The 72089-nt window shown below is 42.9% G+C and overlaps 1 protein-coding gene across 1 annotated transcript; it reads left to right on the top strand.

The window, feature by feature from the left end:
- Positions 1 to 10304: 10304 nt before the first annotated feature.
- PNPLA8 (patatin like phospholipase domain containing 8) lies at positions 10305 to 58085 on the top strand (the record flags this gene model as incomplete). The annotated part of the gene is given in 9 exon segments (NM_001171272.1): positions 10305 to 11461; positions 11608 to 11757; positions 24767 to 24918; positions 26698 to 26792; positions 29912 to 30083; positions 38055 to 38112; positions 41018 to 41212; positions 52383 to 52578; positions 57102 to 58085. Coding segments are annotated over 9 exon segments (2361 nt in total). The 3' UTR covers positions 57377 to 58085.
- Positions 58086 to 72089: the final 14004 nt, after the last annotated feature.

Here is a 72089-nt window from a genome sequence, read left to right on the forward strand (position 1 = left end):
GACAGCAGCTTTGGGCAAAGAAGCCCCCAACCCCGAAAACTGAACAGCCAGCCCCTCGGACAGAATCTTTAAGGAAGGCTACGAAGGCTTAACTCTACTGAAAGGGGATGGCGGCCCGCAAAGAGGCACGCCTGGCATCGGCCCTGAGGACTGGCACACCGCCCAAAGACAAACTGACCCAGCCCCAGTGCCAGCACACGACCATAAATCCAAGACCCGCCCTCTACAAGGCCACGCCCCGCGGGGCTCGCGCACGCGCGTTTACGCACGCACGTCTCCCGCGAGCACACAGGCACACCTCGCGCCCTGTCAGGCTCTGTTGCGCATGCCTTGGGGTGGGCCCAGAGAGGCGATTGACAGCGAGGTCCGGACAGAGGCGCGGCGGAGGAACTGCACCCCGGTGGGCGGGTAGACCCAGAGGGCCTTGCGTCACTTCCGCTGGGGGCGGGGCGGGGCTGAGTGGGTGGTGCCCTGGCTCCAGCGCCCAGGTTTGTGTTGGGAAGCTCAGCTGATGCGGGCCAGCTGGAGGGGACGTCAGTGCCCGGAAGAGTCGCCCGCAAGTGCCACCAGAGCGACCGCGGCCTGCATCCCGGTTAGTGACCGCGAGGGGACAGGAGCGGGATGATAGGAGGCCGACTGGTCGTTCTGGGCGCCTGTCTGGGGCCACTTCCAGAAGAAGACAGTGGGATGGGGAAGTGTCTGACTTGGGGGAGGTCCCGGGACCCAGGTTGCGAGTCCGGGGCGTGTGGGTGCCGCAGCCCGGTCCGCTCCCTTCGCGGGGGGCTGTCCGGGTTCCTCCGGCTGCGCCCCGCGGTCCTGCGCCAGCCCCGGCCCTCCCAGCCCGGTCCCTCCCGGAGTCGCCGTCAAAGCGGTTTCCCTGTTCCCTGTCACTCTCAGCCGCGTCTGAGTGCGCCTGGTGCCTCTGCTGCTTGGTGTTTTTATTCACCAGCGATTTCTTTTCGGCGCCACCCACAATTGAGTCCGTCCCTGCCGTAAGCGCCTTAAGCGGGTTGAGGTGTGAGCGTTTTCAAAGGCGAAGCGGCAGGAACCAAGGAGTCGCCGTGCTTCCAGTCCTGGGTCGGTTCTGCCTTCGTGCTGGGGGGGTCTCTGGGACAAGGAGAGCTTGAAAAGCTTAGGTGTGGCGTGGGGACTGCCACAGAATCCCATGCAGTTTCCATTGACGTTTGTAAAGGGTTCTGTAGTCCTAACTTTGGAAACTTCTAAAATGACTAAAGTGTTTTTGCAGTGGATCAAGCAAATAACATTGTGCCATAATAACATTGTAATATTAACACAGTATCATATTAAGAATTTTTATACCTGGGATTTAAATAAATAGATACTCAACACTGAACTGACAGCTTATGCCTGGAAGGATGTCAGATCAAGCCATGGTGGCTGTTTTGTAAAATCGCTTATGCAGACTAGTTGTTCTTTCACTAGAAGGTCATCCTACCTAAATTCTTGTTAATGAAATGTCTTCTTAATGTTGATGCTATTTCCATTTCTGTTTTGCTATTTCTGAGATCAAATTAAAATCTTAGAAACACCGCCCTTTGATGAGTGCAGTTGAATGAAAAGAACAGTGTCTCTTAGTTTACTTGTTCACTTGTTTCCCATGCAGTTGCTGCAAGAACAGTCTGTTCTTTGGGTTGTTTTTTCCCCCAGTGAAGACAGGGATTGTGCGGAAGCTGCCTCTTGCTTCACTTGTGTGGGATGTATACTTGTAAAAAGGTCAGAGTTAGAACACCTGACCTTAGAGACCTCTCTGTCCAGAGATTTCTTAGCTCGAGCCTGCTCTCCTGTCTCATGGGTCTTACTGTGTTCCTTATCCATGACTTCTGGGAAGCAGCGCGGTCCTGAATTGGTTTCCAGCGCGCCGACCTTCTGGCATATCTTCTCTCCTGTGCTGTAGTTTTCTTGGAAGGCTTTTCTCCTTTTGCCTACTCTGGATCATACTCAGAGCTCTATCCGTGTCCTCTGTTAGTCAGCATTTTAACACACGTCTGTGAATATCCTAAGATGTCTTGGGAAATACAGTGATTTTTTTCAAAATAATCATTTTTCACTGAAGAGGTGCTTTTATCAGATTCCATGATCCCCAAATACTCAAGTGTTATTACTGTAAACTGGCCTTCGGTAAATCCAGCCAGTCTTTCTCCTTGTGTTGCTAACTTAACATGCAAATCCACATTCTGTTTACATTTCCATTTAAGTGTCCCATCCTTACTTCTTCCTAGAAATCCAAAAGAAAATTTACTTTGCCTCTCCAGTTAACTCCTTCTTGCATTCTTTATATTCACACGTGGCATTCTACCCATGTCTCTGATTTAAAACCTCTCAGTGGGCCGCCGCTGTGGCATAGAGGGTAAAGCCTCTGCCTTCAGTGCATGCATCCCTTATGGGTGCCGGTTCGTGTCCCGGCTACTCCACTTCTGATCCAGCTCTCTGTTATGGCCTGGGAAAGCAGTAGAAGATGGCCAAGTCCTTGGGCCCCTGCACCTGTGTGGGAAGACTTGGAGGAAGCTCCTGGCTTCAGATCGGTGCAGCTCCGGCTGTTGTGGCCAGTTGGGGAGTAAACCAGCAGATGGAGGATCAGGATCGATTCTCTCTCTCTCTCTCTCCCCCTCTCCCCCTCTCCCCCTCTCCCCCTCTCCCCCTCTCCCCCTCTCCCGCTCTCCCCCTCTCCTGCTCTCCTCCTCTCCTCCTCCTTCCCTACCTCCATCCCTCCCTACCTCTCCTTCTCTGTGTAACTCTAACTTTCAAATAAATAAATCTTAAAAAAAAAAAATAAATAAAATAAAACCTCACAGTTCTCACGTGCCCACTCTTTCCTTACACCATCCTTGGTTGCCTGCTTTCAGAATGTGCCTCAGTGTGGCCTCCTCTCCTTTCCGGCCTGTTAATTCAGGCACTTGTCACTTCTGTCCTGTGAAGTAATTAAGTGGCATCTTCTGGGAATTCATTCTTTCCATCCTCAACTGGGTCTCCACTGGCAATCCCCTTAATCTCTCAGGCTAAAATTCCACTCCTTTCCCTGCTGGTTGGGCCAAGCCTCTGCATTCTATGTATTCCTCCCTTGCATTTTTGACACTTCTGTCTGTCTTGCTCTTCTTCTCAGCCCATGGTGGTACCTCTTAACTATTCATTCTTCTCCCTATCTTTTTACAATCTAACTTTTGTTGTGGCTGACTTTACTCTCAAAACACTTACCTTCCGCTTACTCTTGTTGTGATTTGGGAGTAGTTAATCTTGTTGACTTTGTTGATCCTCTCTATGTTTTATAACTTTTTCTCAATAGATGCAGTTTCTGAGAGAGGAATACTGAAGTCTCATCATCACCAAGAAATTCTCTAATCTGCCTGTAATAGTTTCCATTTTTGGCCTCATACACTGTATTTCAGTGCCAGATCAATAGTACATTCATCATTAGTCATGATGGTTGCATCTCATTGGAAGCAAGCAATGCAAACCTTTTACCACAGTCAAGGCTGACATTGTGCTGTCTTCTGCCTGAGCCTTGCGCCCATTTCTCTGATTCTTCCCTCCCTTACTTCTCTTCATCCACCTTTCATTCTTGCTCTTCCTGAGTATAGAAAGCTCATTTCTTGCTCTGAAATGTTGATTGCTTTTTTTCCTCTGCCTAGAATGCCTTTTTTTTTTTCCCCTTCCGGTTCTTTTAATAATTTGCCTCCTCGGTTCATTCAGGTCTCCACCAAAATATCAACTCATTTCTTCCTCTGACCACACAATCTAAAAAGCACTCTCTGGGTGCAGGCACCTGGCACAGCAGTTAAATTGACCCTTGGGAAGGTTGCATCTCATATTGTAGGTGCCTAAGTTAGAGTCTCAGCTCTATTTCAAATTCTACCTTCCTGTTAATGCACACCATGGGAAGTAAAAGATGATGACCCAAGTTCTTTGTGTCCCTGCCAACCTCGAGGGAGACCTGAATTGAATTCTTGTCTCCCAGCTTTAGTCTGGCTGACCTTTGGCTGAAGCCAGAAGCTTGAAGCTTCTTCTTGGTCTCCCACGCAAGTTCATGGGCCCAAGGACTTGGACCATCTTCTACTCCTTTCCCAGGCCATAAGCAGAGAGCTGGATTGGAAGTGGAGCAGCCAGGACTTAAACTGGCACCCATATGGGATGCTGGCACTGCAGGCAGCAGCTTTACCCACTACGCCACAACACTGGCCCTCCTTCTTTTTATTTTTTTATGGTATCTCTTTTTTATATTAATGCCTTTCCCTTACTTTTACATTAAAGAGCTTTTCACTTTCAGTTGACTATACAGGCCTGGTATGCCATTTTTCCCATTTATCTTCAGTAGTTCTTATCATTATATTATTGGTGTGTCTCAGAACTAGCATGTGGCTCAAATTTTCATTTTTAAAATTTTGCTGTCCCTGTTTACTATTTGTACAGCTTTCTTTTTGTCTCCCTTATTTTGTTCCTTCTGTTATGTCTGTGAACATTTTAGACCTATTTATTTTTTTTCTTGCAGTCTATCTTGGTTGCACATTTTCCTGCGAGGGTGTTTGCTGCTCCTCTCTCTAGGTGATGGTTCATTTCCTTGCATGTTTTGTAACCATTGTGAGTTAATCTTCAGTGGTGATTGCTTAGTGTGGGAGTCCTGCTGTCCTGGGCTTTGGAAACTTCCTTCCATGGTCCTTTCAGTTGATTCTGTAAGGAGGCCCGTGGGTCTCTGAACTAGAGGATGATGTGACTATGGATCCAAGCCTGTCCTGTGGTTTCTCTTGAACCTGTGCATTTCCCCCTGCTGGTTTTGAACATGACTTTTTGTTTTGTTTTGTTTTGTTTTGACAGGCAGAGTGGACAGTGAGAGAGAGAGAGAGAGACAGAGAGAAAGGTCTTCCTTTTACCATTGGTTCACCCTCCAATGGCCGCTGCGGCCGGTGCACCACAGTGATCCGAAGGCAGGAGCCAGGTGCTTCTCCTGGTCTCCCGTGCAGGTGCAGGGCCCAAGCACTTGGGCCATCCTCCACTGCCTTCCCAGGCCACAGCAGAGAGCTGGACTGGAAGAAGGGCAACCGGGACTAGAACCCGGTGTGCTGGCACCGCAGGTGGAGGATAAGCCTAGTGAGCCGCGGCGCCAACTGAGCATGACTTTTTATCCATGTGTACTTTGTATTTTTATCAAGTATTTCTGTGTTGTGGGGTTGTATGGCTTAACTCCACTTACCACACTGACTGCAGGTCCCAGGGAATTGAGACCAGAAAGGCAAAGGACTTTGCTTCTTTTCTCTCCTTCCCTCTCAACAATTGGGTATTATAAAATAATATATGCACAGGCACTGTATAAAGAAGGATTTTAGTTCAGACTGTCATCTGTGGGACAATTTAACTGGATTGTTCACTCTTCATCTTCACACACACTGAATTCCTTTTGAATTTTCTCCATTGTTTAACCTCTTCTTTTTTTTTTATAGATTTCCCTTGATATCTGTTCTCACTGTGTTTTCCATTCAAGTGCCTCTGACATTTTGTTTTTCCCAATTACAAAATTAATACCTAAGAATAAGTGATACCTGCTTGTTTTAAGTAATAGTGGATAATAGAAAAATCTGTGTGGGCCCCACTGCCCTGTACACATGAGTAAATGAGTTTGTGCTTATTCTTTCAGAATCTTTGTATGTGTGTGTGTGTTGTGTATGTGTGTGCAGATTTCCAATGTACATGTAGGTTTCATTTTTTTATTTTAAAATATATATGTGTATATATCTAAATACTTTATGCATATCCGTGTGTATGGCATATATAGAACTACAGAGTGCTTTTTTTTTTAAGGTTTATTTATTTATTTGAGAGAAAGAGTTATAGACAGAGGGAGAGATGGGTCTTCCACCTGCCGATTCACTCCCCAAATGGCCTCAATGGCCAGAGTTGTGCCGATCCAAAACCAGGAGCCAGGAGCTTCTTCCAAGTCTTCCATCTGGTGCCCAAGCACTTCAGGCCATCTTCTACTGCCTTCCTAGGCCGTTAGCAGGGAGCTGGATTGGAAGTAGAGCAGCCAGGACTTGAACTGGCGCCCATATGGGATGCAGGCATCACAGGCAGAGGCTTAACTTAGTATGCAAAAGTGCTGGCCCCTGTAGAGTGCTTTCTTATAAAATGTTTTTATTTAAAAAAAATTTTAACACATATAAAAATTTTAAATGTTTATGGAGTACCATATGATGTTTTGATAATGTATGCATTGCATAATGTCTAATCAGGGTAAACATCTGACTTCTCAGACATTTAAACTTTTCTTTATGGTGAAAGAATCAAAAATCCTATCTTGTAGAATTTTTAAATAGAGAAATATATAGTGCATTATTATTACCATTATTATTATTATTTTCTATAGCTACATTACTGTGTAACAGAATCCAGAACTTCTTACTCCTATGTAGCTATAACTTACTACCCATTAATCATTCTTTCAGTGTCCTACCCTCTCCAGCCTCTGGTAACTACCATTATACTTTTAAAAAAAAATTTATTTATTTACTTGAGAGAGACACACAGAGAGGAGGAGAGGAGAGGAGAGGCGAGGCGAGGGGAGAGGAGGGGAGGGGAGGGGTCTTCCATCCGCTGCTTCACTCCCCAGTTGGCTGCAACAGCCAGAGATGTGCCAATCTGAAGCCAAGAGCCAGGAGCCTCTTCCGTGTCTTCCCACATGAGTGCAAGAGTTCAAGGGCTTGGGCCATCTTCTGCTGCTTTCCCAGGCCAAAGCAGAAAGCTGGATTGGAAGTGAAGCAGTCTGGACTCAAACCGGTGCCCATATGGGATGCCGGCCCCACAGGTGATGGCTTTACCTGCTACACCACAGCGCTGGCCCCAACCATTATACCTTTTTTAAAAAGATTTATCTGAAAGGCAGAGCAACAGAGATAGACACCCATGCACATGCAGATGGGGAGAGAGAGAGATCTTCCATCCTCTGTTTAACTTCCAAATGGCTGCATCATCTAGGTCTGGGTCAGGTTTAAGCCGGAACCCAGAACTCCATCTGGCCTGTTTTCTTCATTCTTGTTATGTCTTCCTTTTTCTCCTCCAGCTATGTCTTTTCATGTGGCCTTTGAGCAACTGACTACTTCTGTTTGATTTGGTCTCCTATTGTTATCATGTGTTGCTTTTTAAATTTTGATTAATGTGCTTTTCAGTTAAAGCATTTCTGTTTATTTTAATTTCATCCATCTTTCTGTCAAGTCTCTGTGTTCAAGTATTAAATTGCTTCCCTGCATTCTCTTTGAGTTGGTTATTTTCTTAAAACACTTATTTTGAAATCTTCCTCTAAGCCTTTGAAAATTTCAATTCCTAGATGGTTGGTTTCTGCCATATTTTGTTTGTTAGGTAGGCCATGTTTTCTTGGAAGTTATAGCATCACTGGAGGCTGGCGCTGTGATGTAGTAGGTTAAGTCTCCACCTGCAGCACCAGCATCCTGTGTGTGCTGTTTTGAGTCTCAGCTGCTCCACTTCCGATCCAGCTCCCAGCTTAATGGCCTGGGAAAGCAGTAGAAGATGGTTCAGGTACTTGGGCCTCTGCATCCATGTGGAGACCTGAAAGAAGCTCCTGGCTTCAGATCTGCCCAACTCTGGCCATTGTGGCCAGTTGGGGAGTGAAGCAGCAGATGGAAGATTTCTCTCTCTGTCTCTCCCTCTCTCCATTTCTGTAACTCTGCCTCTCAAATGATTAAATAAATATTAAAAAATAGATATATAATATTGCACACTGAAGTATTAGTTTTAGTAATCTGGCTTTATATATGGTTGTCCTTGAAATTCTTAACAGTGTTTTTTCTGAGCCTATGGACATTATTCCTGTTGCAGCACTGTATAGCATTCTATGTCAATGTTTCTTGCAAATCTGTTTTTTTTTTTCTGCACTGCTTATTTCTACAGTACTGCCTGAGCTCAAATTTGTCCCATATCTGTAGTCCATATGTTGTTCAAAATGAACTTGGGATGTGCCTAAAAATGGATAGTACATCCCTTCAGGCCTCTTCCTGGGGCTTGGGTAGATCCAGATGCCTTGTCCTGGGCTGCCAAGGCCACAGTGCTGCATTCCTGGAGCCCAGTGACCAGTGCAGCGCACCTGTGCTAGGCACTGTATTGCTGAGCTAACCTCACTGCCTGATGCTACTCCTACAGATAACTGTTAACACTAGCTATTAGGATCTGTTCAGTGTATTGGATTTTACCAGCCTGCTACTGAGTCATAAAAAGAGTTCTGTGGTTCTGTGCTGTCTACTCAAGTTAGTAGGAAAGACAGTTGAGACAGGCCACCAGCTAGCTGTGCAGGCAGGCACTAGGTGAATCACCCCTGGGTCTCACAGTCACAGGCCCTGTGCAATCTTAGGAGTGCATGCCAGCCCCTGTTGGGTAATACACAGTGAAACATCAGTGTTACTAGTGTGCAAGTCTGCCTGAAAAGCAGTGGTAGGAGGAGGTACCTTGCCTTATTCCTGATCCTAGTGGGAAAGCTTCTAATTCTCACAATTAAGTAGAGTTTTTGTAAATATTTTTTATCAAGTTGAAGAAGTTCCCCTCTATGTCTAGCTTACTGGGAGTTTTTATGATTGTGTGTTAGATTTTTTTTTAAATGCTTTTACTGTATCTAATGATATGATTGTTGATATAGTAGATTATGTTGATTTTCAAATGTTGAACCAGCTTTACATACATGGAGTAAATTGCATTTGGTCATGGTGTTTAATACTTTTACATATTATTGAATTTGATTTACTAATTTTTTTCAGCATTTTGCATGTATGTTCATGAGAAATATTGATCTGTAGATTTTTCCTTGTAATGCCTTTGGTTTTATTATTAGTGTAATATTGGCCTCATAGAATAAATTAGGAAGTATTCTATATTCTGAAAGAGATCTAGATAATTGATTTAATTTCTAATTTAAATATTTGGTAAAATTCACTGGTAAACCCAACTGGATCTTAGGTTTTCTGTTTTGAAATTTTATTTTTTTAAAAATATACATTGTTTTCTATTTATTTATTTTATTGGAAAGACAGAGAGAACATACAGAGAGCTCCCATCTGACAGTTCACTCCCCAGATGCCTGCAACAGCCAGAGTTGGGCCAGGCTAATGCCAAGAGCCAACAACTCAATCCTGATTTCCAACATGGGTGGCAGGAACTCAACTACTTGAGTGATTGTTTGAATTTTTACTAACTGTAAAAACAAAGTATTATGTGTCTTATCCAGCATTTCTTTTGATATGGTGAAATATGTTTCGTTATTTTACTGTGTGTATTTATTCTGTGACTATTTATGCCCTTGGACCATTTTTAATTGGATTATTCTTTCTTAGTCATATGTGTTCTTTTACATTGTGGTTATGAGCCCCTTTTATGGTAGATGCTGCAAGTAGTTTCTTCTAGTTGGCCTTCTTTGATTTAATGGGCACTTATTAGCAGAGAATAAAACCTTCAATGGCTAGCTCTGGCTCTAGACTGAAGGAAGTTCCTTAGTGTCTGTATCTTTGTGGTGTCAGTGTTAGTACCATGACTGAGTATTCAGTAATTGGTTTGCAGTCTTAAGTATAACACTTGACCCTATCTTTAAAGAACTTACAAGTCTGGCCCGCATTGTGGCAGTGTAAGCTGCTGCCTTTGACACCAGCATCCTATATGGCGTTGGTTACAGTTCTGCAGCTCTGCTTCCAATCCAGCTCACTGCTAATATACCTGAGAAAAGCAGCAGAAGATGGCCCCGGTGCTTGGGCCCCTGCCACCCATGTGGGAGACTGGTATGGAGCTCCAGGCTTCTAGCTTCAGCCTCTCCCAGCCCTGGCCATTGCAACCGTTTGGGATGTGAACCATCGAACTGAAGATCTCTCTCTTTCTCTCTCTCTCTCTCTCTCTCTCTCTCTCTCTCAGTCTGTTCCTCTCCCCCTCTCTCTGTAACTCTGCCTTTCAAATAAGTAAATTTTTTAAGAAAAACTTAAAAGTCTAGTCTACACTGACTTGTCAAGAATTTAACAATGAGGAAGAAAAAAACCACATATCTTAATTGCATATTAAATTAGGTATTATGTGAAAACTTAGCATTTGGGCAACTTTCCTAGATTACTTCTTTCCCTAAACATCCTATTACTCAATTTCTCTTTTCAATGACTTTTATACTGAAAGTTGAATTATATTCTGTTGGTTTAAAAATGGGTTCTATATCAACCATATAGAAATTGCTGAGTTTAGTTTAGGGTTTGCATATTTTGTATTATACCCAATTTCAATTTAAACTTGAATCCTAATTTCTTTTTTTCTTGCTGTTTCAGGTAAGACCATGAATTGTGTCGTTTCTTAAATGAAGCATTCAGGAATGAAGTGAGAGAATGTCATTTAGAAAATAGGTGATTTTTAAGTTATGTCTATTAATTTGACTCTAGATATATGTATTTACCTCCTTAGTAATGCAAGAAATCTTTGTGGGAAGCATAGAAGCAAGCAGCTGCACCTCGTGTGCTCACCTAATCATTATTGGAAGATAAGGCATGTCAGTCTACAGAGAGGTTTACATCCACACAAAGTAAGATGTAAATGGACCAAAAGTGAAACACATTCTTGCAGTAAGCATTATTATTCTCCAAGCAACCATGGTTTACATATTGGAATCTTGAAACTTAGCACATCTGCTCCCAAGGGACTTACAAAAGTGAGCATTCGTATGTCCCGCATTAAAAGTACTTTGAACTCTGTTTCAAAGGCTGTTTTTGGTAGTCAGAATGAAATGATTTCACGTTTGGCTCAATTTAAACCAAGTTCTCGAATATTAAGAAAAGTGTCCGATAGTGGCTGGCTGAAACAGGAAAGCATTAAACAAGCCATCAGATCTCTGAAAAAATACAGTGACAAGTCTACAGAAAAGAGTCCCGTCCCAGAAGAGAGAAATCACATTATAGATAAAGAAGACGACATAGGTAAACAAAGCCTTTTTCATTACACGGGTAATATAACCACAAAATTTGGAGAGTCATTTTACTTCTTATCAAACCATATTAATTCCTACTTCAAACGTGCGGAAAAAATGTCTCAAGACAAGGAAAACAGTCATTTCCAGGAGAAATCAGAACTTGAAGGTAAAAAGGTTGAAGAAGGGAAGTCCAGTTCTCTGGATCCTGGCATCCTAACGAGCCAGGCTGATAAGCCAGACCCCAAGTCTTCTGCAGGTACCGTGGACAAGGCCGCAAGTCCCAGTGGGACACCCGAGAGTCTTCCCATTTCTACCAAGCAGAGTATTGCTAACTTTCTTTCTCGCCCCACTGAAGGTGTACAAGCTTTAGTAGGTGGTTATATAGGTGGTCTTGTCCCCAAATTAAAGTACGATTCCAAGAGTCAGGCAGAAGAACAGGAGGAGCCTGCTAAGAGCGAGCCGGCTGGCAGCAAAGACAAAACTGTGGAGGAGAAAAAGCACCTGTCTCTTCAGAGAGAAAAGGCAAGTTGCTGCTCAGTGTGCTCTCAAGTTGTATACACTTTTTGTTGAATTTGTTAAGTTTCATTTCCTAATGGGACCTAAGAAGTTTTAACCACTTGTTAAAGCAGTTTGTGTTCCAATCATATATGTTTAATATATCTTTCCAGATTATTGCAAGGGTGAGTATTGATAACAGAACGCGGGCATTAGTTCAGGCACTAAGAAGAACAGCTGACCCAAAGCTCTGCATTACGAGGGTGGAAGAACTGACTTTTCATCTTCTGGAATTTCCTGAAGGAAAAGGCGTGGCTGTCAAGGTAATTGCTAATTGATGTAACCTGGTTTTGTCTTAGAATAAAAATACTAATAAGCCTTCTAAAATGGAGAAGACAATACCTCTCTTCTTTTCAGTGTGAGTTTTTTGGAGCACTGGTTTAAGTCCTGGCTGTTCTGTTTCTGATATAGCTCTCTGCTAATGTGCCAGGGAAGGCAGTGGAGTATGGCCAAGTGCTTGGGCCCCTGCCACCCATGTGGGAAACCCTGATAGAGTTCCAGACTCTTGGCTTTGGCCTGGCCTAGACCTGGATGTTAAAGCCATTTGGGAAGTGAACCAGCAGATGGAAAAATTTCTCTCTTTCTTTCTCACTCTTCTATTCAAATAAAAAAAAATCTTACTTTATTTCTCATAGTTCTGGAGGTTCAAAGCCCATAGTTAATTAAGGCATCAGCAGATTCAGTGTTTGGTCCCATTCCTCAGAGGCAGTGGCTGCTCGTGGTTTAGTCACATGGCGGGAAGGGCAGAGCAGCTCCCTTCACGCTCTTTGACAAGAGCGCTAATTCCCTTGATTTAAGTCACCTCCCAAAAGGCCCTGCCTCTTAATGCTATTGCATGGCTTACTAGAATCCAACCTGCAAATCATAGGGGGTGACAATTCAGGTCATAGCACATAATTTAAAGAACTATTTAAAAAACATTTCATGCAGGTATAAAGTTCTGTGAAAGGCATAAACTGAACATACCTCTGTAACCTAGGTGGAGAAACAGAGCATTCCCAGTGCGTTAGAAGTCTGCTTTGTACCCCACTTCAGTCTGCCTAAAAGGTTGAGATGGATGAGTTTTGCCTGTTTCTATACATTATATAAACTATTGTGTGATTGGCTCTTTTATCCAACATGGTAATAGGAATCATTCATATTGTTGAGGGTAGTTCTAAATCATTCATTCTTACTGCTTTTGTATTTTGTGGTTGATGGTAGTTACCAGCTTTAGTCTATTAGTAATAGTCTTGCTGATTAAAATTTGAATACTCTCTTTTGCATATCTAATCCCAAATCTAAGGATCCTAAAGTACAAAGAAGAAATGTGATGCTGTAGATGTATATGTTCAGATCAATTATGAATGAAAATCTGATGGCTGGTGCCGCAGCTCACTAGGCTAATCCTCTGCCTGCAGCGCCGGTACTCCAGGTTCTAGTCCCGGTTGGGGCACCAGTTCTGTCCCGGTTGCTCCTTTTCCACTCCAGCTCTCTGCTGTGGCCCGGGAAGGCAGTGGAGGATGGCCCAAGTCCTTGGGCCCTGCACCCACATGGGAGACTGGGAGGAAGCACCTGGCTCCTGGCTTCACATCGGTGCAGCGCGCCAGCTGTAGTGGCCATTTTGGGGGTGAACCAACGGAAGGAAGACCTTTCTCTGTGGTGGAATGAGAAGGCCATGCCAAGGTGGCCACTGGCAAGCGAGTGTCAATTACTCAGGAATGGCTTTGAAACCCACCTGGCAACGGAGCCTGCCTGGCAACAGGCTGTGATTGGTTGGGGCATAGACCGCCCCTTGACCAGATTGGCTGGTCTTGACTATATAAGATGTTGTTCCAATTGTAATAAACTAGTCTGTGGGCTGCTCGCCTCAGGCCTGCTTTCACTGGACTCCTAGTGTCTGTGTGGTGACTCTACGCCTCTTGCCCCCACCACGCTGCTCCTCTCAGAAAGGAATCCACTGCAACATGGTTGAGAAATCAACAGCAACATTTCTCTCTGTCTCTCTGTCTAACTCTGCCTGTCAAAAAAAAAAAAAAAAAAAAAAAAAAAAGCCAAAATTGGGGCTGGTGCTGTGGCATAGTATATTAAGCCCCTGCCTGTGGTGCCAGCATCCCATATGGGTGCCAGTTCTAGTGCTGGCTGCTCCACTTTCAATCTAGCTCCCTGCTAGTGGCCTGGAAAAGCAGTGGAAAAAGGTGCAGGTGCTTGGACCCCTACACCCACCCATGTGGGAGACCTGGAAGAAACTTTTGGCTCCTGGCTTCGGATTGGCTTAGCTCTGGCTGTTGCAGTCATTTGGAAGACCTCTCTCACTGTCTCCCTCCCTCTGTAACTCTGCTTCTCAAATAAATAAATCTTTTTCAAAAATGCTAAAATTGATTGATATAAAACATCTGTATATTTTTCTAAAGACTTATTTATTTATTTGAAATGTAGAGTTACAGAGAGTAGGAGAGAGATCTTCCATCTGCTGATTCACTCCCCAAATGGCTGCAATGACCAGGACTGGGCCAGGCTGAAGCCAGGAGCTTCATCCAAGTCTCCCACGTGGGTGCAAGGGCCCAGGGACTTGGGTCATCTTCAGCTGCTTACCCAGGAACATTATCAGGGAGCTGGGTTGGAAGTGGAGCAGTCGGGACTCAAACCAGTGCCCATATGGGATGCCAGTATACTGCAGACTGCTGCTTAACCTGCTGTGCCACAGTGCTACCCCCAAAACATCTGTACTTTTTATGTGTGCAATGTATTTATGATAGCAAAATCCATAAAATTGTGTGTAATACCTAATGCTCTAAAAGAAGCTAGCTTCTTCTTTGCTGTACTTGTGGCAGCCTCATCTAGGGGATTGTCTATGACAATTTTTCATTTTTTGATAATGAAGGTCTCTTTTCACTGTGTGTTTTTTATTTTTATTTATTTATTTTTTTATTTGACAGGTAGAGTTATAGACAGTGAGAGAGAGACAGAGAGAAAGGTCTTCCTTCCGTTGTTCACTCCCCAAATGGCCGCCACAGCCAGTGCTGCGCCGATCCGAAGCCAGGAGCCAGGTGCTTCCTCCTGGTCTCCCATGCAGGTGCAGGGCCCAAGCACTTGGGCCATCCTCCACTGCCTTCCTGGGCCACAGCAGAGAGCTGGACTGGAAGAGGAGCAACCGGGACTAGAACCCGGTGCCCACATGGGATACCGTCACCGCAGGCAGAGGATTAACCAAGTGAGCCACAGCGCCGGCCCTCACTGTATGTTTTTTTAAAAGATTTTATTTATTTATTTGAGAGGCAGAGTTAGAGAGAGAAAGAGACAGAGAGCAAGGTCTTCCATCTGCTGGTTCACTCCCCAAGTGGCTGCAACAACTGGAGCTGGACTGATCTGAAGCCGGGAGCCAGAGGCTTCTTCGCAGACTCCCACGCAGGTGCAGGGGCCCAAGCACTTGGGCCATCTTCCACTGCTTTCCCAGGCCACAAACAGAACAGCAGGATTAGGAAGAGGAGCAGCCGGGACATGAAGGGGCACCCATGTGGGAATGCCAGTGCCGCAGGCGGAGGCTTAGCGTACTATGCCACAGCACTGGCCCCTCACTGTATTTTTAATTTATGAAAAAAAAAAAACCTTTTATTTCTTTTTTAAAAAAATATAATTCATGGGAAATCATAAGAAAAGCAAAGCAAAAATTAGAAAATTAGTGTATTTCTACTCTTTTGGGTTACTATTGTAATGTAGTAGGGTCTATTTGAATTTGTCAGATTAAGCTGATTTATGCTTTAATAACAAACACAGGGCGGCACCACGGCTCACTAGGCTAATCCTCCGCCTGCGGCCCCTGTACTCTGGGTTCTAGTCCCAGTCGGGGCGCTGGTTCTGTCCCGGTTGCTCCCCTTCCAGTCCAGCTCTCTGCTGTGGCCCGGGAAGGCAGTGGAGGATGGCCCAAGTGCTTGGGCCCTGCACCTGCATGGAAGACCAGGAGGAAGCACCTGGCTCCTGGCTTTGGATTGGCACAGCGCGCCAGCCGTAGCAGCTATTTGGGGAGTGAACCAACGGAAGGAAGACCTTCCTCTCTGTCTCTCTCTCTTTCACTGTCTAACTCTGCCTGTCAAAAAACAAACAGCCACCACCAGAGTGTCAGTGGCTTACCACTACGGAGGTCTATTTCTCACTCTTGCACAGACAGCACTGAGTGTGGGTGATTCTCCAGCACAGGGAACCTCCATGTGGTAGCTACTTTGATTCTGTTGCTTTATCCCAGTACAAGGTCTCTGCCGTGATTTCTATAGCAAGGTAAGAATATTTCAGCAGGAGACGCCAAAGCTTTTATCTGCTCACAACCAGTGCAGTCTTCTGTGTGCTTAGAAGGGGAAGCAATCTGGTTATTGATAAATATTAGTTATGCCTGCCACAATATTCCTCCAGAAATTGTTCTACGCATATATATACGAAAATAAAGTCATTCAGTATATACTCTATTATAACTGATTCTTGAGTTTACAGCTTATACCTTTCTGTATCAGTAAGTTTTCATCTGTCCTAGACCCAGATCAAAGATGTTCTGATTGGGTACAAATGAGGGCCTGGTGTAGACCATACATTGCATCTGAATATTGCTCAGATTGACTTGTAATATAGCACAGTCCTTTACTTTCACTTTCAGAGTGACCAGTTGAAGAGATTGAGCTGGTTAATGTGCAGAATGACTCACTGCTGGATTTACCTAGTTGCTTCCTTATTGATGTTATTTGGTGTGTTCCTCTTTCCTTTTTGTTTCCTGAACAATGAAATTTAAGGGCTTGACCAATTGAAGTAAACATTTTGTTGTTAGAGGACGTGTTAAATCTTGTTGTGTCTCACAGTGCAGCCTATCAGGACACGCATAGTAATTGGCTGACCAGCCATTAGCAGTGCTAAGGATGACCCTGGATTAGGGTGGTGACAGTCTGCTTTTCATCAGACGGTTTCACTAGAAGCATTGTTCCATCAACCACTGACATTATGTTAGAACTAATCACTCTGCTAGGGTTGTAGAATGATGAATTTCTAATTCTGTCACACCTTCTGTGTTATAATTGATAATTTTGTAAAGTATGTCTATTTCATCAGCTGCAACTATTTGGATATTCTTTTTTTTTTTTTTTTTTTTTGACAGGCAGAGTGGACAGTGAGAGAGAGAGACAGAGAGAAAGGTCTTCCTTTGCCGTTGGTTCACCCTCCAATGGCCGCCGTGGCCGGCGCGCTGCGGCTGGCGCACCGCGCTGATCCAATGGCAGGAGCCAGGAGCCAGGTGCTTTTCCTGGTCTCCCATGGGGTGCAGGGCCCAAGCACTTGGGCCATCCTCCACTGCACTCCCTGGCCACAGCAGAGAGCTGGCCTGGAAGAGGGGCAACCGGGACAGAATCCGGCGCCCCGACCTGGACTAGAACCCAGTGTGCTGGCGCCGCAAGGTGGAGGATTAGCCTAGTGAGCCGCGGCGCCGGCCCCTATTTGGATATTCTTAAAGACAAACAAGAAAGGCAAGAGGAATGCTTAATTTCTGTTTTTTTTTTTTTTTTTTTAGTTTCATGACCATTTATTATATATTACAATGGGAAAGGCACTGTGCTGGCCCCTGAGGGAAATCCAAATGAAAGCGAGACTCAGCCTCTTCTCTCACCTTCCCCACCTCAGCAGTGGATCCAGGCACAATAACACAAATGTTCTGCAAGGCAGTTCTAAAATAATATTTGATGTACAATTAAACTATTGTGGAAGTAGATGGAGATTCATTCAGAATGAAAAGTTTTTTAAAATATTTATTTCTTTATTTGAAAGGTAGAGTTACAGAGAGGCAGAGGCAGAGAGAGAGGGAAGGGTCTTCTGTCCACTGGTTCACTCCCCAAATGGCCACAACGGCCGGAGCTGGGCTGATCTGAAGCCAGGAGCCAAGAACTTCCTCCAGGTCTCCCATGTGGGAGCCTAAGGACTTGGGCCATCTTCTTCTTTCCTAGGCCATAGCAGAGAGCTGGATTGGAAGTGGAGCAGCCGGGACTGTAACCGGCACCCATATGGGATGCTGGCACCATACCCAACCCACCACAACTCCAGCCCCCAGAATAAAATTTTTGCTTTGAAGACCATGACAACTGATTTTCCCATCTATAGCTGTCACCAAGCTGTAGAAGGATGGCACTCTATGTTTCAGAAGAGAACAGGGTTCTAAACTGCTACCATCATCTCATCCCTAAGCATTGGTCTGTGTGAGTGGAGGAAGGACCACTGAAATCATAACCATGATTCACTTTCCAAACTACTGGGCGTACAAACCAGCCAGCTTGTTAATAAACGTGTAAGATACAAACAGTGAAGCGCACAAATGCTCAACACAGAACTCAGTGAATTTTTGCAGTTGTGTGAGTAGTGGTGACTGAAAAATGAAATACTTAGAACTGTAGCTAACACACATAGAAGGGGCAGTAAGTACTTGTTCCTATTTTTATCAGTTATCAGTTGGATATATAAAGGGTACACCCTTGATTTCACCTGTATTTCATTGATAAAAGGAGATGAGCTTTTTTTTTTCCTGTGAATTACTTGTCTATGGCTTTTTCACTATTAAGATATGAATCATTTTTTCCTAATTTGTAAGAGCCCATTATAGGAGCCAGCACTGTGGCACAGTGGGCTAAGCCTCCACCTGCAGTGCCAGCATCCCATATGGGCCCCAGTTTAAATCCCACTTCCAATCCAGCTCTCTGCCATGGCTTGGGAAAGCAGTAGAAGGTGGCCCAAGCCCTTGGACCCCTGCACCTGCGTGGGAGACCCAGAAGAAGCTCCTGGCTCCTGGCTTTGCATCAGCTCAACACCAGCCATTGCAGCCATTTGGGGAGTGAACCAGCAGATGAAGAACTCTCTCTGCCTCTGCCTCTGCCTCTCTATGATCCTGCCTTTCAAATAAATAAATAAATAAATCTTTAACAAAAAAAGTCCATTATATATTAATGACATTCATCTGTCATGTTTTAAATAATTTCTCCCCTTTTAAATTTCTTTCAATTCACTACTTTTTAATAATTTTTGTGGATTCTCTACTATTTTCCTTTGTGATTTTGGGCTTTGATGTTAGGAATTTAAAAAAAATTTCCTAACCATATTATGAAATGTGAACCTATATTTTAGTACAGAATCTAAAATATGGTTTCAAATTTAATAATTTTTTTGCATTTTTTACACTTAAATCATTAATCATATGTAGATTTTCTTCACATATAGTATGAAACTAGAATTTAGTCTTGTTTGAAATAGTTAACCACTTCTGACCTTAGGAGTAATTCATTCATTTTATACTAGAAATAACCTTATCGTTTATTACATTTTTATGTTTTTCTTTTTACTATATCTCTTTAGTTCACACCCTTAATTGTATGGGAAGCCCAATCATATTAAAATAACCATAGCAAGAGAGAAATACTAAAATAGGAATATAAGTATTTCTAGATGGACTAATCTTTTTCACTGATCAATCACTGTGTTTCAGCTAGGAATTTCAGGCTTTCCTGTGAAGTTACACCTTTCATACCTGGAGCAGTATACAATGGCTTAAAATATGCTGTATACCCTCAAATATCCACCAACTCATTCCTTATCATTAATAAGGTGTTGTTTGAATTGCTGCTCCGTTGATGACCTGAATTTCTTGTATCTTTAAATTTTTTTTAATTATCTCATAGTTTTTTATAAGTTAACTGTATTTCTGTATCCCTCTTCACCCTTTAAAAAAAGTACTGAATTGGTCACACGTTTGAAGAGCGAGGGCACCTCATGCTCATTCGTGTGTCATTTGGGTTTTAAAGTTTTTTTTAAAATACCCAGAAAAGTGGGTATACAGCTCTGTGATTTTTCAAAAAATATTTATACTCAAATAACCACCACCTAGAATAAGAAGCGAAATGTTACCAGCACTACAAACATTACCTCTAGAAAGATTGACCAGTTTTCCTGGATACTGGCAATATAGATTAGTTTGCACCTCTTTTTGCGTGTTATATAAATGGAATGATACAGCATGTGCTCTGTTCTTTCCACTCAGTGTTATGCTTGTGAAATATCTTATGTTGTTGGGTGTGGTTGTAGAACATCCATTTATATTGTGGTCTATTCTATAATGTTAATTAACCATAATGACATTATGCATTCTGCTGATGGGCATCAGGATATCTGGAATAGGGCTGTTTAGGAATAGTGCTTCTACAATGCATCTTGGTCCGGCGCTATGGCGCAGTGAGTGAAAGCTGCCACCAGGGTGTCAGTTCAAATCCTGGCTGCCCCGCTTCTGATCCAGCTCTCTGCTAATGGTCTGGGAAAGCAGCGGAGGATAGCCCAAGTGTGTGGGTGCCTGTTCCTACTTGAGAGACCCAGAAGAATCTCCTGGCTCCTGGCTCCTGGCTCCTGGCTTTGGATAGGCCCAGCTCTGGCCGTCGCAACCATTTAAGGAGTGAACCAGTGGATGAAAGATCCTCTCTCTGTCTCCCTCTTTCTCTGTAATTTTGTCTTATAAATAAATAATAATAAATACAAATGAGTGAATCTTAGAATGTTTCTTTTGGAAAACATTTGTCTTCTTTCTTTGGGGTTTTTACCTAAAAACTATTATTATTGGTCATAGAGTGTTTATATTTTCATTTGTAGTAGATATTGCCAGATGGTTTTATGAAGTTCTTTTTTTTTTTAAGATTTATTTATTTATTTGAAAATCAGATTTACACAAAGAGAGAAGGAGAGGCAGAGAGAGAGAGGTCTTCCATCCGCTGGTTCACTTCCCAATTGGCCGCGACGGCCAGAGCTGAGCTGATCCGAAGCCAGGAGCCAGGAGCTTTTTCCAGGTCTCCCACGTGGATACAGGGGCCCAAGGACTTGGGCCATCTTCTGCTTTCCCAAGCTGGTAGTAGCGAGCTGGATGAGAAGTGGAGCAGCTGGGACTTGAACCAAATGCCCATATGGGATGCCGGCACTGCAGGCCAGGGCGTTAATCCACTGCGCCACAGCGCCGGCCCCTAAAACATTTTCAATATAACTGCCTTGCACATCATTCATTGGATTTACTTTGTTGAATATTTCATATATATGTGATGTTTTGGGATGGTGACTTTATTTTCATTTTAATATCTTTTACTGGTAATTCTAATATGAGGATAACCTTGGTCTTTGATCATTTATATTGGTTTCATATGCATTATTTGTTTTTTTCTGGATGCTGGACATTGTGAATAAAAAAATAACATAGAACCCAGATTATATAAGATGATTTCTTTTTCCTTTGAGCTTATTTGTTTCTTGGCTCGGCATATATAGTGGCACACTGATGAACATGATTTAAGGATTAGAGGTGAAGCAAGGCTGGGTAACAATTTAGGTTAGACCTGTAGTTTGCCCTTTTTTTTTTTTTTTTTTTTTTTTTTGTTAAAGATTTACTTGTTTATTTGAAAGGCAGAGTTACAGAGAGGCAGAGAGAGAGAGAGGTCTTTCATCCTCTGGTTCACTCCCCAAATGGCCAAAACAGCCAAAGCTGGACTGATCTGACGCCAGGTCTCCAGGTCTTCTTCCAGGTCTCCCACGCCGGTACATGGGCCAAGTCTTTGGGCTGTCCTCCACTGCTTTTCCTAGGCCATATCAGAGAGCTGGACCAGAAGTGGAGCAGCCAGGACTCGCCGATATGGGATGTCGGCACTGCAGGCTGCAGCCCTATCCGCTACGCCCCGGTTTGCCCTGTTTGCCCTGTTTTTAAGGTCTCTTCCTCCAACACTTTCAGATGAGAACCTGGAATAATCACTACCAAAAATCCTTTTGAGCCCTGAAATCTTAGTAATATAAAAAAAAAAACTTCTGATTTTCAGAGGTCTTGGTTCAGTTGTTGTGGTTGGTTTTTGTTTGTTTTAATTTGAAAGGCAGAGGGAGAGGGAGAGGGGGAGAGAGAGATAGTTCATATGTTTGTTCATTCCCCAAAATGCTGCAACTGCCAGGGCTGGGCTAGGCTGAAGCCAGGATCTTTAACCCACTCTCCCACATGGGTGCAGGGGCCCACTGACTTGAGCCATCCTCCACTGCTTTCCTAGAGGCGTTAGCTGGGAGCTGGATCAGAAGTGAGACCTGAACTGTGACCATATAGGATGCAGGATTGTAGGTGGTGGCTTAGCCTACTGCACCACAACTTTGGCCCCCAATTTAGCTTTTTAGCCTCCCACATCTCAGACTTCAGAATCTAGAGGGAAATCAGCCATGTGATTAAAGCCCAGCTGATTTGCAGGTTTTTTTTGTTTTTTTTTTGTTTTTTTTTTTTTTTTTTTGACAGGCAGAGTGGACAGTGAGAGAGAGAGACAGAGAGAAAGGTCTTTGCCGTTGGTTCACCTTCCAATGGCCGCCGCGGCTGGCGCGTTGTGGCCGGCACACCACGCTGATCCAATGGCAGGAGCCAGGTACTTCTGGTCTCCCATGGGGTGCAGGGCCCAAGTACTTAGGCCATCCTCCACTGCACTCCCGGGCCACAGCAGAGAGCTGGCCTGGAAGAGGGGCGACCGGGACGGAATCCGGCACCCCGACCGGGACTAGAACCCGGTGTGCTGGCGCTGCAAGGCGGAGGATTAGCCTAGTGAGCCACGGCGCCGGCTCATTTGTTTTGTGACTCCAGACCATGAGACTCTGCTGGCTTCTGTGTCCTCCATTCGTGGCCCTCTGAACCAAGCCCAGTTTTTTCATCCTTTACTTCTTCCCAAATCAGCAAATGCCCCAAGGGAAGTAAAGCTATAGTTTATCAGCTTACTTCTAAGCAATTATCCCTTCTGCAGATTCTTATCCCCTCTTCTCATTGCTTCAGCAACTCTGTGATGCCTTTACCAGATGGTGCTTTTCTAGTATTTTATCATGATTTTCTGGTTATTGGCATAAGCATTGATCTCAAACAAATTGTTCCATCCTAATGGGAAATGAAAAATTTATGTTTCCATCCTCCATCGTTTAAGTTCATCTCGTGAGACTGTGGAGCTCAACAACTGATCGGAACAAGAAAAAAATATATATTGAAAAGGAATTTAGAATAATAGTACTGTAGATTTGATCAGAAAAAAAGTTATGCATTAGAAAATTATTTGGTTTGCTAAAGGTTACACAGCAGAAGCATAGCTGTCACTCAACTACCACTCCCTTAACCTGTGGTACTGAAGTGCTTCTGAGTATGGAAGCCAAGAATCTTTGAAGAGCTTCCCATAAAACACGACAAGAGTTAAACGCTTACCTTTGATCAGCAACATGAAGTTGAATGTTTAAAATTTTGAATTCCTGGGTTTAAACTAATTGTTTAATTGTAATGGTTAATGTTTACTCTTTCTCTCTATTATATTAATTAATGTTTGTTAATATTCCACTGTGAGGTTCCCTTGTATATCACATGAAATGTATGCAAGCTGGTTTTTTCCCTTTCATTTTTTTTAAAGATTTATTTGGGGGCTGGCACTGTGGCATAGTTGGTAAAGCTAGGGCCAGTTCAGACTCGGCTGTTTCATTTCTTTTCCAGCTCTCTGCTGAAAACAGTAGAAGATGGCCCAGGTGCTTGGGACCTGCACCCATGTGCTAGCGTAGGAGACCTGGAAGAAGCTCCTGGCTACCGGTTTTGGATCAGCCCAGCTCTGGCCGTTGTGGCCATTTGGGGAGTGAACCAGCGGATGGAAGATCTCTTCTATGCCTCTGCCTCTGCCTCTTTGTAACTCTGCCTTTCAAATGGATAATTTAAAAAAAATTATTTATTTATTTGAAAGGTAGAGCTACACAAAGAGAGAGAGTGAGAGCGAGAGAGAGATGGAGAAAGAGAGTTGGAGAGAGAGAGAGAGAGAGAGATCGGGTCTTGCATCTGCTGATTCACTCCCCAAATGGCCGCAATGGCTGGGGTTGAGCCAGACCAAAGCTAGGAGTCAGGAGTTTCTTCCAGATCTCCCACAGGGATACAGGGACCCAAACAATTAGGCTATCCTCTGCTGCTTCTTCAGGCTCATTAGTAGGGAGCTGGATTGCAAATGGAGCAGCTGGATATTGAACTGGTCTGGAGTATGTGATGGCAGCATCACAGGTGGCCACTTTACCCACTATGCCACAACACTGACCCCTTTTCTTTACTTTTAATAGTTGTTTAATTTTCAATAATTATTATGAAGCACTTCCATCCTGGTAACTTTAGGATTTGGGCAAAATTATGTGTAAAATTTATAACATTGTCTCAGTGCTTTGTAAATTTGTGTTAAGCAAATTATATTTCTGTAATTTTTAAAAGACTTTTTAAAATTTATTTGAAAGGCAGAGTTACAGAGAGAGAGATGGAAAGACAGAGAGAGATCTTCCATCTGCTGGTTCACTTTCCAAATGGCTACAGCATCTGCAGCTGGGCCAGGCCAAAGCCAGGAGCCCAGTGCTTCTTCCAGGTCTTGCATGTGGTTTCAGGGGCCCAAAAACTTGGGCCATCTTTCCCAGGCACATTAGCAGGGAGTTGGATTGGAAGTGGAGCAACCGGATCTGAATCTGGTGCCCATATGGGATGCTGGCATCACGGGTGGAGGCTTAACCTGCTACGCTACAACACTGGCCCCAATTTCTCTAATTTTTGAGCACTTTTTTGGATAGAGATTAATTTTTGTCCTCGATGTTAGAACAAATACATCTTAGATATTAACTGACATTACTGTGTCAAAAACTAGTCTAGGGCCAGGTGTTTGGTGTAGCAGGTATGTTGCTCCCTGGGACACCTGCATCCCCTCTTTGGAGTGGCTGGGTTCAAGTCCTGGTGGCACCCCTCATTCCAGATTCCAGCTAATGCATACCCTTGGGAGGAAACAGGTGATGGCTCAAGTGGCTGGGTCCATGCCACCAACATGGGAGGCTTTCTGGCTTCCCTCTTGTCCCCACTGCCCAGGTAGCACTCAGGACTACTAAAATCCCAGATCCTTACAGCGTGTTTTACTGTTTGACTTGATCATTTCCCATTTTACACTAGAAGAATTATAGTAGTAGTTCTGAAGACCACTACAAACAGAGCCAAATATTTCTTTAGGTTACCGGTGACAGCTCCAGCTGTTGTGGCCATTTGAGAGTGAACCTGTGAACGGCAGTTTCATATTCTCCACCTGCCTAGCCCCCCCACCTTAAACTGAAAAAAAATTGTATTTTAAGATTACTGAACATTCGCTTCTTAATTTTATGTGATGATCTACTGAAATTGGTTAAAAATCATCATGCATTTTTTACCCTTGTTTTGACAAAAGCAACAAAATATCTTTTTTCTAAATATAGGAACGACTTATTCCATGTTTATTACGGCTGAGACAAATGAAGGATGAAACTCTTCAGGCTGCAGTTAGAGAAATTTTGGCCTTGATTGGCTATGTGGATCCAGTGAAAGGGAGAGGAATTCGAATTCTTACAATTGACGGTGGAGGAACAAGGTAAGGCTAGACAAATTATTTTTAAAAACTACAGGTTAAGTTTAGCTTTAGGAATTGAAAAAAAAAAATAAAACCCTGACTTCCTATAATTATATCAGAGTACTTGAGCTTCAGTCTAACTCCACTCCTGATTCCAGCTTCCTGCTAACACACAATGCACTGTGGATGGCAGCAGGGGATGGTTCTAGTAGCTGGATCCCTGCCACCCACATGGGAGACCCAGGGTGGATTCCTGGCTCCTAGCTTCAGCTATTGCAGGCATTTGAATAGTGAACCAGGGATGGAAGATGCTCTCTCTCTCTCTCTTTCAAATAAATACATAAGTAAGTAACTAAATAAATATTAAAGAAAAGAAAGAGCCTGCTAATACAGTGTTAGGCATGTAGTAGCAACCTGACAAATGTATTTTTAAGTCCATTCTGAATTAACAGATTTTTGCCCTTGATTATACAAGTAGTTGGAAAGTTTAAAAGGGAGAAAAAGAAGAAAACAACTTAATTCCTTTTTTTTTTTTTTTTACATTTATTTTATTTATTTGAAAGAGTTATAGAGAGAGGTAGAAACAGAGAAAGAGGTCTTCCATCTGCTGGTTCACTCCCCAGATGGCCGCAATAGCTGAAGCTGAGCCAGGAGCTTCTTCCAGGTCTCCCAGGTGGGGGCAGGGGCCCAAGGACTTGGGTCATCCTCCAGTTCTTTCCCAGTCGCATTAACAGGGAGCTGGATCAGAAGTAGAGCAGCTGGAACTTAATTGGCACCCCTGTGGGGTGCAGGCACTGCAGGTGGTGGCTTTAACCCACTGTGCCACAGTGCCAGCCTCAACAATTTAGTTCTAACAACTTCAAGATGATTTAAATATTTTGAATTATTCCAGTCTTTCTGTGTGAATATATATACATACATATGTGTTTAATTTTTGTGATAATATAGGTCACATTGTTAAGTATGTTAAATATGTTTTATCCAGCATTGTCTTTCATTTGTCATGTTTCACCTTGAATTGATGTGTCTTACCTCTCCTGAAATCCACTTTATTTGTTATCATTAAAAATTCAACATGTTTGGTTTTCTACTTGAATCTGTTGATGGCTTCCTGTTAGCAGTATCAAAGTAGAACTTGACGCTGTGCATTTTATTTTGTGACGGCTGTGTTGCTATGCTCCAGGTCTTACTCTCCCCACACCTTTATTCCATTGCTTTAGTGTAACCATCCAGTATTAAGTATTATTATCCAGTATTAGGCATCATCCATGTGATGTACACACCCTGAAAGCTATTTCTTCTTTCACATTCCTTCATGAAATATTTAGTGCCTTTGGCAAGAATCCAGAAATGAACAAATTCAGCATTAATTAATACACCCTTAATCCAGAGTACTGTCCTAAGGTTACTGAGAGTTTTGGAAAAACAAATCATTGAAAGGGAGCTTCAAAACCTGGCTAGTGAGAGATATAAAGCACACCAGCACCCAACAACTGGTGGATGGAGGTTTTAAGTGTTTTTGGTGAGCGGGGATGTTTAAGAAAGTATCTTACATTGTCTTTGTATTTAAAGCAATACTAGTACAAATTTTTTAATGTGCTACTGTAGGACAGGTTTAAACCACAATTTAGACACTAGTTTTTCAGAGGTGCTCCTAAAAATTTGGTCAGACAATCTTTTCTGATCCATTTTTATATTAGTAGTTTTCATTGTTAGCTTGTAAGATCCAAAGGCAATTTTTAGAATTGCTTTATTGAAAAACGTAGTGAAATTCTCGTTTTCCCTTTGACTTTTCTACAGGGGTGTTGTTGCTCTTCAGACACTCAGAAAATTAGTTGAACTTACTCAGAAGCCGGTTCATCAGCTCTTTGATTACATTTGTGGTGTCAGCACAGGTAATTACTGCGTATTATATAGAGAGGTGGTGTGTTCCAGCTGCACATGAAGCAAAAGAACATGAGTCACAGAAATGATACAAATTAGTTTCATGCTTTGACAATGAATAATCCTTCAGTTTGCTTAATGAACTTTAAAACAAAATGTTCATTTTGAGTATATTAATTTTTGGAAATATATTTTTATGCATTTTTCTAATATATCTTAATAAGCCACAATCACAAATACAAATTACCCATTGCTTTATGATATATTCACCTTTTTAGGAGAGTAATGGCTGGAAGGAAGGAGGGTACTCACTTGTTGTACTTTAACTGAGTTAAAGATAGATAAGATGTTGCTTTTTGGTGAGAGTTGTTTGTGAAGATGTTGCTTGCTGAATCATTTATCTGGTTGTCTGAAGGCAGAATTTAGATTGATAAATGTGAGAACCTATATTTTTAAAAAGCTACTTTAATATTTCTAGTTGATATACATTTAAAATTATAGTTTCATGTTTGTATTGAAGAAACTGGCAATTTAGGATATAATTGTTACTGAATAATTTCTTAGTTTTTGCTGGCTCATCATCAAATGAATTTTGTTTTCTGTGTTATTTTATTCTATTTTCAACATCGACTGTCTCAGCTATTTTATTTTTTGTCTTTTTCCCCGCGGTCTGTATAAGACTCTCCAGCTACCATTGGCTATTGCTCACTGCCCAGGTAGCACTCAGGACTACTAAAATCCCAGATCTTGCAGCGTGTTTTACTGTTTGACTTGATCATTTCACACTTTACATTAGAATTATAGTAGTAGTTCTGAAGACCACTACAAACAGAACCAAATATTTCTTTAGGTTACCCGTGACAAGTGTGAGAAGTATTCCCAGAGGGCAGGGAACTTGCTGCTCAATTATCAAAACTAAATGATGACAGCAGTTGCAAGGATGACTGAAAGCATAAGGAATCCCTGGCCTTTTTATGCTTGAATCCTCTGGAATAAGAAATCACTGAACACTGCTTCCACGGGGTGTTAGCAAATTTGGAAAATACTGGATTAAAGGAGGCTAAACAGGTGTGTTTATTTGTTAACAGAAGAACTTCTGTAAATAATATGTATATGTCAGACACATAGTACAAATTCAAGTATGTATATCTGAAATTGTCTTAACTCCAAATATCTAAAGAGGCATTTCTCAAAATTGGTACTTTTTGTTACATTTTGGGGAAATGTTAGCCAGACCATTTCTGTTGAATTTCAGAATGGTCCTAGTGTTTCACATGTTTGAACACATGTACAAGCTAACTTCTCGCTTTGGCACTGTTGTTGAAGGTGGATTCTAAATAAAGAGAATCTCAAAGCACAGATCATCCTTGGAGTAGAATATCAAGTTACATAATACATGTGTTTCTGTATTTATCATGGTGTCTTTTCCATGCTACCTTAACTTGCAATACCGTAACTTGCAATACAACGCTTATAATCTTATTTTTCAATGTTGTGTATTTTAAGTTTTTTTGCACTTAGTTTTTATAAAGTTAATACATGTTTAGTTCAAGGTAATGTCCTTACCAATTTAATAAAAGTAATTTGTTTTTTGATTGTATGTTCATCTTTATAGTTATTAAAAAGATAAAATCTAATATTTTGAAAATTATTTATTGTGTTAATTATAGGCTTTCTGAATATTAAAAAATTTCTGTTGTTATAGCTTAACTATGTATATTTAAAACATAAGTTGCCTGATCTTTTACTAGAATAATACCAAGTATAAAAAATATGTTAAATATTTAAAATATATTCTGATAGCATAATATTGATAGTTTTTTCTTTGTATTTTTTCATGCTCACAGGTTATGAGCGGTGATAGTCAGCAGATACTTCCTCATCCTGTCCTCTCATATCCCCAGCTTTTTCCTCCCGTTTTGCTCCCTAGGTTAGGCTAATTAGGTCCACTAGGTGGCAGTGGATCCTACCAGTTACAGCTAGTATATATAAAATTAGCTATTGAGAAGGCCATCCCAGAGTACCTATTTTCTTTAATTACATTGGTTGTAGGGCCAGCTGAAGGAGTAATTGTTTAATGAACTGGTGGGTTGTCAAATACACTGTATTCTATGACTGAAACTAGCAATTAATGTTAGAAACGCCATTATCTATCGCAACATCTTACTTATATACTATTTCATGTTAAATAATGTATTTTTTAAAGATTTATTTGTTTATTTGAAAGTCAGAGTAACAGAGAGAGAAACACACAGAGAGAGAGAGATCTTCCATCCACTGATTTACTCCCTAAATGACCACAATGGCCGGGGCTGTACCAGGCCAAAGCCAGGAGCCTGGAGCTTCAACTGAGTCTCCCATCAGCTCAGGCACTTGGGCCATCTTCCACTGCTTTCCCAGGCTTATTATAAGCAGGGAGCTGGATCGGAAGTACAGATCCAAGACTCAAACCAGTGCCCATGTATGATGCCAGCATTGCAGGGGGTGACTTAACCCACTCCACCACAGTGCCAGTCCTTAAGTAGCATGTTTTTTATAATGTTTTAAATTGTCATCATTACTACAGTTGGGCAGCATTTATTTTAATCTTTTGGGGGCCTATACATTTGTTGTTTCAATGCATTTTACTTGTTATTATTCCTTTTTTGTTGTTGTTGTTTTTTAGATTTTATTTATTTATTTGAAAGGCAGAGTTACAGAGAGGCAGAGAGATCTTCCACCCGCTGGTTCACTCCCCAAATGGCCACAATGGCCGGAGGTGGGTCGATCCGAAGCCAGGAACCAGGAGCTTCTTCCAGATCTCCTACATGGGTGTAGGGGCTCAAGGACTTGGACCATCTTCTACTGCTTTCCCAGGCCATAGCAGAGAGCTAGATTGGAAGTAGAACAGCGGGGACTAGAATTGGCACCCATATGGGATGTCAGCACTGCAGGCAGCGGCTTTACTCACTACACCATAGTGCTGGCCCCACTATTCCTATTTTACAGAAATCAGGGTTCTGAGAAGTTAAGTAATTTGTGATTTAGCTAGACAATATCAAAGCTAGAATTTAAGTCAGGACTGTGACTCTGACCTTACAATCCTAATGCTGTAACATTGCTGCTGATAAAGTAACAATTCTTTTTTTAGGTGCCATATTAGCTTTCATGTTAGGACTGTTTCATATGCCACTGGATGAATGTGAAGAACTTTATCGAAAACTAGGATCAGATATATTTTCACAAAATGTCATCGTTGGAACAGTGAAAATGAGCTGGAGCCATGCATTTTATGATAGTCAGACATGGGAGAAGATTCTTAAGTAAGTTATGGTGATTCTTTTTTAAAATGTTCTAATTATAAATATAAAATGTACAGATTTTAATTTGAAAAATAGAGAAAAATATAAAGAATATTAAATTATTAATCACACTAATTAGAGGTAACACTTGCTGTTTTAGTGAGTCATATTCTAGTCATTGATTTTTTGGTTTCATGTGTGTGAGATTTGCATGTAAAAGTTACAATTTCTTCCTTGAAAAAGTGACAGACTAGCATATTGATCATATTTGCATCTTATTGTTTTTACTAAACATATTAATCTGTTCTCAAGTCATTCGTGACAAATCATTTCTTTACAGTTAATACAATACCATAAAGTAGAAAGTTAGTCATGCACAATCCTATTATTCAGTCATAGACCTTATAATATATTTCCTTCTGATTTTTGACAGACATATATACATTTCAAAATACATTTTGTATAATTGAAATTATAAATTTGTGTTACTCTTTTCCCAACTTTATTAAAATCTCTTTGACACATTTTTTTTGAAATTTTTTTTATTTATTTGAAAGCCAGAGTTAGCAAGGGAGAGATAGAGAGGGAGAGATAAAGAGATACCTTCCATTCACTGATTCACTCCCCAGATGGCTACAACAGCCAAGGCTGTACCAGGCCAAAGCCAGGAGCCAGGAGCTTCATCCGGATCTCCCACATGGGTGGCAGAGGCTCAAGTACTTGGTCTTGTGCTGCTTTTCCAGGCCATTAGCAGGCAGCTGGATTGGAAGTAGAGCAGCCGGGTTATGAAGTGGTACCCATATGGGATGCCCGCATTGCAGGCAGCAACATAGTCTGCCATGCCACAATGCTGGGCGCCAGCATTTTTTAAAATGTGCTTTATTCTATAGTATGATGGTGCCATATTTTCTCAGCCATTTCCATTTTGGATATTTAGGATATTTATGATGACCATAATTTTCTGTGATTTTGAAAATTACTGTGATAGGACACTTTATGTTTTGTCCACATTATGAAATATGTCAGTATGTCAGTTTAATTTTTATTTACTTGTTTTTATTTATCTGCAGAAGCTCAGAGACAGAGAAATCCCCCATCTGCTGGTTTATTCCCCAAATGTCCGCAACAGCCAGGGCTGGGCTATGTTGAAGCTAGGACCCAGTGACTCAATCCAGGTCTCCCACATGAATGGCAGAGACCTAAATACTTTAGCCATCACTTGCTACCTCCCAGAGTGCACATTAGCAGAAAGCTGGAATTGGAAGCAGAGCTGAGACTCAAACCCACGCACTCTGATATGGAATATTGGTGTCCCAAGTGGCATCTTAGCCAGTAGGCCAAGCCTCCCCTCCCTGAGGCCAGTTTATCCAGTTTATAAGAAGCTTAATTATTGGTCAAATGTTAGTGTGTTTGAAAAATATATTATTTTATGGGAAGTAGAGAATATATTAATAGTAAAAATAATGTGATCACTATTAACATGGTGAGATATTTCTGGAATTTCCTTTTTTAAAAATTTTTTTATTTATTTATTTTTTGACAGGCAGAGTGGATAGTGAGAGAGACAGAGAGAAAGGTCTTCCTTTCACCCTCCAATGGCTGCCACGGCTGATGCGCTGCGGCCGGCGCACCGTGCTGATCCAAAGGCAGGAGCCAGGTGCTTCTCCTGGTCTCCCATGGGGTGCAGGGCCCAAGCACTTGGGCCATCCTCCACTGCACTCCCTGGCCACAGCAGAGAGCTGGCCTGGAAGAGGGGCAACTGGGACAGAATCCGGCGCCCCGACCGGGACTAGAACCCGTGTGCCGGCGCCGCTAGGTGGAGGATTAGCCTAGTGAGCCGCGGTGCCGGCCTGGAATTTCCTTTAGATAAACAACTGTATGTGTATGTGGTTATGAGTGTGTATGTTTTCATCACCTTCAAACAATTGGGACCGTATATGTAGTTTTATATCCTGCATTTTCACTTAGCTTTGTCTCATAAATTATTTCCCATGCCTTTATTGGTTTTTGAAAAACCTTTTAATGATTGTTTATTCTTCCATTTTGTAGATGTACTATTTTTTTTTTAAGATTTATTTATTTTATTTGAAAGGCCTAGTTACAGACAGGCTGAGGCAGAAAGAAAGAGGTTTTCCATCTGCTGGTTCACTCCCTAGCTGGCCACAATGGCTGGAGCTGCTCCAATCCAAAGACAGGAGCCAGGAGCTTCTTCCAGGTCACCCATGTCGGTGCAGGGGCCTGAGCACTTTGGCCTTCCTGCACTGCTTTCCCAGGCCATAGCAGAGAACTAGATTGGAAGTGAAGCAGCTGGGACTCAAAAAATTGGCGCCCTTACGGGATGCCAGCACTGCAGGCAGCAGCTTTACCTGCTACACCACAGTGCTGGCCCCGTATTATGTTGTTGTTTTTCTTTTTTTTAAAGATTTATTTATTTGAAAGGCAGAATTATAGAGAGGCAGAGGCAGAAAGAGAGAGAGAGAGAGGTCTTCCATCCACTGATTCACTCCCCAGAAGGCCGCAATGGCTGGAGCTGTGCCAATCCAAAGCCAGGAGCCAGGAGCTTCTTCCAGGTCTCCCATGTGGGTGCAGGGGCCCAAGTTCTTGAGCCATCCTCTACTGCTTTCCCAGGCCATAGCAGCGAGCTGGATTGGAAGTGGAGCAGCTGGGACTAGAACCAGCACCCATATGGGATGCTGGCACTGCAGGCAGCAGCTTTACCTGCTACACTACAGCACTGGCCCCCAGATTATGTTTTTATTTAATTCCCTTTTGGAAAGAAAACTATAGTTCAAAATAAAATTTTGATGGATATCCTACGTCTCTACTTAAATCTCTTTATTTTTTTAAGTTAAATTTTGGAAGCAAGTTTTGGGTCTGAGAACAGACATGTTTTCAGGATCTTCATACATGGGGCCAGTGCTGTGATGTGGTAGGGTGGGCCTCCACCTGTGGTGCCAGCATCCCATATGGATACCTGTTCATGTCCCAGATGCCCCTCTTCTGATCTAGCTCTGTGCTGTGGCCTGGGAAGGCAGTGGAGGAAGGCCAAAATAATCGGGCCCCTGCACCCACATGGGAAAACTGGAGTAAGCTCCTAGCTCCTGGCTTGAGATCAGCCCAGCTCTGGCCATTGTGGCCATTGTGGGGAGTGAACCAATGGCTGGAACACTTTTCTCTCTGTTTCTCCTTCTGTGTCTGTAACTCAGCCTCTGAAAGAAAGAAAGAGGGAAGGAGGGAGGGAGGAAGGAAGGTTGGATGGATCTTCATGCATATATAACTGAATTATTCTTCAAAATAGTTGTCCGGAGGCAGATTTTTGGTGCAACTTTGGACACTCGCATCCGTATCAGAGTGCCTGGGTTGGATTCTTGGCTCAAACTCCAATCCAGCTTCCTGCTAATGCACATCCTGGGAGGCAGGCAGCAGGTTGGCTCAGGTACTTGGGTCCCTACCACATATGGGAGACCTGCATGGAGTTCCAGGCTCCTGGTTTCTCTCTGGCCTGACACCAGCTATTTTGGGCATTTGGGGAGTGAACCAGTGGGTGGAGGCTTTCTCTTTGTTTTTCAAATAAAAAATAATATTAATCCAGATGTGCTAACTCACTCATTGACCAGCATCAGTTTGTATTTATCTTTACGAAATAAATACCAAACAATTTAATTTTTAAAACTTGGGGCTACCACTATGGCTTAGTGGGTAAAGTCACTGCCTGTAGTGCTGGCATCCCATATAGGTACCAGTTTGAGTCCCAGTTACTCTACTTCTGATCCAGCTTCTTGCCTGAGAAAGTAGTGGGAGATGGCCCAAGTGCTTGGGCCCCTGCACCCTTGTGGGAGACCCTCGGCCCAGTTCTGGCCATTGTGGCCACTTGAGGAGTGAATCAGAAGATGGAAGACTCTCTCTCTCTCTCTCTCTAACTCTGCCTGTCAAATAAATAAAAAATCTTAAAAAAAAAAAAAACTATCGGTTTGAGATGTTTTGAAACTGGTATTTCAGTTTATATTGCATCACTTTGATTACTGGTGAATTTAGATGCTTTTTAAACTTTTAATTATATTCTTTTTTGGTGAATATTGAGGTCATCAACCTTGCCCATTTTTCTGTTGGAATATTTCTCATTATATTGTAAATGTTAATCATATATTGGCCTGCGCCGTGGCTCACTAGGCTAATCCTCTGCCTTGTGGCGCTGGCACACCGGTTTCTAGTCCCGGTCGGGGCGCCGGATTCTGTCCCCGTTGTTCCTCTTCCAGGCCAGCTCTCTGCTGTGGCCTGGGAGTGCAGTAGAGGATGGCCCAAGTGCTTGGGCCCTGCACCCCATGGGAGACCAGGAGAAGTACCTGGCTCCTGCCATCGGATCAGCGCGGTGTGCCGGCTACAGTGCGCCAGCCGTGGCGGCCATTGGAGGGTGAACCAACGGCAAAGGAAGACCTTTCTCTCTCTGTCTCTCTCTCTCACTGTCCACTCTGCCTGTCAAAAAAAAAAATGTCAATCATATATTGAAAATGCCTTTTAATTATTTTTATTATATATAGGATTTTTAAAAAGATTTATTTTATTTGTTTAAAAGGCAGAAAGTGTGGGAGAGACAGAGTCTTCCATCTACTGGTTCACTTCTCAGATAGCTGCAACAACTGGGGCTTGGCCACTCTGAAGCTGGGAGCCAGTAGCTTCCAGATCTCCCAAGTGAATGCAGGGGCCCAAGCACTTGCACCATCCTCTGCTGCTTTCTCAGGCACATAGCAGGGAGCCAGATTGGAAATGGAGCAGTTGGAACTCAAACCAGCACCCATATAGGATGTAACCCACTGTGCCACAATACCATCGCCTATATAGAGGATTTTAAAATCCTTATTTAGTCAGATCTTTTTCTTTAATGAGTTTTAACTTTACTTTCATGTTTATAAACTATTTTCTATCCTGAAACCAGGTAATTTATTTTATAATCCTAATGTTTTATTAGGTGTATATTCTTTAAAGACTTATTTTAAAAGCAGTGTGACAGAAAAAAGAGGGTAGGTGAGAGAGAGATCATCTACCTGCTGATTTACTCCCCAAATGAAATATTCAGGAGTTTGGTCTGGTCCAGGCCAAAGCCAGGAGCCTAGAACTCCATCCTGGTCTCCTCTGTGGGTGGCAAGGGTCCAAGTACTTGGGTCATTGTCCACTGATTTTCTGGGTGCATTAGCAGGAAGCTGCCACTGGGATTCGAACCAGCCCTCTGAGATGAGATGCCAGTATTACAAGTGACAGCTTAACCCACTATGCTGCAATGCCAGCCCCTATTAGGTTTATATTTAATTCTTAAGTCACCTGAAATTTATGTTGATCTATGTTGTAATGAGATCAAGCTTTATTTTGTTTCTCAAATATTAAATACCCCAGTACCACTTGCCAAGTATTTTCTCCTTTTTTTCACTGATTTGAGATCCCTCTTTTGTTGTATTAAATTCTTCTGTACATTACAGTCAATGCTCAAGTTTTTGTTTTTCTATTGATTTATGTTTGTATACATTCTGTAAATTTAATTGTTGTACCTTTGTATGATGTCTTTATATCAATACAGCAAGTCTTTTGTTCTTACTTCTTGTTTGTAATTCTCTTAGCTCTTCACTTAACTTTCAGAATGAACCTTTGATTACTTTTATTGCATAAAAAATTCCACTGATATTTTGAGGAATATTGACATCTTTAGAGTTGTGAAATCTTCCCATCATTATTGTATGTTGGCTGCTTTTCAGTCTTGTATTTTATTTAAAAAAATATATATGAATTCTCATGAAATCATAAAATCATGATACTTTCTAGTAACAATTTTTAATGAAGGCTTAAACATTTAGTGTAAAGCCAGCTTCTCTGCTCTGAAATGCTTTTTTCATTTAGTTACTTAGAAAGTACCTTCGTGTGTATGCATATTTTGTTTCTTCCCCTTTCAGAGATTTTTATTTTTGGTCACAGCACTGATAAAATAAACTTCATAAGTGTATTCAGTACCCCTACCTCCCCACCCCCACTTTCTCACTCAGCGTTTGCTGCAAAACAAACCACTCCAAAACTCTGGCTTAAAGAAGTGGTGATTTCGGCTCAGAGTTCTTTGGTCTGCCTGGGCACTTCTGTTCTTGCCTGAGCTCATTAGGCTGGCTGCAGAGAGCTCAGCAAATATGCCTGGGCCAGCTGGGTCTGTGTCTCTCACCCCCTGCCCCTCCACATGGCCCTTCTCATCCCAGGCCTCATTTCATCATCCCCGTGTCAGGGTTTCCCGAGGACAGGCCCCAGTGCAAAGGCATTTAGCAAGCCTTGGTTCAATTGCATGTTTGCTGATGCCCTGTTGGCCAAAGCCTCTAGAACTGAGGATGTATGTGGAAAGGGCCTCTATACAAATACATAGAGACCAGGAAGCAGTGATGTATTGGGGGCTATTACTGTCATATTCTACCACAACTGCCCTCTGGCCTTTTTTGATATGAAATTTTCTTTGCGTTTATTGACAGCACTTGTGTTTTTTTTTTTCTGATAATGATTTTATTTATTTATTTGAGAGGTAGAGTTACAGAGAGAGAGAGAGAGAGGTCTTCCATCCACTGGTTCACTCCTCAGATGACCACAACTGTCAGAGCTGGGCTGATCTGAAGCCAGGAGCTTCTTCCGAGTCTCCCATGTGGGTGCAGGGGCCCAAGTGCTTGGGCCATCTCCTACTGCTTTCACAGGCCACAGCAGAGAGGTAGATGGGAAGAGGAAGAGCTGGGTCTTTATCCGGCACCCATATGGGATGCTGGCACCACAGGCAGAGAACCTACCACAGTGCCAGCCCTGATTTTGTTATTTTGTAGGTACTGTTTTTAATCATAGCATCAGTAGAATCTAGGAATTATAAGGATTTTTTAAATTATTTTCATGTTTCTCTGAAATAAGCAATTATCATTCCTAACTCTCTGAATTTATAACCTGATTCATGAAAGCATCTTAGCTGTTTGATCATTACAATATTTAAATACAAAATAAATATGAACTTTACTTAAAAATGTGAATGCAGTATGCTCCCAAAATTTCTGTTTTAGTTTTCCAGCAAGAGTTCTAGGAAAAGATAAAGGCCCATACAAAGATAAAACTCCACCAGCTTCTTGCAGAGGAAACAGATCAGGTTGGGAAGGACAAGGATTACATTCGCTTTGGGAAGCACTGCACACTGATGTTTATAAAGCTTGGAAAGGCTACATCATGAAGCAGTTTATTAGTATTTCCTTTGTGTGAGATTCCCTAACGTTCTAGTTGAGAAATGGGAGTCATATTTGAAAAATGTCTTTAGAAAAAATGGCTTTACTCTTGAAGAGAGTTGGTAAAGCCGGGGCAGATTCATCGTTTTTAAGTCTAGAAGAAGTCTGCGCTGAAATAAAATTCCCTGTTCATGAAAATTGCCACCCAAGACCATTTCTGTACTGTTCTAGTGATTTAAATGTCAACTGAGATGATTTTAAAAGCAGTTTCTTGATGACACTGTTCTGTACTACCTGCCGAAACAAGGTTAATGTCTAAATGTCCTGACCTGGTTTGTTGGGTAAGTGACTAGTGTGGATGCAATTCTGCAGTCTTAGCACAACTCCATTATCCTGTCAGTGGGACCCCGCGAATGGTTTCTTGTGCCTCGTGCCTTTACCCTGCGGGTGTCCTGGCTCTGAATACGTTGCCATGCCACCTCTCGGTGTCTTTCTCAAGCTACACTTCTGCATCTTTCCCCATTATTGCGGCCTATATTGATAGCTCCGTCTCTGAACTGTGGGTGCTTCCAGTTTGAATCATAGATGAATAAATAGCTCTGTACTGTTCCCTGTTCACTAACTGGACCAGAAGCCTCCTAAGGATATTCTTGGACTTCTTTGTCCCTTCTCGCACTTTGACAATGCTGTGGGCAGGCAGTAATTGCCTGGTATATGTTCCCCGATTGCTAGGAGATAAAATTATGTTAACATTCTTTATTCTCCTTCATTTAAGGGAGAGGATGGGATCTGCACTAATGATTGAAACGGCAAGAAACCCCATGTGTCCTAAGGTAAGCTCTGAGTCTCTTACATACAACCCTTCCATGGAAATGAAGGTCTGTGAGGGCCCTTTTCCGAGAGTACTTCAAAAAGTTCATGGAGAATGGAATTTAAAAATGAATCTTGGTGCAGTTTTTTTTTTATTTTTTTAAGATTTATTTATTTATTTGAAAAAGTTACAGAGAGAGGAAAGGCAGAGAGAGAAAGAGAGAGAGAGAGGTCTTCCATCCGCTGGTTCACTCCATAATGGCTGCAACAGCTGGGAGCTGTGCTGATCTAAAGCCAGGAGCCAGGAGCTTCTTCCAGGTCTCCCACATGGGTGCAGGGGCTCAAGGACTTGGGCCTTCTTCTACTGCTTTCCCAGGCCAGAGCAGAGAGCTGGACTGGAATTGGAGCAGCCAGGAATCAAACTGGCGCCCATATGGGATGCCGGCACTGCAGGCAGTGGCTCTACCAATAAGCCACAGTGCCGGCCCCCCATAATTGTATTTTAAAGTCCATGCGTACATAGTCTTTTCATAATACACATTTCCATGAACATTTTGTAGGCCACTTGGGTGAAAGAAAATTCTTTGGAATTTCTTCTAGTGGATTATATGCTAATTCCTTCTTCCGTGAAGATAAAGAATGCAATCATTAAACCTTTTCTGTATCCAGTAAAAGTATAATAAACACATAAGAATGTGAAAAACTAGGACTAAAAATAAGAAAGATTTACTTTATCACAATTATTTAAATTAATTCCAGTGATTTAAGGAAAGTTATGGCATTTTTTTCTCTTAGATTTTTAAAGAGAACTTTATGTGCCTCCTGTATATTTGTGTGTGTGTGTGTGTGTGTGTGTTTGATTAGATTAATGTCCAAATGGAATCCCGCTTTTAAAAAATGTAATGTCACTTAGATACATCTCACTGTGGCTCCCATTCACTTGTTTATTTGTTTATTCCTAGTGATTTCAGATTTGCTTGAGTTCTGTTCTCTTTAATATTTGATTTAGGAATAGAATTTCTGTACCTTGGAAACCCAGGCAGCTTGTATTTATTCTCAGATGACAAGCTATAGCCATGAGAAATCATGTAACACTCTGTTCATTCCTAAACTCTGGCATAGTAATACATTTATTGATCCTGGAAATATTAATTATATATGCACTGTGCCATGCACCTTGGGCATGTTAGTGAGCAAATACATAGATTTATTTATTAGCTCCATAGGGCAGTGTAGGCAAAATGTAGATGTCACACAGATAAGATATAATTTCCCTGAAATCAGTGCAATTGCTACAAAAACAGTTGGTTGAAAGCATATATTTAGAAGGACCTAAGGGAAGGCCCCTGAATGGAATCTTTAGTAAAGGGAATGACCTGTGGAGGAGGAGGTGTGGAGAATTCCCAGGAGCAAAAGGCTTCCTGAAGACTAGAGGCTATGGGTGCAAGGGCGGTGTGTGGAGTGAGGCTGGAGGGTGAGCAGGTCAGACCACACAGGGCCTCGCAGGTATCAATAAAGAGATGACTGAGCTCTCTGGGAGAGCATCCTCGGGTGTAGTCTGCATCACTGTGTATTCACCTGTATGTCCAGGGCTCCTTTTTCATTTGCTTGCTTTTGAATTGTGAAGCTGTCATTAAAAAAAAAAAAAAAACAGAGTGAGTGTGTGGAAGCTTCAGCCACCTCAGAAACTAATTCATCATGGTAAATGGAGCAGCCACCCAAACTTGTCTTAATTAGCCCTTAATATGTACTCATTGTAGAAAATCCCTCCAGATTATTGGTTTGTTTTGTTTTGTTTTGTTTTGTTTTTTGGTTTTTGGTGTTTTGTTTTGTTTTGTTTTGTTTTGTTTTTTGACAGGCAGAGTGGACAGTGAGAGAGAGAGAGAGACAGAGAGAAAGGTCTTCTTTTCCGTTGGTTCACCCTCTAATGGCTACCGCGGCCGGCGCATTGTGCTGATCCGAAGGCAGGAGCCAGGTGCTTCTCCTGGTCTCCCATGGGGTGCAGGGCCCAAGCACCTGGGCCATCCTCCACTGCACTCCCTGGCCACAGCAGAGGGCTGGCCTGGAAGAGGGGCAACCGGGACAGAATCCGGTGCCCCGACCGGGACTAGAACCTGGTGTGCCGGCACCGCAAGGCGGAGGATTAGCCTAGTGAGCCGCAGCGCCGGCCCTTCCAGATTTTATTGTATGGCTAACACTTTTCCAGGGTGGCCCAGAGACATACTTGAATTACTCTCAGGAATTTGGGATATAACTCTTTTTTTTTTTTTTTTTTTTTAATTAAATAGCAAGTAAATAGGCTCCCAGCAGGGCTTAGCACAGGACACTAGCAACTTCAGCCTCAGCAGTACCTTCCAACTTCTTAAGTTTGTGTCTCGGATCATTAACAAATACAGCACATTTTATAAAATTCAGCTGACAGCGATGCAGTCTGAGACGCGGGGTGGCTGACGTGGTTTTTTAATAACTGATCTGGAAGTCCCAGGAGTTTGTGTAATGATGCAGCTCGGCTTTACTGAAGTACAGATGCTTTCAAAGAGCACAGAAACAAAGACACCGTAACGACCCCATGGAAATAGCATAGTGTCTCATGTCTAAGGTGTCAGCCGTTGAGACCAGCACTGCGCCAGTTATTATTAAAGGTCTGGAAATAGATGCCCTCCTGAATGTCTTTTTAAATTATACAGTCAAGTACATCTCTTCTTATTGTTCCTTTAAAATACATGTCTCAGAATTCTCTCAGTACCACAAAGAAATCAGCTACTTAAGAAAGATGTGGTTCCCTTTGCTCAATGTTTTATTTGTTACTCATTTACCATGTTCGATAGAGTTGTAGATTGTTTATTCATACTACTAAATAGTACTTGATGTTCACAGATTGCAAAAATTGCTGCTAACTGTGGTGGTCTTCACTTTTTCATTCACCAGGTAGCTGCTGTAAGCACCATAGTAAACCGAGGGTCAACGCCGAAAGCTTTTGTGTTCCGGAACTACGGTCACTTCCCCGGCAGCCAGTCTCATTACCTGGGAGGCTGTCAGTACAAGATGTGGCAGGCCATCAGAGCCTCCTCTGCTGCTCCGGGCTACTTTGCAGAATACGCCCTGGGAAATGATCTCCATCAGGTACGTGGGCCTGTGTGGCTTCCCTTTGCATGTGTTCCGGGATTCAGGGACTCAGCACTGACCCAGCGTCGCTGCACTGCAGACGGGTCAGCCAGGGAGACGTCCGCATTTCCACACCCAAAAGATGTACAACTCAAGGCATTTGCTCTTCTTGACTGAATAAGACTCTTGACTTGAAAGCATGTTTTTCAAAAGTTTTTTTTGTTTTGTTTTGGTCTATTCAGTATGATGGAATTCACTGTATTATGGTCATCTTAATGAGAGAAAAATGAAGCTGGATGTAGGATTAGCTTTCCAAACATAAAAACAAAAAATAAGGGGCAACCCTTTGGCGCAGCAGCCAAGATGCTGCTTGGGACGCCTGCATCCCATATCCGAATGCCTGGATTAGAATCCCAGCTCCTCTCCTGATTTCACGTCCCTTCTCACGCGCACCCCTGGAGGCACCAGATAGCAGCTCAAGTACTTGAATACCTGCCTCCTGTGTGGGAGACCAGAATTGAGTTCCTGGTTCCTGGCTTTGGCGTGGCCCAAGTCTCAGCCATTGCAGGCATGTAAGGGGAGAACCAGCAGATGAGTGGTCTCTGTCTTTCTGCTTTTCAAATCAGTAAATAATAAGAACTTTAAAAACGAAGAATGTATTCCTAAAATGCAGAACCCAGTCTGACAATTTTGGAGGGCCTGTTTTGAAGGAGAGGACATAATCGTGAACACTCATTAGGTTAGCTATGTGCCAGACAGATGTAGTGCTTTCTATGTATTGTCTCACTTAGTTATCACTACTTACGAGGTGGAGAGTTTGTGTTACACTAAGGAATTAGAATCCTAAGAAAAGCTAAGTAACTGGATTGGAATCCCAGCTCTCAAGTCATAGACTTAGGATGCTATTGTAATTACAGCTTCTAAATTTGTGATTAAATTATTTGTATAGTATTATGTCTGATAATTTTTTCTTTTTCTGTTGCATAGACTCATTTACTTAAAAATTTTCTCTGACAATTTGCCCCTGATTATTTGTGGAACTCTTAATTCATAACTTACTAAACGGTAAAAATGAAGTCAGTAAATCTTTTGAGTTGATATTTCCAAAATAAATATTTTTTATTATTTGATATCCCACTTAAACTCAGTCTCATTTGATGGAGAGAGTAATCCTGTGCTCTCTAATAATGGAAATGTATATGCTCTGTTTATTTATTTGCTATTAAGATATCTATTGAGAACAATCTAATATTTTTGACAAGGATTTTTCAGATAGCATTGAAAGCTCATACATTAGTATTCTGCACCAACTATATTTATAGGCTATATAAATTTTAGAACTTTTTAGTGGATAATTTTAATTTACATGTGTCAGTGTTGTAATAACTAAAATATTCCCTATATTTTGATTGAAAAGCCTAGTTATATTCTAACATATCATTGTAAGCTATCCCATTATCTTTTTATTTTTCTAAAAGTAACGTCATACTCTTTGTACTGCAGGGATTAAAATAGAATTCATTTTGTCTTTGGAGTGAGTTCAAACTATTTCTTACTTTGTCAGGTCAGTCATTGTTGAATTATGGAAGGCATGTCCCCTTCTTGCCTTTCCTTTTTACTTCCACCCTCTCAGGGCAGAAAGTACTGGCTGTTCAGTTTCTTTCTTTCTTTGATTTAAGGATTTATAGTCAAGATTAAATTTTTATTTTAATATTTAGTTTGCTGGGGTTTTTTTTTAAAGATTTATTTATTTATTTGAAAGTCAAAGTTGCACAAAGAGGAGAGCCAGAGAGAGAGAGAGCTTTTCCATCCACTGGTTCATTCCCCAGTTGGCTGCAATGGCCAGAGCTGCACCAATCTGAAGCCAGGAGCTTCTTCTGGGTCTCCCATGCGGGTGCAGGGGCCCAAGGACTTGGGACATCTTCTACTGCTTTCCCAGGCCACAGCAGAGAGCTGGATCGGAAGTGGAGCAGCCTGGTCTCGAACCGGCACCCATATGGGATGCCGCGCTTCAGGCCAGGACGTTAGCCTGCTGTGCTACAGCACGGGCCATATTGCTGGTTTTTTTTTTTTGTTTTTTTTTTTTTTAAGATTTATTCATCTCTTTGAAAGTCAGAGCTACAGATAAGGAGAGGCAGAGAGAGAGAGAGAGAGAGAGAGAGAGAGAGAGAGAGAGAGAGATCTTCATCCACCAGTTCACTCCCCAAATGTGAACAGCCCCCAGCTGGGGCTGGGCCAGGTAGAAGCCAGGAGCCAGGAACCAGGAGCTTCATCTGGGTCTCCCACATTGGTGCAGGGGCTCAGACACTTGGGCCATCTTCTGCTACTTTCCCAGGTGCATTACCAGGGAGCTGGATTGGCTGTGGAGCAGCCGGGACTTGAACTGGAGCCCATATGGGATGCTGACTCTGTGGATTGCAGCTTTACCCACTACTCCATGCACCAGCCCCTAGCTTGCTGCTTTTAACAGCTGTTTCCCCCTGTTCTTTTTAAATTCTTACTGTGTCATAATCGAATAAATAAATTAGACAATGTGTCTAAAATGTAATAGAGCTTATAAGGTATTACTTCAAGGTGGTTTTTATCCTATGAACTTTCAGCTACACCAAATAGTAACCAAAGTCTTAAGTAACTACATTTAAGGATCGTGTTTCCAGACTTCAAAAGAAGCTATTTTGGTCGCTCTTTATTTAGGAGTAAATAGTTCTCAAGTTTCTGTTGATTACATATAACAAACCATATTTAAAACTAAAATATGGGAACTGATGTTGTGGCATAGTGGGTAAAGCCACCGCCTGTGATTCCAGCATCCCATGTGGCTGTCGGTTCTTGTCCCTGCTGCACCACTTCTCATCCGGCTCTCTGCTAATGGCCTAGGAAAAGCAGCAAAAGATGGCCCAAACATTTGGGTCCCTGCCACTCATGTGGGAAACCAGGGTGAAGCTCCTGGCTCCTGTCTTCGACCTGCCTCAACCCTGGTTGTTGTGGCCACTTGGGTAGTGAATCGGCAGATAGAAGATCCCTCTCCTCTCTCTCTCTCTCTCCGTCCTCTCTCTGTAACTCTTACTTTCAAATAAATAAATCTTAAAAAAAAATATGGTTCGTATTATAACCTACTCATCATCCTAAATTCTTTGAATAATTACATTCAGTATTTCCAGTCTCTTTAAAAATCCCTTTTAACTGTCATGTCTGATTTATGTTTAATGTAATTTACTTCACATCCTTTCCGGAGTCAGGTAAAATATAAATTATAGGTTAGTGACTAGACTAGATGGATGGGGAGATTTCACTCACCATTGACTATAAAAAGAATATTATTACAATATTTACAAAGTACATTACCTGTTCTAGAAAATTGGAAAGTGGGAATAGTTCTTTTTGATGAGCTGCAGTCCCTCCCCACTACCCAAGTAGCAGCATAGAATTTATCTTCAAATAGTATTTTTTATACAAAATTACCTCATTTCTCCTGTTTCCATCTCCACCTTCACAATTGTTCATCCCCTATCTCTAAAGAAAGAATCCAGTACATTGGTTTGCACTAAAGTTTTGATGACTGATTCTAATGTATTATTCTTCTTAGGCTTTATTTACATTTTAGAAGGTTATTTTCTGAGTTTAGAAGGTATTAATCTAAAAAATAATTATGAAATTTCATTTAAATATTTCAGATAAAGAGAGCTTTCAGCAGAAAGAGGCTGCCTCTCACTTGCCAAATTATACCTGTGCCATACCACAATTTGTCATTTTCATTATAACTGAATAGGAACATAGTGCTTAACCAATGCCAGGCACTCTGCTAGCCATGAAGGATATAAAGGTTTTCAGTTATAGCTAGTATATTGTTTGTGTTTCCTGGGTCCTACCCACACAAATAGCCCAGGTTAGGGGCTGGTGTTGTGTCATATCAGGTTAAGCTGCTGCCTGCAACACTGGTGTCCCATATGGCACCAGTTCAAGTCCTGGCTGCTCCATTTCTGATCCAGCTCCCTGCTAATGCACCTGGGAAAGCAGTGGAAGATGGCTCAAGTTCTTGGACCCCTGTACCCTTGTGGGAGACCTGCAAGAAGCTCCTGGCTCCTGACTTCTGTCTGACTTCGACCCCTCCCTGGCTATTGCCATCATTTGGGGAGTGACCCAGTGGATGGATGATCTTTTCTATCTCTCCCTCTCTCTCTCTCTCTCTCTAACTCTCTAACTCTGCCTCTCAAATAAAAAAAAAAATAGTCCAGGCTCCAAAATATAAGCATAGTCATATAATGAAATGAGAAATTCAGTAATAGAAAGATAGGTGTGTAGGCTGGCACCGCGGCTCACTTGGCTAATCCTCCGCCTGCAACGCCAGCACCCCGGTTCTAGTCCCGGTTTGGGTGCCGGATTCTGTCCCGGTTGCCCCTCTTCCAGGCCAGCTCTCTGCTGTGGCCCGGAAAGGCAGTGGAGGATGGCCCAAGTGCTTGGGCCCTGCACCCACATGGGAGACCAGGAGGAAGCACCTGGCTCCTGGCTTCGGATCGGCGCAGCACGCTGGCCATAGCGGCCATTTGTGGGGTGAACCAATGGAAGGAAGACCTTTCTCTCTGTCTCTCTCTTTCACTAACTCTGCCTGTCAAAAAAAAAAAAAAAAAAAAAAAAAGATAGGGGTAAAAAAGAATTTTTGAAACAACTCAGAAATAAAAAACTCAGAAAAAAAGGCAAGAAGATGAGATAATCAGGAGGCATTGACCTTGACTAGTGCTTATTTTCTAATAGATGCTGTGATTTAAAATGATGAAATATATACATTAAAAGCAAGAAAAAGTATATTTACATTTTAGGCTATTAAGCATATATAAATGTAGTGTACTTAAAACAGAATCCTGACTGTGTATTTCTTTGAGAGACAATTGGTAAATTATTTGATTTCATTTCATTTTTAAAGATTTTTATTTATTTATTTTAACGGCAGAAACAGAGAGAGAGAGAGAGAGAGAGAGAGAGAGAGAGAGAGAGAGAGAGAGGAGGGAGAGGGAGGGAGGTTTTCCTGCTGATTCACTCCCCAGATGGCTGTAATGGCCGGTTCATTTTACTTTTGAAGTCTGTGCTGCTTCAGCACTTAACAGTGTGCATGGCACATACCAAGTCCATAGTAGTTGAATAACTGTAAATTTGAATAGTTGAATGACTGGGACGGTCCCAGGAGATGCCACAGATGTGACATTGCCCCGGGACTGCTCCAGGAGAGCAGGCTGACTGCTAGCAGGGCTTTAGGGACAGCCGTGCTTGCCCCAGACCTTAACTGCTCCACCTTTTTGATGAAAAGTGGGCAGATTTGAAGGAACAGAAAACGTCTGGTGAAACCATTGGAAACCTGGCAGTTTTAAACTCTGGGGTTCATTCTGTTAACCTCATTTGCCTTTCATCTCTTCTGCTATTCTGATCCATGCTTAAGGTCTTTTATAATAATGAAAGACTGTTTCCTCTAAGATGCCCATTGATTTCAAATCATACAGAATTCAACAACTGTAGAATTTAAGATAAAAATGCTTTAGTCACAAAAATAATGCTTTTGCTATATTAAAATTAAAAGTGTTACCTCTGTCATGGACCAGGTATCATTCTAATGTCATATTAATTAAAACAAAATTGAGGCCGGCACCACGGCTCAATAGGTTAATCCTCTGCCTGTGGCGCCAGCACCCCAGGTTCTAGTTCCGGTCGGGGTGCCGGATTCTATCCTGGTTGCCCCTCTTCCAGTCCAGCTCTCTGCTATGGCCCGGGAGTGCAGTGGAGGATAGCCCAAGTCGTTGGGCCCTGCACCCGCATGGGAGACCAGGAGAAGCACCTGGCTCCTGGCTTTGGATTAGCACAATGCGCCAGCCACAGCGTGCCAGCCGCAGCGTGCCAGCCACAATGGCTGAGGGTGAACCAATGGCAAAAAGGAAGACCTTTCCCTCTGTCTCTCTCTCTCTCACTATCCACTCTGCCTGTCAAAAATAAAAAATAAAAAAAAAGAATTAACTTAAAATTCGTACTTGAGAAAACTTGTAGGAAATAATTACTACCTACATTTAAGGAATCCGGTAGATTTTCACAAAGTTAAACAGTTCAGACCTGTTTATAAAGGTAGCTAACTCTATAAAAGTAGCTAAATTTAAAAATAGTTCCAGGTATGGAGTTGCTATGTAGCACACCTGTATCCCACATCAAAGTGCCTGATTTGAGTCCTGGCTTCACTTGTGATTCCAGCTGCCTGCTAATGTGCATTCTGGGGGGTAGCAGGTGATGACCCAAGTAGTTGAGTCCTTGCCACCCACATGGGAGCTCTGGATGAAGCCCCTGGCTCCTGGCTTCAGCTTGGCCCAGCCCTGGCTGTTGCAGGCATTTGGGGGAGTAAACTGACAGATGAGAGATTCTTTCCTCTCTCTTCTCTCTTCTCTCTTTCTCTCTTTCTCTCTCTCTCCCTCCCTCCTTCTCTCTTTCTCTCTCTCTCTCTCTCTCCCTCCCTCCCTCCCTCCCTCCCTCTCTCTCTTTCTCTCTCTCTCTCCTTCTCCCTCTCCCTCTCCCCCCTCCACTTCTCTCTCTGTCTCTTTTCCTTTCAAATAAATCAATACAGTTTTTTAAAACTTCCTTTCAACTGATGAATGGATAAACTGTGGTATTTTTCAAATAATGGATTATTGCTCAGTGGTGAGGGAATATTACTGACATTTACAGCAATATGGATGAATCTCAGAGGCATTATTTTAAGTGCAAGAAGTAGTGCCAAAAGAGTGTGCGCTGTATGATCCCGTTAACCTTTATGACAAAGTCTGGGGTGTGGCCTTCAGAGAATAAATGGAATAGTTTTCAGAATATAAGAGCTTGAGGAAGTAAGATCTCAAGGTACTGTAAATAAGTTGAAGTCACATTGGATATCATAATGACTTTAGGTGGCAAGGAATTCTGGTGCTGGCCTAATTCATTGAGTGAGAAGGAATGACTGGAGATTGATATATGGACAGTGGTGAAGAGGAGATAGGAGCCTAAATGGCACAGCCCACAAAAAGCATATCTTTTCCAGGTGGTTTGGGACTAATGATCTAGAAGAAAGCACTACAGAACAAATAAAGTAACACTCCACCTCCTAGCCCCAAAGTCCATCAGATAATAAGAAAATCAACAAGTACTTGGGGAGATGGTATCAGGGAAAAGCCATATTCCTGTAAAATCATAGAGGAAGAGAGCAGTTTATGCCACTGGGAATGTTAACAGTGGAACAGTTTCACAGAGCACAGTGGGGAAGTGTTTTAGGATGTCGGGGGAGGGGAAGCACAGAGAATTGAATTTTATTATGGGGATGAAGGCACTTAGCGTTTAGAGTGACATGTGAACTCAGCCTGTACTAGTTCTTTGAGACAAGTGGGCTTAGTGGCCAAAAGATCATTTCCAGCAGATAACATCTCAGTTCACCTGCCTTCAACTCAGCCTACACAAGGATAGCACTCCCTAAAACTTGCAGTTACTTCAAGCTTCGTATTCTGACGTTGGGTTTTTAATCAATCAACTGGAACAAACTACTTGGTATCAGAGAAGGCCTCCTTCTCACATTCTTAACTCGTTTAGTTTAGGATTCTGATCTTTGGTGCATATTCTCTGCGATGCTACTTTGAGTTGAGGAGTGATAGGTATTTAACTTGTTTATTAGAACCGACACTGAAAGTCACTGTTTTGAATCCATAACGAAGATAAACATAATACCAGTATATCTGCTACCCTCATTTTGCTCTTCATACAAAGACCTCTCCCTGGACCCAGCCAAGGGAACGAGGCTTCACTGTTTGTAGGAGAGCTACTGCAAGTCAGGTGGCAAACGAGGTCAACTTCCCCCAACCCCAGTCACCTCAAACCCAGGCTGTGCCCAGACCATCCTTGTGCAGTTTAGATTTCAGAAAATGCCCTGCTCAGGCCCATCTCAGCCACGAAGAGATGGTAACAGAGCTAAAGCCCTGGAATATGGTGGGATTATGGAAAACATGGACCCCTAAGGACAAGAGATAACTTTCAAAAGGATAGCATCTTCTCATGAAAACCACAACAGGAAACCTAAGACACATTCTCTTGAAGACGTGTAGTTAGAGAGTGGTTGGGAAGGTAGAAATTGGGCTGGAAGTGGCAGCCAGCAGCCCATGCTAAAGTGGAAAATGGAATAAGCAATGAAGGGACGTGGGCACACTGCTTTTCTGAGAGTCAGCCCAGCCCTGTGTGTCGCTGCTGTCTCAAAGATAGTGCAGAGCTGCACATTGGTGATGATGTATGTGATAACTAATGTCCCTTAGCCTCAGACTGGCTAGCCCGTAACTAAACACTCAGCTCTTCACTGGGAAGTGAGGCTGACATTTTGGAACATTTCTGTGTGTGTTCTAGTGGGATCTAACTGATCTAACTGGAATAGTGTTTGAGATATATCTTTTTGTGAAAGTTATTTTATTGTTAATGCATTACTGAAGAGTTATTATTGGTTATGATTTCATGAAATAAACATTGTCACTCTCCCTAAAATAAGTAAGCATAGGTTCACAAAAATATGTGGGGTGTTTCTCCTTCACGTATCATGAGGAATTTTAGTAACAGTAGTATACCTCATTAGTAGAACAAAATCCTACGTATTTTATTACTTCCAGAGAACAGTAGTGTTGATGCTAGTGTGTGGATGTGGGATAGATGGCTTTATACAGCAAAACAAAACTACTTAGGAGAATCAGTTATATTCCTATATAGAAGCAATGGCTAATTGGAAACTAAAAATATAACCAAAAAAAGCAGTGTTGTTTATAATAGCTCAAAAAAATAAGTACTTGGTATAAATCTAGCAGAAGATAGACATCTGTATGGTTTTTTTGTTAAGATTTATTTATTTGTTTGAAAGGCAGAGTTACAGAGAGGCAGAGGCAGAGGGAGGGAGGGAGAGAGAGAGAGAGAGGTCTTCCATCCTCTGGTTCACTCCCCAAATGGCCACAATGGCTAATCTGAAACCAGGAGCCAGGAGTTTCTTCCAGGCTTCCCATGTGGGTGCAGGGGCCCAAGGAATTGGACCATCTTCTACTACTTTCCCAGGCCATACCAGAGAGTGCATCAGAAGTAGAACAGCTGGGACTCCAATCAGCGCCCATGTGGGATGCCGGCACTGTAGGTGGTAGCTTTACTTGCTATGCCACAGCGCCAGCCCCGACAGCTGTATGTTAAAAACAACAAAATGCTGGTGAAAGAAATAAAAGAAGTCCAAATAAATGGCCATTATACTATGATTAAAATATTCAACACAGTAAAAATATCAGTTACCCTCATAATGACTTGTAAATATAATATAGCACTAATAAAAGTGTGATAGGGTTTTGTTTAGCCATCAATGAGATTGTAAAGCTTACATATAAATGCAGAGGAGTTAAAATAGCTAAAACAGTTTTTTAAAAGATTTATTTGTGTATTTGAAAGTCAGAGATACACAGAGAGAGAAGGAGAGGCAGACAGAGAGAGAGAAGTCTTCCACCTGCTGGTTCATTCCCTAGTTGGCCACAATGGCTGGAGTTGCACTGATCCGAAACTAGGAGCCAGGAGCTTCCACTGGGTCTCGCACGTGGATGCAGGGGCCCAAGGACTTGGGACATCTTCTACTGCTTTCCCAGGCCATAGCAGAGTGTTGGATTGGAAGTGGAGCAGCTGGGACTTGAATCGGTGCCCATATGGGATGCTGGCACTGCAGGCAACAGCTTTACCTACTATGCTACAGCCCAGCCCCCAACTAAAACACATTTTTGAAAAGGAACAAGTTTGGAGAAGTTACACTGTCCAGTTTAACAATTTTTTTTTTTTTTTTATCTGACAGAGTTATAGACAGAGAGACTGAGAAAGGTCTTCCTTCCATTGGTTCACTCCCCAAATGGCTGCCACGGCCGGCGCTGCACCTATCTGAAGCCAGGAGCCAGGTGCTTCCTCCTGGTCTCCCATGCAGGTTCAGGGCCCAAGCACTTGAGCCATCCTCCACTGCCTTCCCGGGCCACAGCAGAGAGCTGGACTGGAAGAGGAGCAACCGGGACTAGAACCCGGCGCTCATATGGGATGCCGGAGCTGCAGGCGGAGGATTAACCAAGTGAGCCACGGCGCCAGCCTTATACACTGTCCAATTTAAAAACTTACTCTAAAGCTATAGTAATCGTAATGCCACAGACATAGATAGCCAACATCTGGATAAACAAATATGATACTCCTATAATCACAATATCAAACTATTGATTAACCTGATAACATGCTGCATAAGACAAGCCAGTTTCTAAAGGTCTCGTGCTGTATTATTCCATTGCTCTGACTGTGAGGCATCAGAACAGAGCAGTGGTTGTTGGTTTGGGAGCGGAGGAAGAGGGTGTGCCTATAAAAAGATAAGATAAGAGTATTTATGGAGTATTTATGGCACAGTTCCATATCCTGATGGTGATAGTAGTCAAATCTCCATGTACATTAAAATTCCCAAACCTATACTCCAAAAAAAAAGATTTTTTTACTATATAATCTTTAAAAAAATTTCTTTCCATTCAGAATTATTTTGATTATGTTTGATATGTGAGGAAAGATTTTTAACTTTAATTTTAATTGTTTGGTAGAACCACAGTTCTTTTGTTAGACTTAAATTTTTTAAATATTTTTTTATTTAATTGAAAGGCAGTTATAGAGAGAAAGAAAGATATCTTCCATCTGCTGGTTCACTCCCTGAACGGCCCGGGTTGGACCAAGCTGAATTCAGGATCCAGGTACTCCATCCATGTCTCCCATGTGGATGGCATGGTCCCAAGCACTTGGCCCATCACCCACTGCCTTCCCAGGGCCATTAACAAGGAGCTGGATCAGAATCAGAGCAGCTAAGACTGAGCCAGTGCTCCGATATAGAATGACGGTATCACAAGCAGTGACTTAACCCCTTGTACCATGACTCTGGTCCCAGCCAGTGAGTCTTCACAGTTTTTTTTTTTTTTTTTTTTTTGGCAACTATGTTGTATAAAATATATTTATTTCAAAGTAACTTCTTGTTTTTAAATAGTTTGTTGTTTAGCTTATTAAACATTCTAATTTTCCTGATAAATAAATGTCAGTTGGTTTAAAATGCAGTTTCTGTTGTCCTATTTACAAAGTACAATTTCGCTTTGCGATTTCTTTTTCACTGCTTTGCCTTTTGCAGGACGGAGGTTTGCTCCTGAATAACCCTTCAGCACTGGCAATGCATGAGTGTAAATGTCTTTGGCCAGATGCGCCGTTGGAGTGCATAGTGTCCCTGGGCACCGGCCGGTACGAGAGCGATGTGAGAAACAATACAACATACACAAGTCTGAAAACCAAACTCTCCAATGTTATCAACAGTGCTACAGATACAGAAGGTTAGTCTGTTTGCTACCTTGCCACACTTCAACCTCTGGCATTCGGTTTCCAGTAGAAGATGCTCATCCCAGCTGTGAAAGGGTGTTGCATTGTAGGCATCAGAAGCATGAGGAAGCAAGTGTTGTGCTGTTTACCTTTCTTGCCATCCATCTCTTGTTAAGAGACCCTAGAATAGCGACTGTTCATCTTGGAGCTGGTGCTGCCTTTGCCTGCCGACCTTTGGAGATAACTTAAAAGCTTCACCGGAGACCCTTAAGCCAGTGAAGAGGGGAAAGGCGACAAGCAGAGTTAGATCGGTTCAGTGATACTTGTGGTAACAGTGAGGGTGCTGTAGGACTCGTGGAGTTAAGATTAGTAATGTAGAGACAAACAGGAACTCGAGTAAGTTCTTGCTTCTGCTTTTGCTGTTCCTGTGGCCTAGTCTGCAGGCAAAGGCCAAAGTGGTGCTTCTGAAATGCCAGTCGGGACCTCTTTCCTAGTCTCAGTGCCCTCTGGGCTTCCCATCACACTTGCAACAAAATCCCAAAGCCTTGTTCTTTGAAGTTTTCCAGGCCTGATAAGAACTAAGCTTCTTTAAATCCATGTGTTATCTTTTCATAATATGTATTTGCTATAAGCTTTTTGGAGATCTCTCATATACATGGATTTCAGGTATTATCTGCAGTGAATTAAACTTAATTTTCAATTCCATTTTCCATGCTTTTTGAAGTACCTTCTGATGCTTGCTCCTTATTTCACTCGGGCCTCTGCTCAAGCATCACTTCCTCAGTGCAGCTGTTCCCGGCCGCTCTTCCAGTTCCCTCCCCACTCATTCTCACCCTTTACGCAACTTCTTTGTCTTCCTCTTAGAGCATTTATCTTGTCATGGATATGTCTTCTCTTTCGTTTCTTTACCTGTTTATTGTCTCTGTCCCACAGGAATGCAAGGGAAAAACTTAGCCACTGAACTTTGATGTACCTGCTTTGCTATGGAGTGAATGCCTGGCACATAGTAGGCATTCTGCCAGTGTGTTCAGTTTCTGATTTTGGTCTTGAGGTTTAGAGCCCCATTTTACTCTCTTACTTTTAGGTCATGCGTGAATTATGTTGCTGGGTGTTTTTTACCGTTATCACTTAGCCTGTTGTTTCTAAATGCCATTCTTTGCATATCAACATGTACTTGGCTGAGCCATTAACCTAAATGAGGATTTTCATTCATTAAATGATAACCCCCGAGGCTCAATAGGCTAATCCTCTGCCTGCGGCGCCGGCACACTGGGTTCTAGTCCCAGTCTGGGTGCCGGGGCACCGGATTCTGTCTGTCCTGGTTGCCCCTCTTCCAGTCCAACTCTACATATACGGTTCCAATTGTTTGAAGGTGATAAAAACATACACACTCATAACCACATACACATACAGTTGTTTATCTAAAGGAAATTCCAGGCCGGTGCTGTGGCTCACTAGGCTAATCCTCCGCCTTGCGGCGCCAGCACACCCGGTTCTAGTCCCGGTCGGGGCGCCAGATTCTGTCCCGGTTGCCCCTCTTCCAGGCCAGCTCTCTGCTGTGGCCTGGGAGGGCAGTAGAGGATGGCCCAAGTCCTTGGGCCCTGCACCCCATGGGAGACCAGGAGAAGCACCTGGCTCCTGCCTTTGGATCAGCACGATATACCAGCTGCAGCGCGCCAGCTGCAGTGGCCATTGGAGGGTGAACCAACGGCAAAGGAAGACCTTTCTCGCTGTCTCTCTCTCTCACTGTCCACTCTGCCTGTCAAAAAAAAAAAAAATTTAGTTTTTTTTGTTGTTGTTTTTATTCTCTAAGGGCAGCATTAACCTGATACCAAAACCAGACAAAAATATTTTGGAAAAAGAGAGAGCTATCAACCAGTATTCCATTAATATGAATGCAGAAATTCATAAGATATACAATAAATCTAATTCAGCAATGTATAAAAAGGAGAATGCACTATGTTCAAGTATGGTTCATTTGGGATTAACATTTCTAAAAATCAATGTAACCATGTTAACAGACTGAAAAAGGGAAAGTATATACCATCTCAATAAATGCAGAAAAGATAAATGACAGGATCCAGCATCCATTCATGATTTTAGAAACTCCCTGAAAATTAGCAATAGAAAGGAACCTCGACCTGATAAAGGGCATCTACAAAAACAAGAGCTAGCATTATATAATTTTTTAAAGCTTTATTTATTTATTTAAAAGAGTTACAGAGAGGCAGAGAGAAAGAGTGAGAGAGAGGTATTCAATCTACTGGTTCACCCCACAAATAGCCACAACAGCCAGAGCTGCACCAGTCTGAATGAAGCCAGGAGCCTGGAGCTTCTTCCCAGTCTCCCACGTGGGTGCAGGGGCCCAAGCACTTGGACCATCTTCTACTGCTTTCCCAGGGCATAGCAGAGAGCTGGATTGGAAGTGGAGTAGCCAGGTCTTGAACCAGCACTCATATGGGATGCTGGCACTGCAGGTGGTGGCTTTACCCACCGTGCCACAGCATTGGCCCCTAGCATTATGTTTTAATAGTAAAAGATCAAATACTTTCCACCTAAGATCAGGAACAGAGTAAGATGTCTGTTTTCATCACTTCCAGTCAACACTGTGTAGTGTAGAAAGTAAATAAAAGGAAGATAGATTAGAAAGGAAGAAGTAGAATTTTATGGACATTGTGTTTAGGACATTTACCTATGTTGACAACCCTAAGGAATCTATGGGGAAAAAAAAAAAGCTAGAACTGTGGGAGCTGATATTGTGATACAGCAGGTTAAGCTTCTGCTTGAAGTGCCTGCTTCTCATATCAGAGTTCAGTTCCAGGGCTAGCAACTCTGCTTCCAGTCCAGCTTGGTGCTAATGCCCCTGCCACTCACTTGGGTGACTTGGATGGAGTTCTGGACTCCTGGCTTCGACCTGGCCCAGCCCTGGCTGTTGCCGGCATTTGAGGAATGTACTAGTGGGTGGAAGAGCTCTCCCACAGTCTCTATCTCTGTCTGGTGTTCTGCCTTTCAAGCAGATGGAGAAAGAAAAAAATCTAAAATTAATAAGTGAGTGTAGGAAGGTTGAAGAGTACAGGATTTTAAAAAGCCCAAAAATTATATTTCTGCATAGTAGCAATGAACAATTGGAAATTAAAATTAAATATGTGCTTAGATCTAATGGCATCAAAATATCAAATACTTAGAGAGTTATTTAACAAATTATATGTAAGATATAACAGCAAAAACTGTGATACATTACTGAGAGAAATTAAAAAGTGTAAACATATCAGTAGGTACACTATGCTCATTGTTGAAAATTTTAATATTGTTAGTGTGTCAGATCACAAATTTGATCTGTCAATTCAGTGCAATTCTTATCAAAATGGAACCATCATTTTAGGAGACTGTGGCAATTCTTAAAAAAAAAGACATATTTTACTGTGTGACCCAGCAATTTCATCCGTTGGCTTTTAGCTAAGAGCAAAGGAGTCATGCAGTCACAGAAAGATCTATGTACATGTTTAGAGCAGAATTATTATTAATAATTAAAAACTGAAGACAGCCAGATCAAAACTGGAGAGAACATGTAATATCTGTGCAAGGTGATAGTACCCACCAATAAAAAGCAGGGGTCTCTTGGTATAGCTGCAACATGGATGAGTCTTAAAAGCATGTGACTACATGACAAAGATGGACAGAGAAAAAGCTATAAACATAGGATTCTGTTCATAGGAAACCAAGGAAGTGGGTACAGGAGAACCAGTTACAAAGAGGCTGAAAGAACTTTTTGAAGTGATGGAAGTAGTCTGTATTGTGATTATTTTGGTTACACAAGTGTATACATTGTATAGTTTGTCAAAATGTGTCAAATTATACAGTTAAAATTGGTGAATTTGGGGGCTGGCATGGTGGTGTAGCAGGTTAAGCTGCCACCTGCAATGCTGGCATCCAATGTGGGGGCCTGTTGAAGTTCCTGTTGCACCATTTGAATCCAACTCCTTACTAATGCACCTGAAAAAGCAGCAGAAGATGGCCCAAGTTCTTGGGCTCCTGCGCACATGTGGGAGACCTGGATGGGGTTCCAGGGTCCTGGCTTCCACCTGGTGCAGCCCTGGCTGTTGTGGTGGTTGGGGAGTAAGCCTGCAGTTGGAAGATCTCTGTCTCTTCCTCTCTCTCTGTAACTCTGCAAATCAGTCATTTTAAAAAATTGGTAAAATTTATTGTATTTAGATAATATCTCAATAAAGATGATATGAAAAAATGAAAAACAAAAATGAAAGCTTGGAAAGGCATTTCAGTAGTGGTGAACAGTATGACCAAAAGCACAGAGAGATGAGAATACTGGAACAAGTATCTTAATTTAGCCAAATAGTATTAAATATTTTGGAAGATAAATTTCTTTTTGTAGTGTTCTTCATTCATGTGGATTTCTTCTACTGTTAATTAGTGTGAGTGGTAAAGTAAGTTTCTGTAATGTGTCTAAAAAGATAGTATTAAGTAAAGATAATAAACCATTGCAGAATAACTCACCCCATGCCCTTCTTTCTTACCCCAGAGGTCCATATCATGCTGGATGGCCTGTTACCTCCTGACACCTATTTTAGATTCAATCCCGTAATGTGTGAAAACATACCTCTGGATGAGAGTCGAAATGAGAAATTGGATCAGCTGCAGCTGGAAGGCTCGAAGTACATAGAAAGAAATGAACACAAGATGAAGAAAGTTGCAAAAATACTGAGTCAAGAAAAAACAACCCTGCAGAAAATTAATGATTGGATAAAATTAAAAACTGACATGTATGAAGGCCTTCCATTCTTTTCAAAATTGTGATGAGCATATGTGTATCTTTTCTAATGAGGGCCTGCGCACGGAAGATCCACCCAGTTCAGTAGGAACTGTGGGCCTCAACATGAGTCAACTTTGAAGTAGTGACGAATTCTGGGGAATCCTGAAAAAGATGGTGCTTCAACCAGCTCTCATAGCACAGAGGAAAAGCTCGGTCACAGAGTGTCTATAGAAATTAGATTTTTAAGATGTTAATAATTAAGCTCTAGGAATTGTACTGTTGTCCTAGTTGGTTTTAGTAGATACTGATGTTAAAGTGTTTGATGTTTGAAAATTAATATATGTGCCAAATAAGAAACTGAAGACTATCATATTATATTTTGTGTTTTTGCTTAACTCATCATAATCATGTTGAATTATGTGATCATTGGCTTTCTTTCATGTGGAAAGCTAATTTCTTAAATTTACATTACTTATGTTTTCACTAGTCACACTCTGCAATCCACATGCAAACTTTGGCTGTAATACCATCTAAGTAGATTCAGAAAGTAGAATTTTCTCTATTAAAGTACTTTTACATTTGAAATATGAAGTAAACAGGTACAGTTTTCTATTCAAAAATTGCTTATTTCAATGCTGTTTGATTAAAAAGAAAGGCCACGTTACAGCCAACCACTTTTTCCCCCAGAAATGTCAAGAGTACTGTGTGTGAACTTTCTTGGTCTAGCTCTGACTTATCATCTGCTGTTCCCAAATTCATTGTTTGAATTTACTGAGAAAATATTCCTATAATTAACAGAAATAAAATATTGAAATAATCTGTGTTAAAAGGCTAATGTCACTTTTTCCAAGTTTTTTTTTTCTTTTTTTTTAAAGAGACAGAGACAGGAAAGAGAAAGGGAGAGGGAGAGGGAGTCAGAGAGTGCTCCCATCTACTGGTTTACTTTCCAAATGCCCACAACAACCAGGACTGGACCAGGCCAAAATTAGGAGCTGGAAACTCAGCCCAGGTCTCCCACATGGATTGCAGGGACCCAGCCTCTTTGAGCTGTATCACCACAGCCTCTCTGGATCAGCACTGGCAGGGAGCTGGAGCCAGGTGTTGAGTTGGGTCTTCGGATGTGGGACACAGATGTCTTAGCCAGTGTCCTAATGGCTAAGCTGAACCCCACCCCGGTGCTATTTTTAAATTATTTTTCATACCATAGGTCCTCATTTTGGGGATAACATTTGGATATATCTATCAACAGAACACAGCTGTTAAAAAAAAAAAAAAAAAAGGAAGCCTTGTTTTACCCTATTGGGGCCGGCGCTGTGGCATAGTGGTTAAAGCCACCACCTGCAGTGCCAGCATCCCATATGGATGCTGATTCAAGTCCCTGCTGCTCCACTTCTGATCCAGCTCTCTGATATGCCCTGGGAAAGTAGTGGAAGATGACCCAAGTGCTTGAACCTCTGTATCCACATGGGAGACCTAGAAGCAGCTCCTGGCTCCTGGCATCGGATCGGTGCAACTCCAACTGTTGCAGCCAATTAGGGAGTGAACCAGTGGATGGAAGACTCTCTACTTCTGCTTCTTTGTAACTCTGCCTTTCAAATAAATAATAATAATTTTAAAAACTTAAAAAAATAAGCCTTGTTTCACCCTATTAACTCCCTCAGGGTCTAAATTTCACAGAGATTAACAACATACATATCTACCAGAAACGTCCTATGCCAAACAAATACATTTTTGTTACCTCTCATTTGCCTTGTAAATTTCTCAAGAAAAGTGAATGACGGTAAATTGTCCTTCACTTTACACATACATGAATAAACTAAAGCCAAGCCCTGTTGCCTGCAGTGTTAGAAGGCTTCTTTGTGAAGCTGATCCACAGGGGCAGTAGTGCAAAGAGTGCTGGATGGAGTTGAGAGTGGGTGCAAATCCTGGCCGTGCTGCAGGGACCTCTGATGCAGAGGAAGGCAGACAAACTCCGTGCTTCAGACATCTCCGGTGTAAAATCAGAAAAGCTAGCTTGAAACCTTTTACAGCAAAATCATCTAGTTTGTAGACAGTATAAATAAATAAGGGACCAGCAGTTATTCTAAAGAGACTGTAAATAGTCTTTTCAGAACACAGAAATATCTGTGTTCATATTCAACTAGGACAGCTTGGAAGAAAATGAGAGTAGACATAATTCAATCATAATTAGAGATCGGACTATTTCGAGGGAAAGCTTTGTGTGCAATTTACATGTTTGCATCATATCACAAAGTCTCTCTCGCTCTAGCCTGACACAGTTCATCTGGTTTACTGCTGAAGTTGTCTCTCTTCCCTGTCTGTGCTTGGCTGGCCATTTCTCTCTTCAACAGTACATCCAGAATTGTACTCTGAACACAGCTTCTCTCTTACATCACGTATCATGCACCTAAGTATGTGCCCGTATTCCCATCCTTATTTCTTTTTTTAAAAGATTTTTATTTATTTATTTGATAGATAGAGTTACAAACAGTGAGAAAGAGACAGAGAGAAAGGTCTTCCTTACGTTGGTTCACCCCTCAAATGGCCGCTACAGCCGGCGCTGCACTGATCCGAAGCCAGGAGCCAGGTGCTTCCTCCTGGTCTCCCATGGGGTACAGGGCCCAAGCACTTGGGTCATCCTCCACTGCCTTCCTGGGCCACAGCAGAGAGCTGGACTGGAAGAGGAGCAACCGGGACTAGAGCCCGGCGCCCATATGGGATGCTGGTGCCGCAGGTGGAGGATTTACCTAGTGCGCCACGGTGTCGGCGCACTTATTTCTTATGCTCTTTTTCTTTTTTAAGGTTTATTTTATTTATGTGAAAGAGGGGAGATGGGGAGATGTTCCATCTGCTGGTTCACTCTCCCAAATGGCTGCACCAGGGAGAAGGAAGGTTGCTGGGGCAACTACCAGAAGTTAGTGTCCCAGAACTCAGAACTGTAAGTGTTCTGCAAGGCATAGAGCTCCTCATAAGAATGCACCCACCCAAAACTCTGCCCTTTCAGAAACCCTGAGCTGCTTATCCACAAAAAGCAAGTGATAGATTTCTTCCACAAGAAATTGAATTAGGGTGCATAGACCATTTGAAAAGTTTCATTCTGTTTTCATCTCAACAAGAATTCTTTTTGCATTCATTGCTCCTCATTCCTCTCCTTTTTTTGGGGGGCCAAGTTTAAATACAACTGAACCGTTCATTTGATGTTAACTTTTTTGGAGCAAATCTATGGCAATTACTGTTTCATGACTAGGAAATAGGAAGGAGGGGGTTCACATTAAAAAACAGTTTGTTCTGTTCCTGGCAGGAACTACCCACCATCCAAAATAGAGTCACAGAGTACAGATGTCCCTAGACTAAACTGTTTGCGTGTGTTGGTCCAAGGTTTGATAAATGTGTCTCTCTCAGAAGTCACACTGATTGCTTTGTTCATTATAACTTTAATTCAGCTGATGCAAGTGCATTGAAATTCGTTACACTACACAGATATGCATTATTAGTTTGGGTAAGTAGTTTGTTAAAAATAAAATATTGGGGTAGATGTGTGGCTCAGTGGTTAAGATGCTGCTTGGGATGGTCACATCTCTTATCAGAGTGTCAGGAATTGATTTTTTGTTTGTTTGTTTGTTTGACAGGCAGAGTGGACAGTGAGAGAGACAGAGAGAAAGGTCTTCCTTTACCAGTTGGTTCACCCTCCAATGGCCGCTGCAGCGGGTGCACCACGCTGATCCGAAGCCAGGAGCCAGGGCTTCTCCTGGTCTCCCATGTGGGTGCAGGGCCCAAGCACTTGGGCCATCCTCCACTGCCTTCCCGGGCCACAGCAGAGAGCTGGCCTGGAAGAGGGGCAACCGGGACAGAATCCAGCACCCCGACCGGGACTAGAACCCAGGGTGCTGGCACCGCAGGCAGAGGATTAGCCTAGTGAGCCGCCGCACCAGCCAGGAATTGAGTTTTGATTCTGCTCTTAAATCCAGCTTTCTGCTAATGTGTGCCCTGGGAGACAGTAGGTGATATCTCAGGTGGTTGGGTCCCTGCCACCCATGTAGGAAACCTGGATTGAGTTCCCAGCTCCTGGCTTCTGCCTGGCCCAAACCTGGCTGCTGTAGGCATTTGTGGAGTGAACTAGCGTATGGAAGATCTCTCTGTTTTTCTCTCTCTCTCTGCACTTTAAATTTTTAAAAAATATTAAAAAATAGAAAATATTGACTGTAATGTTGACTTACCTTCATGATAAATATTTAACATGCTACAATTTCATTATTTGCTTTAGACAATGTAAATATTAACATGTATTTTAAATATCTCACTCTGAATATGAACAGGTTATGTGACAAAGTGAAAGTTCCATTAATACTTGTTTATTTATTAACATGTACTGCCATTTAATTTTTTAAAAGAAGAGTGATAGAGAAAGAGAGGGAGAGAGAGAGAAAGAGATCTTCCATCCACTGGTTCATTTTCCAGATGGCTGCAACAGCCAGGGCTGGGCCAGGCCAAAATCAGGAGCCTGGAACTCCACCTGGATCTCCCATGTGGGTTGCAGGGACCCAAGTACTTGGGCCCAGTGCACATCCAGGCACATTAGCAGGGAGCTGTATTGGAAACAGATCAGCTGGGACTGGCCTGGCCTGGAGGTACAGGATGCTGGTCACAAGCGGTGGCTTAACCCCCTGCATGACGATGTATGCCCCATTGCCATTTAATCTTAACTGCAATCGTGGGATAGGCACTATCATTGTCTCTATTTTGTGTAATAACAATGAAATGATGTTAGTGAAGAAAGTCTTGTTTCTTGACTGCTTTCTTAATAGCAATAAGACCTTGTAGACCGTATGTGTCTTTATGGCCATCTTTCCTAGAATTACAAATACTGTGACATCCTTTCAGACAATGTATTCTGATCTAATCTACATCACAGTTTAAATGCCCGATTGTTGGCCAGCGCCACAACTCACTAGGCTAATCCTCCGCCTGCGGCGCCAGCACCCTGGGGTTCTAGTCCTGGTTGGGAAACTGGTCCCGTCCCGGTTGCTCCTCTTCCATTCCAGCTCTCTGCTGTGGCCCGGGAAGGCAGTGGAGGATGGCCCAAATCCTTGGGCCCTGTACCCGCATAGGAGACCAGGAGGAAGCACCTGGCTCCTGACTTCGGATCGGCACAGCGCACCGGCTGTAGCAGCCATTTGGGGGGTGAACCAACGGCAAAAGGAAGACCTTTCTCTCTGTCTCTCTCTCTCTCACTGTCCACTCTGCCTGTCAAAAAAAAAAAAAAAAAAAAAAAAGCCTGATTGTTATTATTTAGGTAGTCTTTAAAGATGTAACCAAGGTAAAGGTACTCAGAATAAAATTACAAGTTAACAGTTGCTATTTGGTAACACTCTTTCTTACAGCATAGACCACCACAGACTATGCTCATAAAAGACAAAGTGATTAGAACAATCCAGAAGCCACCCAGCTACCTTGGAAGAAAGGGAGACTCTGTCGTCTTAAATTAATTACATTGCTTTGTATTCCTATCATACTTGGATCCAAAAGAAGTGTTTGATATAGCATTTTAATTAAATTGGCCATCAGAATAATTTTAAAAAGTGTAATCAGTTAAAACTAACCCATACATTGACCTAACAGAACAGAATTAAAAAGGAAAAAAGAAAAATCACCAAATGTTCCCTGCCAAGATACCCATGTGCTTGGGGTCCGTGTCATCTTTCATTCTGTTTTGTGCAATTGGACCACATTAAAAAAAAAAAAAAAAAAAGTGTTCTCAGGGAACAAGCACAGTCATTGTGCTTTTGTGTTTATGGTCATAAATATGAACACTCCAAGGAATTCTTCATCCAAAAATCTCTAAAATTGAAAAAGTTAAACAAAACCAGTGTCATGTACCCCTCTGCCTTTCAGAGTTGTCTTAAAAACACAAACTGTTTTATAATGCCAGCACAATAGGCAGTCATTTAAAACTGCATTTCTTTTCTATTTCTCATCGTTGAAGCTATATTCTTGTAAATCACAGGTGCTGTTATTTTGCTAATTTTGAATGAACACGCTTGGTATCAGGATACAATTAATCCATACACATCTCAACACGTCTCTGTTCACCCTTTCCCCATGTTGGATCATGAAGAAAACAGCCGGCGCTGGCGCCAGTGTTGTAGTGCAGTGAATAAAGTTGCTGCCTGCAGTGCCAGCATCCTGGTTCGTGCCATGGCTGCTCCGCTCCAATCCAGCTGCCTGCTAATGGTGTAGGAAAAGCAGCTGAAGAGGGCCCAAGTGGGAGATGCGGATGAAGCTCCTGGCTTCGGGCTGGCCCAGTGCTGGCCATTACAGCCAAATGGGGAGCAAACAAGCAGGTGCAGGATTCTCTCTCTCCCTCTCTCTCTCTCCCCCCCATAACTCTGACTTTCAAATAAATATATAAATATTAAACCCCCCCCCCCACAAAATACCTAGTGCTGACACTAAAAATCTAAGGAAATGAGGGAACTATAGACCATGTTCGCATCCCATACAAGTCTTTTTTTTTTTTTTTTCATGTGCACAGAAAGTATAATAAGACAATACATGCCTCAGAGGTCTTGATAACGTTGAGCTAGTATGGAAATTCTGAGCGCCGGCTTACACCATTCTCGTCTTGTGAACGTGAGCGGGCGGCTGTGTCCTGATCTTCAAGCACCATGGCCAAACGACTGCTTCCTCCAGTGTACCCCAAGCATAGTCATCAGCTCAAGGAAGAATAAGAGCTCCACCTCTGACCTCTTTTGAGTCATTTTTGCAACCAGGTAGTTGCTTGTTTCTAAAAGCACCCTATATGCACCCAGAAGTTTTAAAACTTGTAGTCCAGACCACTGTACTTGCTTCTTGATGAAGTATGAGAGAAAAGGCAGAAATTCTCATGGGCAATAAATAACCGAAATAGCACAGTTTTTTAAAAAATTTTTCTCTAATTATGTACATATTCCCAATGCAACTTGCCATATGCTTCTTATGAATCTCCCACAGCTTCGAGGACACTGCAAGCTACATTATAGTTGCTTAATATTTTTCTTAAATTAGGCTTAGCTGACTCATCTGCTTTAACACCATTATGGGGAGACTGGGGAGATGAACATGTTTTTTAAAGTACTGTTTGAAATGGTTTCTTTTTAAAATCTGAAAATCTGGCTACCTGAGCTGGGATCATTTTTCTTGGTGTGAAGTAGGAAACTTTTTTTTTTTTTGAAGATTTATTTATTTGAAAGGCAGAGTTAGAGAGACACAGAGGCAGGGAGAGGTCTTCCATCTGCTGGTTCACTCCCCAAACAGCTGCAACAGTTGAAATTGGGTCAGTCTGAAGCCAGGGGCCAGGAGCTTCTTCCGGGTCACCCACATGGCTGCAGGGGCCCAAGCACTTGGGCCATCTGCTGTTGCATTCCCAGACAATAGCAGAGAGCTGGATTGGAAGTGGAGCACCCAGGACTCGAACTGGTGCCCATATGGAATGCTGGCATTGAAGGCAGCAGTTTTACCTGCTGCGCCTGCTGCGCCTGCTGTGCCACAGCACCAGCCCCTTAAGCAGCATCTTAAAAGCGAGACCAAATGCCCAGACCCTTCTATCTCTCTCACTCTTTTTTTTTTTTTGGACAGGTAGAGTGGACAGTGAGAGAGAGAGATTCCATCTCTTTTTGATCAATATCTCTACCCACTGTAAAACATACCTGTGTTCCTTATCACTACGCCCTAATTTGGAACCTTCTCATTTTGTCAGATTGAATCTTTTTATTGGGTTACTTTGTGGCCAAGATTCTTAAAGATACAGCCTTTTAGTAAATTCGTGGGCAAGAGAGCTCTGTACAATCAGAGAATGGCAATTAGCACATCTGGATAAATCAGTTACAACTGTTTTTTTTTTTTTTTTTAAGATTTATTTTATTTATTTGAAAGTCAGTTACACAGAGAAAGGTAGAGACACAGAGAGAGGACTTCCATCTGCTGGTTCACTCCCCAGATGGCCTCAACAGCTGGAGCAGTGCCAATCCGAAGCCAGGAGCCAGGAGCTTCTTCTGGGTCTCCCACATGGGAGCAGGGGCCGCAAGGCCCCGGGCCATCCTCTACTGCCATCCCAGGCCACAGCAGAGAGCTAGATCGGAAGAGGAGCAGCCAGGACTGGAACCGGTGTCCACATGAGATGCTTCAGGCCAGGGCTTCAACCCACTGCGCCACAGCGCCGGCCCTACATAGTTTTCTAAAGCACCTTCAACTATGCTTCCTCATTTGACTCTGATGACCATCTTGTGGCTTTATTAAGGCCAGCCTTGTTGTCCCACAAAGAACTTAGAAAAGTGTGGCACTGGACAATCCAAGGGCTTGTGTGAGCGCATTCTGTTGCATTTGATGACTTGGTCTGTTGGATTACTAGCCTAGGACTCTTCACTGCTTTCCCAAGAGCAGCTGGGGAAGGGGGCATTGGCTGCAATTAGTAAGCTCAGGTCATAATCAGCGGCCTGACTTCCCACTGATATCATGGGAGAGGTGTATTTCTGTGGTATTTGCTTTTCTTTGAATGAAAATAACATCATCTAAATGCCATTTGTTAAGTGTCCATTTCTATCGTTAACCTAATTCTAAATGCAATTGAATTACATCAAGGATTTTCTCCTTTCAATTTTCTGTGAAGATCCAGGTGACTGAGAAATAAAACAACGTTAGTAAGCAGTGTCCTACCCACTTTGGAAGTACGCAAATAGAATAGCAGGCCGCATGCTTGTGCAGCTGTGTGTCTGGTTTTCTTGAAGTTCCTGCTTCTAGCCCACGGGACATAATAGGTTTTGTGTTAAGGTGAAGGTCTTAGAAACAAACGAACGTGGGTCCAAACCATGACCTTGGGTAAGTTACTTAACCTCTAAGAAACTGTGTGCTCGTTTGCACAATGAGTGGTGTTGTCCACACTGGCAATAATGTAGTCAAAATGCCTGAAATGCAGTAGGTGCTTCCTAAATATTCAGTATTTGTTTCTAGGAAATTAGGAAAGAGCAATATGTTAAGAATATTTACTAAAATATATGACTCTGAAACCAAAGTGTGTTTTTCTCAGGGACAGTGTCACAGATCTCAGTTACACCACACTCTCTCCCCGCCACACCCCATCTTTGAAAGGACTGTGGAGTCATTTGTTAGGACCTCCTGTTCTTTTTTTCATTACCTCTTCTTATTCTTTTATATCACACCACAAGATACATTGCTAAGATCATTAAGACTAGTTATTATCGTTTGAGGATTTACTTTGAGGACATAAACAACGCCCACTCTTGTTTATGAGAACATAATATCACAGCTTTTGGAGACAAAAAGCTTTCCAAATGACTGAGATTCATTGCTTTTAAAGGTTATGGCTTCAGGAAGATTTTCAGTTGAATTTGAAGGGACTCCTTTTTTAGGCTGCCCAGAAGGATGACATCCCAGAAACGGGTTTTCCTTTGGTGACTGTTTAAAAAACAAAAAGAGAAAACCATTTATATATGTATTTTATGTGTTCACACAAAAACAAACAAAAAAACCCAGAATGCTCCTTAGGCATGTGAGTTAAAAATGAAGTTCTGGGAGCAGGTGCTTTGGCGTAGTGGGCTAAGCCTCCGCCTGGGGCACCAGCATCCCGTATGGGTGCTAGTTCGAATCCCAGCTGCTCCACTTCCAATCCAACTCTCTGCTATGGCCTGGGAAAGCAGTGGACGATGGTCCGAGTACTTGGGCCCCTGCACCCATGTGGGAGACCTGGAGGAAGCTCCTGGCTCCTGGCTTCAGATGGGCCCAGCTCTGGCCGGTGCAGCCATTTGGGGAGTGAACCAGCGGATGGAAGACCTCTCTCTCTGCCTGTACCTCTACCTCTCAAATAAAGAAATACATCTTTAGAAAAAAAAAAGAATGCCAAGTTAGTTTCTCATCATAAAAAGCAACTACAGTCTGAGGATATTTCATATTTGTCTCTTTGGCCAGCACCAAGTCAGCCTCGTCTGCATCTTTCTGTGTCATGGGAAATGCCACTTCTCCACTGTTGTCAGTGGCATCAGTTATGTCTTCAGGATCAGGACCTCTGGGAAGACTTGGGCTGTCAGTTCCATAAATCCCTTCCACTTCAGGAAACTCCACCTTCCCAGTCACCACACGTACATCCAACACTTTCTCCTCCCCAAAGTCTTCAGGCTCTGCCTCTTTGACCTTTTCATTCTTTCCACTCTGTTTGTACTTTCATTGGAGGCCGTTTCTTATTGCAGACTTGAAGAGCTGTTAATCACCAGTGCAAGTGCCCCCAGGTCGCGGGTCTGTAGCATCTGCACCAGATTTGTTCACTGTTGCTTAAAGACATGCCTCATGTCTTTATCGTACCTTCCCCTCTTGTCCAGTCCGTGGGCATTGAAATGCTCTAGTCTCCCCATTTTAATAACAGACATTTCCCCTGTCTCCACATCCTTCTCCCCCATCACTGCTGGATTTTGCCAAGAAGTTGTCACTGCTTCCTTGTCTCCGCCTTGTAATCTTCTCATTCTGCAGCTCCGGACTGGCTCCTAATAACACTCCCGTGACTTGTCTTTGTCCAGGGTTCCCTGGGGCAGCCAGAGTCCACACCTAACCACCAGCTTTCCAGCGTGCACACTTTGCACACTTTCTCTCTCAAGATTGATTGATTTATTTGAAAGGCAGAGGGAGAGAGGGAGGAGAGAGGAGAGAGGAGAGAGAGAGAGAGAGAGAGAGAGAGAGAGAGAGAGAGATTCTATCTGCTTGCAACAGTCCGAGCTGAGTCAATCGAAAACTAGGAGCCTGGAGCTTCTTCCGGGTCTCCACATGGGTGCAGGGGCCCAAGCATTTGGGCCATCCTCCATTGCTCTCCCAGGTCACAGCAGAGAGCTGGATCGGAAGTGGAGCTGTGGGGACTCGAACTGGTGTCCATATGGGATGCCAGCACTGCAGGCGATGGCTTTACCCGCTACGCCACAGCACCAGCCCCCTCATTTCTCTTTTGACTGTGCCAAACATTCCTTCCTTGAAATGGACTTTTCTGAGGATTAAAAACTCCACCCTTCCCAGAGTTTCCTGTTCCCCTCTTGAACATCTCGAATCTCTGCGGAGAAGTCGGAGGTCCTCAAGCCTTCTCCTCACTGCTCCCTGGGTGAACTCCTCCTTACCATCTTCTCAGTTGTCCTACAGGACCTGACAGACCCCAGCCCAGACCCCTCTCCCATGCTCTGTACCCCTTGATCTCCTCCCTGTGGGGTTTGCAACTGCATCTCAAACCCCAGATGTAGAAATCGCAGCTTCCTCTGCCCTGCCCCCTTAGTCCCCAGCCCTACCCTACCTCTAGGGTGCCTCCTGCTGGCAGCCTAGAGCCCTCCTGCACCTGACACTTAGGCTACAGCCCTCATTCCATCCACTCCTCTGCTTTCCCACCACTGACTTAAAACACCGGTTTGGGTTTGGGTTTTCCCCTTGAGCCCTATGGAAATCCCCTTATCCAATCTTCCCATAAAACAGTCTTATTCCTTCTAATCTGGATATTTACAAGTTAAAGTGCTGAGCTCCAGGCCTGAGTGTGGAATTCTTAGACTCCTCAGAGTTCTATACGAGAATGTGGTGGAATAGGAAGAACCTGCCCAGGATCCACCCTTCAAAGGCCTCAAGCACCTTTGGGTGAACACCCTAGTCCATGTGCAAGTGCTTTCCACATCGCTGCCAGTGCCTACTCACCCCTGTATCAGCCACCTGTGAGGCCTCCAGTTGTGCACACCAGCAGAGCAGGAGGCTGGGGAAGGGGCTTTTGCAGTCCTCTGTGATTCTTGGATTCCAGAAACTCCAGTGTCCTCTAAGGAGAGGAGGGAATGGCACAGATTCTAGGAGGGCCAGACTGGGGCTTTCCAAAGTACTGGACTTGCTTGTGTCCTATGAATATCTGACATTTAAATATTAGAAGACCCTGTGCCCAATAGGGTGGCTACTATCAAAGAACAAAGCAAACAAGTGTTGGCAAGAATGCAGAAAACTTGGAAGCCTCTTCTACACAGCTGGTGGAAATGAAAATATGCTGCAGCCACCATGGAAGACAATAAGGGTTCCTAAAAGAAAACTTCTTAAAAAAGATTTATTTATTTGAGAGGCAGAGTTACAGGAGTGGGGGGTGGGGGGAGAGGCCTTCCAACTGCTGGTTCATTCTCTAAATGGCCAAAACAGCTGGAGCTGGGAAGATCCGAAGCCGGGAGCCAGGAGCTTCCTCCATGTCTCCCACGTGGGTGCAGAGACCAAAGCACCTAGGACATCTTCTGCTGCTTTCCCAGACCATAGCAGAGAGATGGATCGGAAGTGGGGCAGCCAGGACCATATGGGATGGCAATGCCACAGGCAGAAGCTTATTCTACTATACCACAGTGCCAGCTCCTTCTCAAAAAAAATCTTTTTTTTATTTATTTTTGACAGGCAGAGTGGACAGTGAGAGAGAGAGAGAGAGACAGAGGGAAAGGTCTTCCTTTTGCCGTTGGTTCACCCTCCAATGGCAGGCGCATCTCGCTGATCTGAAGGCAGGAGCCAGGTGCTCTTCCTGGTCTCCCATGCGGGTGCAGGGCCCAAGCACTTGGGCCATCCTCCATTGCATTCCCTGGCCATAGCAGAGAGCTGGCCTGGAAGAAGGACAACCGGGACAGAATCTGGCACCCTGACCGGGACTAGAACCTGGTGTGCCGGCGCTGCAAGGCGGAGGATTAGCCTATTGAGCCACAGCGCCGGCTCCTCAAAAAATTTAAAGTAAAATTACCATATGATTTAGCAATCTCACTTCTCAGTAGATAGTCAAAAGAATTGGAAGTAGAATCCTGGAGAGAGAGAAGTATTTGTACACCCATGTTCATAGCAGCCTTAATCATGAGAGCCAAAAGAGAGAAGCAACCAAATACCCATCAACAGATGAATGGATAAAGAAAACGTGGAACATACGTACCTACAATTGAATATTATCCAGCCTTAAAAAGAAAAGAGATTCTGTCACACTTTACAAAAGGGATGAACCCTGAGGACATTATGTCAGTGAAATATGCAATCACAAAAATGACAAATAGTGTGAGATTCTACTTGGAACAGTCAAATTCGTCAAGACAGAAAGTACATTGGTAGTTACTGGAATTGAGAGAGATGGGGAAGTGAGGATTTGTTTTAATGAGTACAGAGAGGCCGGTGCTGTGGCGTAGTAGATTAAGCCGCTGCCATATGGGCACTGGTTTGAGTCTCAGCTGCTCTACTTTTTTTTTTTTTTTTTTTTTTTTTTTTTTTTTTTTTGACAGGCAGTGTTAGACAGTGAGAGAGTGAGAGAGACAGAGAAAGGTCTTCCTTCCGTTGGTTCACCCCCCAAATGGCCGCTACGGCCGGCACACTGCACCGATCTGAAGCCAGGAGCCAGATGCTTCCTCCTGATCTCCCATGGGGTGCAGGGCCCAAGCACTTGGGCCATCCTCCACTGCCTTCCCAGGCCACAGCAGAGAGCTGGACTGGAAGAGGAGCAACCGGGACAGAATCTGGCGCCCCAACCGCCGCAGGTGCCGCAGGCAGAGGGTTAGCCTAGTGAGCCTCAACACCAGCCAAGCTGCTCTACTTTCAATCCAGCTCCCTGCTAATGTGCCTGGGAAGGCAGAGGATGGTCCAAGTGCTTGGGGCCCTGCATCCATATAGGAGACCCAGAAGAAGCTCCTGGCTCCTGGCTTTGGATCAGCCTAGCTCCAGCCGTTGTAGCCATCTGGGGAGTGAATCAGCAGATGGAAGACCTTTCCTTCAGTCTCTCCCTTTCTCTGTAACTCTGCCTCTCAAATAAATAAATAAATAAATCTTTTAAAAAATGAGCATAGAGGCCGGCACCACGGCTCAATAAGCTAATCCTCTGCCTTGCGGCACCGGCACACCAGGTTCTAGTCCCAGTCAGGGCACTGGATTCTGTCCCGGTTGCCCCTCTTCCAGTCCAGCTCTCTGCTGTGGCCCGGGAGTGCAGTGGAGGATGGCCCAAGTGCTTGGGCCCTGCACCCGCATGGAAGACCAGGAGAAGCACCTGGCTCCTGCCATCGGATCAGCGTGGTGTGCTGGTCGCTGGCCGCAGCGGCCATTGGAGGGTGAACCAACCTTTCTCTCTGTCTCTCTCTCACTGTCCACTCTGCCTGTCAAAAAAAAAAAAAAAAGAGCATAGAGTGTTAGTTTTGCAAGATAAAAAGAGTTCCGCAGGTGGGTAGTGGGGAGAGTCACATTACAGTGTGAATGTAGTTAATTAATGGTTCTGGACTGTATGCGTAAAAATGACTAAGACAGTACATTTTATGTCATGGATATTGCATCACAATTTCAAAAAATATTGAAAAACATCGAAAGTAACATGTAAATCAAGGCTTAAAAGAAAATGGAAGTAGAAATCAGTGTGCATTTTTTTCTTATAGATGCAAAAATAGCCAAATAAGTCATTCATTTAGATGCTAGAGGATGGTGGCAGAGGCTGCCTCCTTTTCCTCCTCCAAACGAAGCGGCTTCCTGTTCACTGTCCCTCACACTTGGGCCAGAATGACGGGCACATATCAAGAGCACTTCTCAGCCTCTCTATGGAGGCACTTCCTCCTCTTGGATGGCCCCATCTGCAATGGCTGATTGCACATTGACCTTGATGAGTTCTCCATCTATTCAGCAGAACATTTAACATTCCTGCAGATAGAAACCGTAGGAACAGATGGGAGCGCTGGCTACCAGAATGTGCTTATTATCACTGAAAATGTTCCTCCT

Source organism: Oryctolagus cuniculus, chromosome 3, assembly GCF_964237555.1.
Source record: "Oryctolagus cuniculus chromosome 3, mOryCun1.1, whole genome shotgun sequence".
NCBI classification, from domain to species: Eukaryota; Metazoa; Chordata; class Mammalia; order Lagomorpha; family Leporidae; genus Oryctolagus; species Oryctolagus cuniculus.